Source organism: Ruditapes philippinarum, unplaced genomic scaffold, assembly GCF_026571515.1.
Source record: "Ruditapes philippinarum isolate M1 unplaced genomic scaffold, ASM2657151v2 ctg4587_1_1_1_1, whole genome shotgun sequence".
Classification (NCBI taxonomy): Eukaryota; Metazoa; Mollusca; class Bivalvia; order Venerida; family Veneridae; genus Ruditapes; species Ruditapes philippinarum.
In genome coordinates, this window is record NW_026864220.1 from 3,062 (window position 1) to 75,150 (window position 72,089).

At 31.2% G+C, this 72,089-nt stretch overlaps 3 protein-coding genes across 7 annotated transcripts in view; 1 reads left to right on the forward strand and 2 right to left on the reverse strand.

Moving 5' to 3' along the window:
- Positions 1-3,391: 3,391 nt before the first annotated feature.
- On the reverse strand, positions 3,392-15,874 carry LOC132724854 (gastrula zinc finger protein XlCGF8.2DB-like). 2 transcript variants are annotated; one of them, XR_009624968.1, is made up of 2 exons: positions 11,261-14,159; positions 3,392-3,606 (listed from the first exon to the last, which is right to left on the reverse strand). XR_009624968.1 is itself a non-coding variant. In XM_060709808.1 (2 exons), exon 2 carries the CDS (start codon positions 12,622-12,624, stop codon positions 11,449-11,451), a length of 1,176 nt encoding a protein of 391 aa, XP_060565791.1. In that variant the 5' UTR covers positions 12,625-13,845; positions 15,758-15,874; the 3' UTR covers positions 8,910-11,448. The 2 variants fall into 2 exon arrangements, 1 of the variants encoding a protein (XP_060565791.1); XM_060709808.1 differs by lacking the exon at positions 3,392-3,606 and adding an exon at positions 15,758-15,874 and having other exon boundaries at positions 8,910-13,845.
- Positions 15,875-18,352: 2,478 nt separating this feature from the next.
- LOC132724855 (hepatic leukemia factor-like) lies at positions 18,353-35,799 on the forward strand. Of its 2 annotated transcripts, XM_060709809.1 has the most exons (7): positions 18,353-18,526; positions 23,741-23,937; positions 24,338-24,581; positions 26,734-26,895; positions 28,539-28,706; positions 32,830-32,912; positions 33,249-35,799. In XM_060709809.1, exons 1-7 carry the CDS (start codon positions 18,436-18,438, stop codon positions 33,474-33,476), a joined length of 1,173 nt encoding a protein of 390 aa, XP_060565792.1. In that variant the 5' UTR covers positions 18,353-18,435; the 3' UTR covers positions 33,477-35,799. The 2 variants fall into 2 exon arrangements, with proteins under 2 accessions (XP_060565792.1, XP_060565794.1); XM_060709811.1 differs by lacking the exon at positions 28,539-28,706 and having other exon boundaries at positions 18,354-18,526.
- A 12,987-nt stretch (positions 35,800-48,786) lies between these two features.
- LOC132724856 (inositol polyphosphate-4-phosphatase type I A-like) overlaps positions 48,787-72,089 on the reverse strand; it is a 29,327-nt gene continuing 6,024 nt past the window's right edge. Inside the window, exons 8-23 of one of the 3 annotated variants that reach the window (XM_060709813.1) lie at positions 69,812-69,891; positions 66,335-66,425; positions 65,376-65,575; positions 64,859-64,916; positions 62,506-62,608; positions 59,271-59,378; positions 58,495-58,772; positions 57,360-57,545; positions 56,690-56,887; positions 55,973-56,041; positions 55,142-55,383; positions 53,684-53,719; positions 52,945-53,085; positions 51,719-51,816; positions 50,964-51,067; positions 48,787-49,293 (exon numbers count right to left, since the gene is read on the reverse strand). In XM_060709813.1, coding sequence (XP_060565796.1) covers positions 49,006-49,293; positions 50,964-51,067; positions 51,719-51,816; positions 52,945-53,085; positions 53,684-53,719; positions 55,142-55,383; positions 55,973-56,041; positions 56,690-56,887; positions 57,360-57,545; positions 58,495-58,772; positions 59,271-59,378; positions 62,506-62,608; positions 64,859-64,916; positions 65,376-65,575; positions 66,335-66,425; positions 69,812-69,891 — 2,280 coding nt within the window. In that variant the 3' untranslated portion in view covers positions 48,787-49,005. Of the gene's footprint in view, positions 49,294-50,963; positions 51,068-51,718; positions 51,817-52,944; positions 53,086-53,683; positions 53,720-55,141; positions 55,384-55,972; positions 56,042-56,689; positions 56,888-57,359; positions 57,546-58,494; positions 58,773-59,270; positions 59,379-62,505; positions 62,609-63,902; positions 64,039-64,858; positions 64,917-65,375; positions 65,576-66,334; positions 66,426-69,811; positions 69,892-72,089 lie in introns of all 3 variants that reach the window. The other 2 variants (XM_060709814.1, XM_060709812.1) reach the window with 2 other exon arrangements.

A 72,089-nucleotide genomic window follows, 5' to 3' on the forward strand; every position in this document is an offset into this window, starting at 1 on the left:
GTAAATTATATATTAGATATACTAAGCTCAAATTTGATATCTGAAAATACTGATATTTGCTTTATATATTCATTTTAAACATCAAATAAACATCTTTAGAGTACACAAAGAGAAGGTATATTTTAAACTGTACACACTAAAGGTGCACAGTATGAATGCATAGTGTCATAAAAATCTTGCTGTTTATAGGGACCACATGACAGTAATAGGGAACACAGCTTCCTAAACATAATTTTTGCAATCCATTCTCTTATTCAAAATATACATATTTAGTAAAAATTTCTAGATTTTAATAAATGCCTTCTATAAAAGCATTTCTCCCAAAGGTGAGCTTAGTATATCTTTAAGATAATGTTTTTTTAACCAAACAATTTTTGTTCATTTATCCGAGATTTTTGACATGAAGGCATTTTAGATATTGTCAGTCCATTATTTCTAAATAAATTGTCTTTCACTACTTGCATTGGTTCCTGATTTTTGTTTTTTTTCCCTTTCATTTCTCACAAATAGTCGAGTACCTCAACTAAATAATGGCCAATTCAAATTCATGTGCGACTATTATATACATGTACATTGTTAAATACCAATCAAAGTCACTTTCATATGATCAATAAAACAATGTTGTAAATGTATGCAATGGAGTTTCATATACATGTGTTTTGTTGTTGGGAGTTATAAAAATCAAGTAGAGTTCACAAAATAGTGATATAACACAAGCATGTGTATACTCTACAAGATGTAAATTTATTCTCCTAATAGTGCTGCAAATTCATAGGGTAAAATGACACCGAGGTGGTCTATGTCAGCCAACAGCAAGTTTTATATACCAAATTGTTCGTCTTGGTCTGTAGTTTCCGGAATGGATATTCATTTGGTTCAAGTCCGATGCGTAGCTTAAAAATCCAAGATGGCGTCAAAGATGGCCGCCAAATCCCTAAATATTCTAGAATAATAATATTTTCTTATATTTGTTTCCGCTTTTGTATTTCAAGTGAATTTTTTGCACGATATATATTATTTTAAGTGTTATATACGAAGAGATTAATTATATTGGAGAAAACAGATCGATTTTTGCTTTTTTATACGTAAATAAGCAAAATAATGCTAAACTTATGGGGTTTTGCTATGATACTCTTGTCTTTGCTTAAACAGAGAAATATCTATTACTTAATTTGTTATTCCACTATTGTAATGTACTCATGAGAGTAATGCTTTAATGCATTCATATCATATCTTAAGAAATCTTTCTTTGCAATTATGCAGTGAGACATGTAAAATGAGAGGCGGTAAATTAAAATAGTTTTTAAATGTAAGGTTGTAACTGGTTCTTATTTGTTCTATCAATTATTTCATCAAATTTTGTGTTTCTGTCAAATTATAGCTTCTTTAGTGCAGTCCATGTAACTGATTAACATAATAAACCAGGAATATGATAATTTGCTTCTGGTTTTTTAATGAATTATTGTACAAATCGTACCACACCCACTATGAATAAAAATCTAGCTCGATTATACTGATTATATGGAATGACAATATTTACGTAAGTTAATAAACATAAGGTAATTTTCAAAGTGTGATACTATTACAGTATCCTGTCAGATCTAAAATTCTGTTCAAAAATGTGTTACCAATTAAATAACTAAAGCATGGTTTTGTTGTAAGTTCACCTAAGGATTTGAAAGTACAATGTATGCAAAACAACCTCTGTTCATTTATTTATATGTTACACACCTTTTTATGTCAAATGAAATGTAATTTAATTTTTTAAAGTTTCAACACAGTCATTTAAAAAGTTTGATATTTTATCTACATAGATCATTACTCTGTTGACCTTCGGTTTCATGCAACATGCATAGTAGTCGGATAAAACATAATGTTTACATGAAAATCGTTCAGCTTGGCATTATAATTGTGTTTCTGTTATTTAAATTTCTTCTATTTGACCTGTTTCGAGTTAAATTGTGTGATTCTAGTATTTCTTTATAAATAGTGTATAATAACCCTTTGGATAAATAGTGTATAATAACCCTTTGGATATGTTACCTGCTTTTAAAGATTATATTTTGACCTTTGATCCCGTTGTATAAATCCATTTTATTTAGTTTCGCCAATTGTTCTCTATTTCTTGAGGACAATATGTTGTATGTCGTGAAATTGCACGAACATTTTACATTGAAGATACCATGATCACTTTCGTATGAATACATCTATGGACGTGTCTTCACTTCCTTTAAGTGTACCAGTTTATGTAAAATTGAGAATTCTGCTTAAGCCGGTGCTAGGGGGTGTGGATAGTAACTTGCAATTACCACTACCGGTATGTTCCAATATGACGACACAGTGTTAATAAATTAAATCCACGCCAAGTAAAATTCTAACAATTGTTATGGTTACATTAGAAGAAATAAATAAAATACATACATGATCGTGTAAATTTGTACAATTAAGGTACAGCCTAATTACCATAACCAAAGTACTCGATGCCTTAAAGGAAGGCAGAGCAACAAGAACATTACTTACCAAGACAGAAGACGAAATTAAAACAATTAAGAACGCACAAAACGTCAAAAATGAAAATGTTGCAGGCTCGGTTTGAATGAGCCTGTTCATGAACGGCACTGTAAAGTGCAAACTACAGTACACGCCCCCTAGCACCGAATTAAGCAGAATTCAACAATTAATCATGGTTATGGTGAACTTTTGGACTAAAAATATAAAAACTTACCATATGAATGACTTGTACTGCATTCACATAATTAGGTGGTTATAGTATACATCTATCAGCAGAGTTTATATAACTCAATTTTGAGATCCGTATGGAGTTACCCGCAGGCAATCACAACAACTTATTATTAATACTATTTCTAACACTTTATTCTCATGTTTTGTAAAATTAAACCACTATACACAATTTATTATCAGTCAAATGAAAATTAAACCATTTAAACAATTCATTTTCATATCACATGCATATAAATTATAATAAATTGTATATATTAACAATTATTTATTCACATGAATACAATTTTACATTACATAAAAATTTACCATTTAAAACAATTTATTATCATATCACATAAAATTACTTCATTTTACCCTTTGAATTATCATGTCACATAAAAATATTTTTTTTTACAATTCATTAATGTACAAAAAAGTGCTATAAATATCAAAACATGCATATAAAATCCTGTAGAAAACATATCATTCCTAATATAATTTAAAACAAACAAAAATAATAATTAATTACTACACTAAATTTTTAATGTAAGAAATGAGACACAGCTGAAATAAAAGCTAAAGACAAAAGTATTTCATACCTGAAACTGGTTTGCAAATAAAGCAATTAAATATAGATTTAAAGTTGTAGAAGTCCTTAAAACACAGCATTGTACTTTCACAATGTGTATTCCTATATAAGTCTATGTAAACTATGTGACCCATCACTGGACTGGGTCAATTTTTCATCTTAAGAATTCCAAACCTACATACTGCACAATGTCTCCTTACTATTGATATTTCTGCCACATAGTTCTTATTTCTATCCATTGGTTTAAAAATTTCAGAGTTGACATAAAGTTTTGAGTTTCATACAGTGAGTTCAACCTTGACCCTGATTTTTAGAAAGCCGGAACCTGCTCTCTGCACATTGCCTCGTCTGCCAAGAAGTTTCAATTACCTTCAATTCATTCAAAAGAGAGACACATGACAATTTGACCCAATGGTCATTTTGTCCCACTGGTGACCACGATTTTGAAATTTTACCAAACTCTCAATACATGTACCAGTATAATCTGACTAAAATCTTGAAAGACGTATGATGTGCACAAGACAGTATCTTTTTAGCTCACATGGATGTTTTTTTCGTTTATGGATATTGAATTGTCCAAGCCATCTGAAGTCCATACGGCAAATTTTACCAGTATAAGGATGAATACCATTGTGAATCCGCATGTGCCTATTAAGGGACCTTTTGCTAGAGAATTCTTTAGGACAATCGGAACATTTATTTCCGTTTGTATAATGCCTGTTCATATGCATTTTAAGACCATCCTTGCTGGTAAATCTTTTGACGCACCTATCACAACTCTACTGTTTGCCATCTAAATGTACTGACTGGTGACGTTTCAAATGACTTGAGCTTGCAAATCCTTTCTGACATGTAACACAAATGTATGGTCGCTCACCAGTGTGCACAAAACGTACATGGACCTTCAAATGTTGGACAAGGTGAATGATTTTGGACACTGGTTTACATTTGTGAAGTTTTTTCCCCAGTGTGAGTTTTAAGATGGCTTTTAAGGCTAATTGTGGTAGAAATATTTTATCACAAAAGGTACACGAAAAAGGCTTTCCCCCCGGTGTGTATCCGCACATGTACATTTAGATATGATGAATGAGAAAAGCATTTCTTACACACGTCACACATGTATGGCTTGTTTCCAGTGTGAACTCTAACATGCCTCTTTAAAGCACATCTTTCTCGAAAAGCCATGTCACACATTTCACACTTAAATGGTTTCTCATTCGTGTGAATCAATTCATGCCGTTTCAAATCTGATAAAGACTTAAATTTTTTCTCACAATAGCTACAGCTATTCTTGGCTGGTTTCTCATGAATATTCCGAACATGCCTTCTCAGATATTTTGGGGTTGTAAATTTAGCCCCACAAGTCTTGCATTCAAATGATGTTTTGAAGAATGTGTTTGAATGTGCGCGATTTAAGTCACCCTTTGTAGCATACCCTCTAGGGGGATGTTGCAACATATCGCAACAGAAGTCCTTGTTGATAGTGTTGGCAGAACGATGAACTTTTGTTGCTTCCTCGGACTTAAATAGTTCATCATTAGTAGTATTAGAGGTTAGAATGTGTTCCCGACATGCTGACTTAGCTCAGGTTAATGTTGCACAATGTTTGTTACATGTATCACAGACCAAGTCATGGTGATTAGATGGCACACAATGATGGGATGTCATAGTTTCCATACAAGTAATATTTCACATCAAACATCACATGTTAACATTAAGGCATGATCCGTCCTTAATTTATTCCGAGGCTGAATCAATTGACCTGATCCTCCTTTCCCTTAAAGGAAAACACAACTTTCAATACTGGTAACACAACTTTCATATAACACAACTTTCATGTAACACAATTTTCATATAACCCTTCTGAACTGGAAGCACATGTTTCTGAAATGAATCAATTTACGCAATTTAATACATATGCTTTAAATGCAACTGATGTCATAAGTGAAAAGACAAACAACATGTATAGATAATTTGATTCTTACATTAATTAAATATAATGACACAAAACCATATGTCATAAAAAGAAAACTATCAATCCATCAGTTAATGTTTATATTATATAAATTAATACCACCAGTAAATGTTTGTTATTGGACTCACCACAGCAAAACATGAGTTGAAATTTACATTTATATGGACAGGCCCAAATATTTCCAAATATGATACTTCAATAGCTTTGAATTGAAATACATTTGCTCACTTGAAGACACTTAATGATCGTATTTGAGTTTGCAACCCTGGGATATTAAAAATATGTAAAAGTATTCTTGAGTCGGTTAAAGTGGCCTTTAGATAGCCTTTCTAAAGGCAAGCAATGTTATTTTTAGATAAATAGTTTCATATTATAAAAAAGAATTACGTTAATAATCAAACTTGTCAACGTCAAATAATTCTGAATTTTGTTTTAGAATATGCTTTTCATGAAGTTTATTATCCTAAACTAAGATTGACAACATATATTTGATTATCTTAAATTAAGCCTTAGCCTTCTGTAAGAGAACGTGATTGGCCTTTGTCAACAGTATAACAGTCATTCGTGCAGTTCTGACCAGGCTCTATTACTTTTGGTAGTCAAAATTTTTGTTTTAAATATTGAAATCCTTTTTACTTTGAATGGAAAGTTCAATCAAAGTAAAGCTGGGGCAAATCCATTACAACAAATTTATCATTGTTAAAGGGTAATAAAGATGTACAATGAACATTAACAAAACCTATAATAACACAGAAGATACTGCAATTATTAAGTTCTTCTATCTACTACATTGTTGGTATATTCATAGGCCATTTATGCTTATGTTATTTTCAACATGCTCTAAATATTCACCTCACAAAAATAACTACTTCTTTCCTACAAGAGACTAGAAACTCAGTAAGTTTGGATCCCTATGAAAATGTTATATTATTAAATAACACAACCTGCAATTATAGATCCACAGATCCAATAGTGATCCTACAGTAAACAGGGATTATAAGTGCTTATGAAAAAAAAGAAAAAGGCCCAAAAAGGAATGCTGTAAATTTTCCGAATTGAGTAAATGGTTACCTTAATTACACTGCTCTTTAAACCCAAATTTTTCATTAAATTTTTTAACCTGGGTAAAAAATAAAATAGAAAAAATGCCAAGTGTCTGGTCAACAACATTTTAATATTAAATCTTTGTAATAATATTGGGGAAATTTTTGTCTCAAAATTTTCCAGAAATTAATGTATAATTAATGCACCGTTAATAGGCCTAAACATAATTATTTTCATTTCCTTATGGGAGAATTTATTTCAACATTAATTCTTATACATGTACTGCATTTCAATTTTTTACCTTGAAAGCTTGTAATTTTTGGTTTTCAACACACAAATGAAATGTTTTCTTACCTGTAATGTCCAATAACTGTTTGCAAAAATCATGTCAAATTCCTCACAGTGATCTCTCCTCCTCTTTCATTATTAGACCAAGCTGGATAGTGGTGATATTGTGCCTTGTATACATATAATTGTAATTTATCATTTAAAAATTTTAATGTATACTATATTTGTAAATTTTAATAAATTGTAAATTTTTAGTTCATATATTGTAATGATACATTAATTGTAATTTTAAATTAATTTAAAGCATACATATAAATTTTAATGTTAAAATAATTGTAAAATGTATACAAAAATTGAATTTATCATATAATTTAAAGTTAACATTATCGCAGGGGGGTTTGTTTATTCTTTGAATTAAAAAAAATGTTCTGTAGAAAACAAGGGCTTATGTTTCACTTTATGTATATAGAAAATATAACACCTACATTTTCTCAGACAAACAATGTTCAGATAAAATTACTGTTTTCGAAACCTTAATTCAAAAGTGTTGATTTTGTTTCAAGTTAAATATATGGAATATAAAACCTTTATTTTCTTAGAAGAAAAATAAAAAATATTGATAAAAATATAAAATATTGTTTTCCAACCTCAACACAAAATTTTTCACTATATGTGTATGTATAGAATATTAAAGCAAGACTTTCCTGAAAGATCATAGTTTTAATAAAGGTATAAAGGTATTGTATTCCACGCTGAAACTAAATTATTATTAAAAAAAAAATGCCAAAAAATCAATAAATTGATAACCAATCATTATAAGGCAAATACATGGAATTGTAAGTATGACTGATGGAACCATTTGTAGGCAGAAAAAAAGTTAATTATACCATTTGGTGTCGAAATTTGAAGGTCATTTCCAAATTTAAACCAGAATGCCTCCAGATTCATGAAAATTTTCATGTAAATCTTGAAAATATCGGGTATATTTAAAAGTAAAATATTGTGAAGTGAACAAAGTAATTTACACATTGCAAACAGCACTTACAATCAAAGTAAATTACAATCAAGTGGTAAAAAAACCCACAAAAATAGCCCTTACTGCATTCATCACTCAGTAGAAATATGATAATAAATACTGCAAAGTCATCATTAATGGCATATAACATGTTAATTATTACTTGAATCTTGAATCTTTTTACCTATTTTAAAATCTCAGTACATTTTTCTAAGGTTGATTTTCTTGAAATATTTTGGTACATCTGGAGGCATGCAGATTTAAAGCAAGAATGTTTGTTACTTAAATATAGCAGTATAAGGGTTAAGGTGAGAGCTGAAATTTATGAATTTGAAATTAATGTATAAAATTTTCATGCAAGTTTATATTGTACTTTATATAGTTTTACAGATTTTACATGAATATTGAAATTGGAAAGATAAGAATTTTGTGTGTATTTTTAACCCTGCTTTCAATGGCAATTTTATTTATGAATTTATATTTAGCTTTTGATATTAAAGTATTCGATCCCATTTAATTAGCAATGGAAATTTTGGTGCAACTTTTTGGTGTTTTCAGCATCTTTTTGGTAATATTTATGTCATTTAGTTTAGTTAGTTTTATAAAGATAAGGAAAATGTAGATTTAATGAAAATTGAGCCGTGTCACGACAAAACCAACATAGTGGGTTTGCGACCAGCATGGATCCAGTCCACGCAGTCTGATCAGGATCCATGCTGGTCGCTTACCAACTCTATAACAAGTTGAGAAACTGACAGTGAACAGCATGGATCCTGATCAGACTGCGCAGATGGACAGACTGGTCTGGATCTATGCTGGTCGCAAACCCATTATATTGGTTTTGTCGTGACGCGGCTCAAATTGATATTCCATTTCAGCAGTACAGCTGTTAATTGTATATTAGATATACTAAGCTCAAATTTGATATTTGAAAATACTGATATTTGCTTTATATATTCATTTTAAACATAAAATAAACATCTTTCGAGTACACAAAGAGAAGGTATATTTTAAACTGTACACACTAAAGGTGCACAGTATGAATGCATAGTGTCATAAAAATCTTGCCGTTTATAGGGACCACATGACAGTAATAGGGAACACAGCTTCCTAAACATAATTTATGCAATCCATTCTCTTATTCAAAATACACATATTTAGTAAAAATTTCTAGATTTTAATAAATGCCTTCTATAAAAGCATTTTTCCCAAAGGTGAGCTTAGTATATCTTTAAGATAATGTTTTGTTTTAACCAAACAATTTTTGTTCATTTATCCGAGATATTTTGACATGAAGGCATTTTAGATATTGTCAGTCCATTATTTCTAAATAAATTGTCTTTCACTACTTGCATTGGTTCCTGATTTTTGTTTTTTTCCCTTTCATTTCTCACAAATAGTCGAGTACCTCAACTAAATAATGGCCAATTCAAATTCATGTGCGACTATTATATACATGTACATTGTTCAATACCAATCTCGTAGTCAATTTCATATGATCAATAAAACAATGTTGTAAATGTATGCAATGGAGTTTCATATACATGTGTTTTGTTGTTGGGAGTTATAAAAATCAAGTAGACTTCAGAAAAAAGTGATATAACACAAGCATGTGTATACTCTACAAGATGTAAATTTATTCTCCTAAAATCCCTAACATTGAGGTACTGGCTAGACATGTTATAGAGCATGAGCAATGTGCATATATTATAAACTAGCTAATCAGCTGGTATTACTACACATGGACCCAAATTTTGATGTTTGGAACTTTATCTTTGTTTACCTGTTTTTATGCCGAATTATACACATTTTTGGTCACATCTCTGCAGTCAGTCTACCATATTGTCTCTTTCCTGGATTACTTTTGTTGTTTTTTCTTTCCTCAGAAAAGCGTTGAACTTTGAATAAAAAATGATTTAACAAAAGCTGTTGGTAGGACAGCATGCTCCACTATTCTTAGTGCCTGACAGTAAAAGAGCCTTGATAATGTGAAATTTTCTAAGTTCTTAAAAGGGCTTGTTTTTTTCCAAATCCATTTTTACAGTATTAGGCCTTGGATAATCCTATTATGCTCTCAAAGAAGTGTATAAAATTTCAACATGTTTCAAAGCCAGATGTCAATGGAATATGAAAATATCTGAGGTGGTATGCACACTTTAACTTAAATTTAAAGTCGAAAAAAGGGGCATTATTCTGTCAAAATGCTTGCAAGAGTTACCTCCTGTACAGGTTTGATAGTGAACAAGTGTGCACATTTTCAAAGCCATATGTCAGTCAACTTTGAAGATATTTGAGGTGGTATGCAAACTTCAACATAAATTCTAAGTTGAAAAAAGGGGCATTATTTTTTCAAAATGCTTGCTAGAGTTACCTCCTCCTGTCTACAGGCTGGGGGCATGATAGTGAAAAAGTGTGCAAAGTTAAATATTTGAGGTGGTACGCAAACTTTCACTTAAATTCTAAGTTGTAAAAGGGACATAATTCTGTCAAAATGCTTGATAGAGTTACTTCCTCCTGTCTACAGGTTGGGGGCATGATGGTGAATAAGTTTGCAAAGTTTCAAAGCTATATGTAAACAGACTTTGAAAGTATTTGAGGTAGTAGTGGTACAAACTTTAACATACATGTAAGTTGTTACGCCCACACCAACACAAGGGTGACTAGGAAAGCTCTACTTATTTTTATCAAATAGTCAAGTTAAAAATGTAAAAACTTACTATATGAATGACTTGTACTGCATTCACATAATTAGGTGGTTATAGTATACATCTATCAGCGGAAAATTTATATAACTTTTACAGATACTCAATTTCGAGATCCATATAGAGTTACCCCCAGGCATTCACAACAACTTATTATTAATACATAAAAGTTACGTTATTTCTAACACTTTATTCTCATGTTATGTAAAATTAAACCACTGTACACAATTTATTATCAGTCAAATGAAAATTAAACCATTTAAACAATTCATTTTCATATCACATGCATATAAATTATAATACATTGTATATATTAACAATTATCATACTACATGAATACAATTTTTTACATCACATAAAAATTTACCATTCAAAACAATTTATTATCATAACACATAAAATTACTTCATTTTACCCTTTGAATTATCATGTCACATAAAAAAAAATTTTTTTACAATTCATTAATGTACAAAAAAGTGCTATAAATATCAAAACATGCATATAAAATCCTGTAGAAAACATATCATTCCTAATATAATTTAAAACAAACAAAAATAATAATTAATTACTACACTAAATTTTTAATGTAAGAAATGAGACACAGCTGAAATAAAAGCTAAAGACAAAAGTATTTCATACCTGAAACTGGTTTGCAAATAAGGCAATTAAATATAGATTTAATGTTGTAGAAGTCCTTAAAACACTGCTGTTTGCCAAATATCTACGCTCTGAGCAGTGTACTTTCACAATGTGTATTCCTATATAAGTCTATGTAAACTATGTGACCTGTCACTGGACTGGGTCAATTTTTCATCTTAAGAATTCCAAACCTACATACTGCACAACGTCTCCTTACTATTGATATTTCTGCCACATAGTTCTTATTTCCATCCATTGGTTTAAAAATTTCAGACAGTGAGTTCAACCTTGACCCCGATTTTGAGAAACCTGCTCTCTGCAATTGCCTCTTCTGCCAAAAAGTTTCAATTTCCTTCAATTCGTTCAAAAGAGAGACACATGACAATTTGACTCAATGGTCATTTGCCTCTCACTGGTGACCATAATTTTGAAATTTTACTAAACTCTCAATACTAATTTGTACCAGTATATCTTACTAAAATCTTGAAAGACGTATGATGTGCACAAGACAGTATCTTTTTAGCTCACATGGATGTTTTTTTCGTTTATGGATATTGAATTGTCCAAGCCATCTGAAGTCCATACGGCAAATTTTACAAGTATAAGGATGAATACCATTGTGAATCCGCATGTGCCTATTAAGGGACCTTTTGCTAGAAAATTCTTTAGGACAATCGGAACATTTATTTCCGTTTGTATAATGCCTGTTCATATGCATTTTAAGACCATCCTTGCTGGTAAATCTTTTGACGCACCTATCACAACTGAACTGTTTGCCATCTAAATGTACTGACTGGTGACGTTTCAAATGACTTGAGCTTGCAAATCCTTTCTGACATGTAACACAAATGTATGGTCGCTCACCAGTGTGCATAAAACGTACATGGACCTTCAAATGTTGGGACAAGGTGAATGATTTTGGACACTGTTTACATTTGTGAAGTTTTTCCCCAGTGTGAGTTTTAAGATGGCTTTTAAGGCTAATTGTGGTAGAAAATTTTTTATCACAAAAGGTACATGAAAAAGGCTTTTCCCCGGTGTGTATCCGCACATGTACATTTAGATATGATGAATGAGAAAAGCATTTCTTGCACACGTCACACATGTAGGGCTTGTTTCCAGTGTGAACTCTAACATGATTCTTTAAAGCACATCCATCTCTAAAAGCCATGTCACATATTTCACACTTAAATGGTTTCTCATTCGTGTGAATCAATTCATGCCGTTTCAAATGCGATAAAGACTTAAATTTTTTCTCACAATAGGTACAGCTATACTTGGCTGGTTTCTCATGAATATTCCGAACATGTCTGCTCAGATATTTTGGGGTTGTAAATTTAGCCCCACAAGTCTTGCATTCAAATGATTTTGAAGAATGTGTTTGAATGTGCGTATTTAAGTCACCCTTTGTAGCATACCTCTTGTTGCACATATCGCAACAGAAGTCCTTGTTGATAGTGTTGGCAGAACGATGAACTTTTGTTGCTTCCTCGGACTTAAATAGTTCATCATTAGTAGCATCAGAGGCTGTAGAATGTGTTCCGACATGCTGACTTAGCTCAGTTAATGTTGCACAATGTTTGTTACATGTATCACAGACCAAGTCATGGTGATTAGATGGCACACAATGATGGGATGTCATAGTTTCCATACAAGTAAATATTTCACATCAAACATCACATGTTAACATTAAGGCCATGATCCGTCCTTAATTTAATCCGAGGCTGAATCAATTGACCCTGATCCTCCTTCCCTTAAAGGAAAACACAACTTTCATATACTGGTAACACAACTTTCATATAACACAACTTTCATATAACACAACTTTCATATAACCCTTCTGAACTGGAAGCACACGTTTCTGAAATGAATCAATTTACGCAATTTAATACATATGCTTTAAATGCAACTGATGTCATAAGTGAAAAGACAAACAACATTTATACATAATTTGATTCTAACATTAATTAAATATAATGACACAAAACCATATGTCATAAAAAGAAAACTATCAATACATCAGTTCATGTTTACATTATATAAATTAATACCACCAGTAAATGTTTGTTATTGGACTCACCACAGCAAAACAAGAGTTGAAGTTTACATTTATATTGACAGGCCCAAATATTTTAAAATATGATACTTCAATAGCTTTGAATTGAAATACATTTGCTCACTTGAAGGCACTAAATGATTGTCGTTGAGTTTGCAACCCTGGGATATTAAAAATATGTAAAAGTATTCTCGAGTCGGTTAAAGCGGCCTTTAGATAGCCTTTCTAAAGGCAAGCAATGTTATTTTTAGATAAATAGTTTCATATTATAAAAAAGAATTACGTTAATAATCAAACTTGTCAACGTCAAATAATTCTAATTGTTTTAGAATAGCTTTTCATGAAGTTTTATTATCCTAAACTAGATTTGACAACATATTTGATTATCTAAATTAAGCCTTAGCCTTCTGTAACAGAACGTGATTGGCCTTTGTCAACAGTATACAGTCATTCGTGCAGTCTGACCAGGCTCTATAACTGTTGGTAGCTCAATTTTTGTATTTAAATATTGAAATCCCTTTAACTTTGAATGGACAGTTCAACAAATAAAGCTGGGCAAATCCATTACACAAATTTATCATTGTTAAAGGGTAATAAAGATGTACAAATGACATTAACAAAACTATAATAAGCACAGATGATACTGCAATAATTAAGTTCTTCTGTCTACATATATTATACCATTTAATCTTAATGTTATTTCAACATGCTCTAAATATTCACCTCACAAAATAATTTCCTCTTACCTACAAGAGACAAGAAACTCAGTAACGTTTGGTCCAAATGAAAATGTTGATATTATATAAATAACACAACCTGCAATATAGACGTTAATAGTGATCCTACAGTAAACAGGGATTATAAGTGCTTATGAAAAACAAGAACAAAGGCCAAAGGCATAGCTGTCAAATTCTGAATGTGAGTGAGAATGGTTACTCTTAATTGACACCTGCTCATTAACCAATTTTCATTCCAATTTAACCTAGGTAATAATATAATAGATAACAAAAGGTGCCAAGTGTCTGGTCAAGTGATCACTTTTAATATTAATCATTGTGAATAATATATTGTAATCTTTTGTCTCACAAATCCAGTAATTAATGTATAATTAATGCACCGTTAATAGGCCTAAACATGAATTATTTTCATTTGCTTATGGGAGAATTTATTTCAACATTAATTCTTATACAGAACAGAACAGAACAGACATTTTATTTGAGACTTGTACATAATACATCGTCTTGCAAATATATATACATGTATATAATACAATATATCATGTCACATGGTTATGTTAACACTTGAAAAGTATATTGATTGCACAATAATACATACTAAGTAAAACAAAGCAGGAATAGTATTTGAGATTTGTGCAAAAGTAAATTCATCATACAATAAACACATATATATGCAATCATATAATTTAAATTAATTTATGTTGCATAGGTCGAGAAACCATTTTAAAAACAAACAGATGAAAGAAATTTTATTGTGTTCAAAATCTGAAGAAACATTTGCTTGTAATCATATAATTTGATATCAATTAAGATTAAACAGTATAGAGAGGATGAACATTGTGAAACAGTATACAAAGGGATGAAAATGTACGTGAATTATCAGTTACTTAATAGTGAAAGTCGTACGTATGTAGCGGCTTTAAAATATATTTTGCTAGAATTTGTTATTACAGTATTATTTTTATTTGTTAGCAGCTGCATCATTTTTAAACACACTCGGCCTTTGAAAAAAAGTATCTTTTTATGTATTTCTTCTTATATCTTCATAACATGGGCATTTAAATAAAAAGTGAAAATTCATTTCTTCTAGTCTAACAAATTGCATTGGCAAACAATATCTTTCATTTCTAGGTATTCTATTTCTTGAAAACGACCGGTCTGTATCGCTAAGTGAGTGTGCTGATAAACGAAGTTTTGTATAATAACTTCTTAGATTAAAAGGTAAAATATCCAAATAAGTTTCATACCTTAGCTCTTGCTTAATATGTTTATAAATTTCAAGCACTGCACAATTATTTACTGATGGCGTTCCAATCTTGTTTATAAAACAATCAACGATTCGTGTCTTAAAAATACTAGGAAATTTTTTCAAATCAACCGATCTAGGACTGAGGAAAACATCTGCAAAATCCATAATCACTTAGTAATTTTTTAACGTTTGAAACCCAGTTTTTACGTCCTTTAATACAATCTATCAAACCCTGTTCATATGTCTTTTGTAAAATAATATTATCTGACTGTTGCAATTTACACCAATATTTTTACAATTCTTACGTATCTTGTTATATATAGCGGGAATCTTCCTAACTCGCCGTAAACACCAGCACTTGCGGTTGAAATTCTAACATTTAAAATACGTTTGCAAAACTTAAGATGGGATTCTTTCAATTACCTTTGATTTTGTGTAACCCCATAGTTCTGATGAAATAGTTCAATATAGCACAACAAATGGCGTCAAAAACTGACATAACAGTAAGGGTTTTAAATTTAAAACTTATTACATTTTACCAAGAGAACATTCAGTGCCTTTAAAGCTTTACCTGATAAGTGCTCCTGATTCATTGAAAAATTACCGGTGTAGTTAAACACCGTTCCAAGATAATTAAAATCATTTACATTTTCAATGTTATGGCCTTATACTGCATTTCAGTTTTTAACCTTGAAAAATGTTAATTTTCATTGTTCATCACACAAATGAAATGTTTTCTTACCTGTAATGTTTAATAACTGTTTGCAAAAATCATGTCAATTTCCTCACAGTGATCTCTCCTCCTCTTTTATCATTAGACCAAGCTGGATAGTGGTGATATTGTGCCTTGCGTCTTTTTCATACTGAAAAAATAACTGCAATATTATTTTCAATATTCACCAATCCTGAAAATGTACATTACTGTAGCAAGTCATGGGCCATTGCAAGCATATAATAATAACTCATTTAACAATTATAATAATAATTTATTATCATCAACATCATCAATAATATAAAATGATTAGGCAAAAGTCGTACATTTACATTATTGTGGGCCCTCCCCTGAGCAAACACAATTAAAATAGCTAAAACAATTAACATAGACTTTGCAACATTAAGAAACTAAATTAAAGCATATCAAGGATTGACCGCATGACTGTTGTAAGTCCTTCTTTATTTCATATGACTTAATGCTGTTTTGAGGTAAACCTTTGATAACATAACATAACAACATCAAACACCATAATTTATTGCATAAAACTCTTTTTCAAAGTTTATAGCAAGAAATATATAATTGTGGCAAGTACATGAAAACTTGTTTTCAGAAGAGAAAAACCAAGTAAATAAAATTGACTTTATGAATACATAGTATTTTGCACATTTTAACAAAGTTCAGTGCATTTATAAGTATAAAGATAAAGTAAAACTGTATAGCTGAATCTCCACAGGGAAGACTTAGATTCCCAGCTGTCTGAGAAGACCTTTATACTCTCTTAAATGAATGTTTTATGTACTTACAAATTATTTTCAACAAAATTGTCTTTTAAACTTTTATAACAACATATCAATAAATCACTAGCTGTGTATATCATTGTGTCCTGACAATGGTCAATAGGACTGAAGATTATCTGCAATATGTTGTACATCTTTTAGTTTTTTTGTTTTTTTTATTTTGAATATATATGTGCACCTCATACATCAAATTTGAATACAAAAAATACTTACAGTACTACTGTGACCCCAATGTCTTTTTGCCTTGTAAAGATAAAGAACAAAACTGAGGGTTACTTGTTCATCGATTTAATTTATAGTGGACACTAGCTATATATAATTCCAATTCGGTATATCTCAACATCAAACATCATATGTCATACATCATACAACATACACATCACATTTACATCACGTCACATCACATCACATCACATCACATTTACATCACAGTCACCAAGCCCTGAAAGTATAAATACCCTACATCCCATACTATCATGAAAATATACAAAATGTATAGTTTTATACATTTGTAAGGTACACTTCATTAAGTACATTACAGTTCCTTAAATATACTTAATCTAATATTCTATCAACAGATCAGTCTATATGAATAGTTCATTCATTGTATCTCATCTAAATATATCATGTACACATAAAATACATCTTTAAATGTATTACATCATATTGTACCTGCATCTAGTGACCACTTAATCATTTACTTATAAAACAATATACATTATGCATGTAGCTCCAAAAATATATAAACAATGACATATAAATATAATTATAATAATATAACATATACCAATTGTGGATCAGACTCTGTAACTTTACCTCTGTCACTCACACTGTGATATCATCTCTGTACTGCAATTACTGTAAATAACAAACATCAGTGCATAACAAATAGAAACAGTGATTTCTAGGAATAACTATATAAGAACAAACACTCAAGAACAATACAAATTTATCAAAATAACTTTTATCATGCAATTATTTATTTATCTTATTAATCCACAACTGTATTTAATTACTATAAGTCTTCATTTAGCTGACATTAGAACTTTTAAGAACAAATGAATAAAACATACAAATACCAATTCCTCAATTCAAATCCTTATTAATAATCTTATTCTTTTATAACAACTTTCTATAACACAAAGAATAACCTCAAGTGACCCTTACTTTAGGAGAGAAACGTTATGGTTGAGAAAATAGCAAATTTGGTCAAGGGGACCACGGATTTATAATTTATCACGGATTTATAATAAAAATCCGTGAGGGGACATAATCACCCAAAGATTAAAATCAAACAAGACCGACAGAGTTACCTTTCTTGGAAAATAGCAAAACACTTAAAATACACTACTGTAATATAGATCTTCAATACAGTTATTAACTCTATGGTTTAACTAATTTAATAACTCTCTTAAAACACATCAAAAATAAATATGCATGCAAGGTCTATGTAAAACAGAAACATTGTGTCCCTGATATAACTCGATCATGCTACTCTTCAGTGTAATTAGCTAGATTTTCATTACCTCTAAGTCTAAGCATGTGAAAATACTTGTAGCCTAGTATAAAAGAAAACTTTTAAATGAAAATGATATACAGTATATAAATTTGGCAAATAATGTCCGAAGATCAATTCTTTGACGACGGGGCTTTATCCTTGAACCACGGTGCCGTATCTTGACCGGTCAAAATTGTTGTAAGCACGCTTTTTTCAACGTGACTAGATGTGGCCATGAAAACAGCTGAAAACATTTGACCAATCAAACAGGAGATATAAATGTAGCCTTTTATTTGATTGGCAGTTGCGTTTTGACGTTCCTAAAAATAGAAACGAGCACTTGCCAATGTTAAAGGATTATTATTGTGTGGAGAAGCGAACAATATCAATCTTGCGATCTGCGAACAAATATGTCTAATTTTGGATACGCTGGCCACGGATTCTCATTGAAGGCTCTCCTTGAGGATCCAAACTTACAAACGGCTCCAAGTTTTAACAATGGTAAGCGACTGATTTCTACATATTTTGACATAAAATTTCTACCACCGTCTATCGTGTTTACAGTACGTATGTTGTGTGACCTATTTACAGTACGCATATTATATATGTACTTGGGTACATCTGCACTTAGCTAATTTTCAGTTTTTGGGCATCGGTTACGGGTAGTGGGAAGTAAGAAAATCGTTTTGCTGGTATTTTTGGAAAGAAAAATTTTTTTTTGGTTTTTTTTTAAAAAAAAGTAAAACAAGAAAGTTATTTAAAAACCCTGCGGGAAAAAACCAAAAAAATTTTTGGCCCCGTTTTTTAAACCAAAAACTTGAAACAACCAAATTTACGTTCAAAAATTTACTGAGGGGCCAAAAAAAAAAAAATTTTTTTTTTAAATTGTTTTAAAAGTTTTTTTGAGATAAAAAATTTTTGCAATTGGTATGGGGATATCAAAAAAGGGTTTACCCAGAAGGAAAAAATATCAAAGAACCAAAATTTCTCAAGTTAAAGTAAATTACCTTAAAAAGCAAAAGAGCAAAAAAAATGGGTAGGTGATAAAAATACAGCAAAATTTTCATTAATCAACCCATTTCCCACATACATGTATATATTAATTTAAACTTTTTTCTTTTTTAATTTTTTCCTCATTTTGGGGTTTTTTGAATGTTTTTTTACTTTTTTTTAAAATTTTTGTAATTTTTTCTCGTTTTTTTTCTTAAATGTTTTTGCTCATCTGGAGGCATGCAGCAGCTTTAAAATTTTGTTGAAAGTGCTGTACAAATATTTGACGTCATATTTTGATATAAGTCATATTAATTTTGTTACGACATCCATGGCCACTGCATGGAGGTTCGAATCCCTATAGGGACTTTAATGGCTTATGGAACATCAATGGTTTTACACAGGTGTCCACTTGTGCCTAAATCAACAGAAATAATGCGCTTAGGGGTCCCTGAAGTCTTCCTCTGCCACTGAAGCTGAAAAGTCACCATATGACTTCTTCTGTTTGGTGTAAACCCCCCCCCCCCCAAAAAAAAAGAAAAAAAAAGATATTACTTTGGTGCTGAGACTTTTTACAGACCTTTATTTGTTACTGTCTGGAAAACTATACACTTGTTGAATGTAAACAGTATACTCATTGAATATAAACAATATACTCGCTGAACATAAACAATATACTCAGTGAACATAAACAATATACTCGCTGAACATAAACAATGCACTCGCTGAACATAAACAATATACTCGCTGAACATAAGGCCAAAATTAAAAATATGTTTGTTTGCTGTCTCCCTACCTACCCATAAAAAACAGGCCTGCCCAAAAGTTTTTATTGCCTCCTGAGCAAGAAAGTTTTTATTAATTATCCCAACTCATTCAACTCACATAAACCAACCAGTTTGTTAACAGAATAGTACTTTGATATGGAAAACAGAAGATAGAAAATATAAATCAGAAGGTTTAAACACTGTTTATAGGATTTTACTTTCTCATGAGAAATATAAGGATAACTATGTACAATTTTTAGAATAAAAAATATTCTGCCTACCTACCTACCCAATTCGGGAGACAGCAAACAAGGAATATTTTTAATTTGGCCTAAACAATATTCTCACTGAACATAAACAATATACTCGCTGAACATAAACAATATACTCGCTGAACATAAACAATATACTCGCTGAACATAAACAATACACTCGCTGAACATAAATAATATACTCGCTGAACATAAACAATATACTCGCTGAACATAAACAATATACTTGCTGAACATAAACGATATACTTGCTGAACATAAACAATATACTCGCTGAACATAAACAATATACTCGCTGAACATAAACAATATACTCGCTGAACATAAACAATATACTCGCTGAACATAAACAATATACTCGCTGAACATAAACAATATACTCGCTGAACATAAACAATATACTCGCTGAACATAAACAATATACTCGCTGAACATAAACAATACACTCGCTGAATGCAAACAATATTCTCGCTGAACATAAACAATACACTCGCTGAACATAAACAATACACTCGCTGAACATAAAAAATATACTCGCTGAAAATAAACAATATACTCGCTGAACATAAATAAATATACTCGCTGAACATAAACAATACACTCGCTGAACATAAACAATATACTCGCTGAAAATAAACAATATACTCGCTGAAAATAAACAATATACTCGCTGAACATTAACAATACACTCGCTGAACATAAACAATATACTGCTGAACATAAACAATATACTCGCTGAACATAAACTCGCTGAACATAAACAATATACTCGCTGAACATAAACAATATACTCGCTGAACATTAACAATACACTCGCTGAACATAAACAATATACTCGCTGAACATAAACAATATACTCGCTGAACATAAACAATATACTCGCTGAACATTAACAATATACTCGCTGAACATAAATAATATACTCGCTGAACATTAACAATACACTCGCTGAACATAAACAATACACTCGCTGAACATTAAACAATACACTCGCTGAACATAAACAATACACTCGCTGAACATAAACAATATACTCGCTGAACATAAACAATATTCTCGCTGAACATAAACAATATACTCGCTGAACATAAACAATACACTCGCTGAACATAAACAATATTCTCACTGAACATAAACAATATACTCGCTGAACATAAACAATATTCTCACTGAACATAAACAATATTCTCACTGAACATAAACAATATACTCGCTGAACATAAACAATATACTCGCTGAACATAAACAATATTCTCACTGAACATAAACAATATTCTCACTGAACATAAACAATATACTCGCTGAACATAAACAATATTCTCACTGAACATAAACAATATTCTCACTGAACATAAACAATATTCTCACTGAACATAAACAATACACTCGCTGAACATAAACAATACACTCGCTGAACATAAACAATATACTCGCTGAACATAAATAAATATACTCGCTGAACATAAACAATATACTCGCTAACATAAACAATACACTCGCTGAACATAAACAATATACTCGCTGAACATAAACAATACACTCGCTGAACATAAACAATACACTCGCTGAACATAAACAATATACTCGCTGAACATAAACAATACACTCGCTGAACATAAACAATACACTCGCTGAATGCAAACAATACACTCGCTGAATGCAAACAGTACACTCGCTGAATGTAAACAATTCACTCATTTAATGTAAACTGTACACACGCTGAATGTAAACAATTAAATAATGTAAAAAAAAAATCATTCACAAAGTAAACAGTACACTCACTGACTATAAACAATACATTTACAAAGTAAACAGTACACTCACTGAATGTAAACAATACACTCACTGAATATAAACAGTACACTCACTTAAAAGTAAACAATACACTCGCTGAATGTAAACAATACACTCACTGAATACAAACAATAAACTCAGTGAAAGTTAATGTAACACTCACTCAATGTAAACAATACACTCACTGAATGTAAACAGTACACTCACTGAATGTAAATAATTAAATAATATAAAAAAAATGATACACTTGCTGAATGTAAACAATACACTCACTCAATGTAAGCTGTACAGTCACTGAATGTAAACAATACACTCACTCAATGTAAACAATAAACTCAGTCAATGTAAACAATACACTTTAAATATAAACAATACACTTACTTAAAGTAAACAATAAACTCACTCAATGTAAACAATACACTCACTCAATGTAAACAATAAACTCAGACAATATAAACAATACACTCAGTCAATGTAAACAATACACTCAGTCAATGTAAACAATACACTCACTCAATGTAAACAATACATTCACTCAATATAAACAATACACTCACTGAATGTAAACAATACACTCACTCAAAGTAAACAATACACTCACTCAATGTAAACAATAAACTCACTCAATGTAAACAATACACTCAGTTAATGTAAACAATACACTCACTCAATGTAAACAATAAACTCACTCAATGTAAACTATACACTCACTCAATGTAAACAATACACTCACTCAATGTAAACATCAATTTGAATGCCAGTATTGCCAGCACTGTTAGTTGTACTGAAATTGCACATTTATAAAAATGGGTTCTGATGAAGATCATACATGTTTGATCGAAACTAGTAGACTTTAATAAATTATTTTAACCTATTAGGTGGTGACATGTGGTTTCTCTTTGTCCTCCACTACCTCTAGTTTATTTATAAATATTGAGAGATAGCTTTTTTATGCTCCCACTATTCTGATGGGAGCAGGGAGCATATAAATTTGCATCTGAACAAAGTAGTGGAATCTTGGGACATACTAGTTCTTTAGACAAATTGCAAGTTAAAATTTGTTCTGAGGAAATACAGTTACATGTACATGTTTATATCAATTAATAATCAATTAATAATTTACATGATGCATGAAGTAGAGCTAAAGCTAACTCTATGTGAGTGAAATTTTAAATACAGATTGCATTCATGTAAAGAAGATGTAACCATGCATGTAGATTTTATGTAATTTATTGTCTGTAAAATGTTAACATTAAATGGGTTTATCTCCTCAAGCAGATAGGTACTGTATTAGTCATTTTTTATGCAAATTAACAAGCATGGTTCATTAATTCTTCAAATAAACTGCAAGTAAACATGCAAGTCTATAGCAAGCAGGTAAGCAGACAAAATCCCCAACAAGCCGGTAAACAGACAAGTCCACAATAAACAGGTAAACAGACAAGTATACAACAAGCAGGTAAACAAACAAGCTTATGACAAGCAGGTAAACAGACAAATCTACAACAAGCACTTTTAGCAAGTAAACAGACAAGTTTACAACAAGCTGGTAAACTGTCAATTCAGTTGTTACCTCTGATAGCATTCATAACAGATAAGTATACAACAAGCAGGTAAACAGACAAGTTTAGGACAAGCAGGTAAACAGACAAATCTACAAGGGGCAGGTAAATAGACAAGTTTACAACAAGAAGGTAAACTGGCAATTCAGTTGTTACCTCCGATAGCATTTATAACAGGGACATCTTATTTATACAAGTACAATGTACATATATATTTTTTTATCAATTAAATACAGTGTGTGAGACCCTAACAACACTGTTTAAATAGTTACAATATACTTAAGTCCAGACTGAGGTATATTATATTTAAGCCACATTTTATATTTTCAGGGGGCAACAATGTTAAGAAACCTGGTAAAGTTGGAAACTATATGCCAAATGCCAACTCGGCTTTCCTTGGCTCTAACCTTTGGGACAAACCTTCTGGTAATGATGGATCTGCATTCGACCTTGAGTACATGGATTTAGATGAATTCCTCTCAGAGAATGGGATTCCAGTAAATCTTGATGAAAATGATGAAGCTGAGGTGAGTAGACAGTGGATATAACTAGTTTGATTTAGTAGTAGTATTTGTCAATCATGTGAGAATAAATTTATACATGTATATTAAATTATTAATTTTGAAAAAAATATTAAAGCAATTCAATCATTAATATCTTTGAACTCACATGAACTACATTCATTTTTAAATGCAATTCTTGAGTTAAAAGTGTTAAAATGCTTTTCAATTTAGGTAAAATAAAAACAGATTGATACTCTAACATTTTACACACAATTTGTTGGTCCAGACTTACATCAAATGGTACAAAATTTAATTATCAAAATAAACTTGATGGAGTCCTTTTAATTCAAGAGCCATTTTAAGTGCTTGTTAAGTATGGTGGCTTGATTGGCTTGAACTGATTCACCATCAATTGTCTTTTCAGACTATCAGTTTATTAGCTAGCGCTCTTGCGAAAACTCCTCCGGGCTCGCCCCAGCGTGAGACAAACGGAATATGTATATCACCGGAGAGTCCAAACCGAGACATTGGCTTAAAGACAGTGAAGAAAGCATCGAACATAGGTTACCTACCAGAGAGCCCAGTCAACAAGGCTACAATATCCCCACTATCTTTGAGCCCAGTCTCCTCACCCAGAACTTCGGAGCCACAGTCTGCTATTGAAAGATGTAAGTTTATTTTCCTGTATGCATGTAGTTGTAATGTGTGACAAGTTTTCTTGTAATAATTTATAGTGCTTTAATGAAAAACGAATTTGGTAGGAAACATTTAATTGTAAAATTCAGTAAAAAACACTAGACCCTAAAATTTGTACCAGGGGCAGCATAATCAGTGGTCTGTGTTTCCCAGGTTGTCCAACAGTCTGTATGGACAAGTAATGTACTTTATAAATATCTAACCTAACAGTAAAGAAATAATTTCCCTATTACAGGTCAAACAAAATTGGTCTTTCTTAAAAACTACCAGTTTATATATTATTCAAGAAATTTATATTCATATTGTGACCACCTATAGTGTGTAGAATTTTAAACACAACACATCTGCTTTGTGTGAAGTCAAAACATGTTCTACTTATTTTTACAAAGAGACTGTGTAGCAATTATCAATCTTTTCTTATATCATATTTGAGCACTGTACATGTATATATTTGATATTTGTTTAATATTTTATGGCACTATTGTCAGCAAATGATTCTCTTTTTTTGTGATCATTTTAGTTAAAATGTGAAGGCCGTGCATTAGTAACCCTCGCTTGTAAAAGAATAAAGTTAATTTATGCATTGAAACCATGGCAATAGTATAAAGTATTTTGCTCTGTAAAGTTGCTTTGACATTTTTATATAAATTTTCCTCTTGGGTAAATTGTCCGCTTTTCTGAAAACTGTCTTCAATTCAGGAAAATATTCTGAGAAATTCATTTATATTTCTGTTATAACTGAGCTTAAGTTCTCTTTTTTGATTAAATTACTGATTCTGAACAGCAGTTTTCTCTCCTTTGCTGATGTATTATAGAAATGTGATAAAATAGATGTTTTACAAATAGTTGGAAGATCAGCATGAAATTTGTGACATATGACAATACGTCTTTGCTTTGCACTCACAATGTTAGCGGCAAACCTTGAACTTGAAAAGTTAATAACATTGTGATATTAACTCTCTGTTTTATGAAACATCAGTGGATGTTTGTGACAGTTACCATTTGTATTGGGTTTCAGCAATTAAGCGACACACCTTGATTTATATTGTACCTGATGAATTAATATTCTTAGATGTCTCATATTTCTTTAGAATCAATACTCTTGTCTTAAATTGTCTAAAGTTCAAGGTCATTTTGTTTCTTGAAAGGAAATGAATACTGGAATTGCAAAAATATTAATCAATATGGTGATAGTGTTGGTTAACTGCGGTAGTTCACTGTTGATGTGACAAGAAAAGACAGAATATTTTTCCATTTTTAATGTAAAACAGTTTTTTTTGCATGCCAAACAGGTTTAAGACTGTTTCACACAATACAAGTTTTAATATACAAATATACACTAAGGTTTAATTAAGATATTATTTGTGTAGTTGTATTAAATAAATACTGGTATATATTTTTTGTTTGCCATTTTACTTTGCCTTTTTTTTTGCTTCTGTATATCATGTTAAATCTGATATGGAAACATTAAAAGAAATTATAAAAAAATGCTTAAAGATGAAATTTTTTATTTCATGATTTTGTAAAACAGATATGTTTAGTAGTATCAAGGTTTTTGTAAGTTTAAAAAACTATAAAATGCAACAAATAAATCTTCAAAAAGCACAGACTTTGATAAATTAAAAAGCTATTATCTGTTAAGAATTTCTGGAGATAAGTTTTAAAGGGACTCCACTGAGGTTTTTTAACATGATGGGACTGGATTTTTTTTCAAGATTAGTGTTCCATTTGATGTAGGTTTAGACCAATGACTTGTGTGCGAAATTTTAGATCATTCATAGCAATGTTTTCACTCAAATCAGGCTAACAATAGCACAAAGATACAGTTATCAAATATAATTTCATTTTATATTTCTTAATAATATTTTGCCCAACAAATTCATGTAAGAAATTAAAATTTTATGTTTTTAGGCCTTTGACCTAAGTGGAGTTCCTTTAAAATAGAAATTATTTCAACAAACCTGCTTTTAATAGCAAATAGCAAATGATATTATCAAATCAGCTTTTAATTATGAAATAACCTTTGAAATTCACAGAAAAGAAAGCCAAAGTACTGTGTTGTAATTTTGCTGTTGTTTGTGCTGGTACCAGTTTTGTATTGTGTTGTTGTGTTACTATTAATAGATCTGATGGACGATGATTTTGGTGTGAAACTACCACCGAAAGTCTCTGTTGTTACTCTAGATGAAGTTATGGGTAAGAAACCGAGCACAAGTTCCCCTGACAAGCGCAAGTCTTCGTTCATGAGTTATGATGAAGATGAAGATCAAATAGCCACTATTCCAGGTAAAAATATTGGGAAGAATGGTTAACTTTATTTGCTGTAAAAACAGAAATGTTGTGAACAATATGTGGTAATTATTTCTTTCAGATGTATTACAGAAAAAACTAAAAGGCTAAATCTGCTTGTACATGTATAAGAGAATATTTCGAAATCTTAAGCACGTTGGCCAACTTGATAATGAGAAACTCGGAACAGTTATTAGCAACTGCCAGCAGATAGTGAAAAATCAATATTTTCCTCAACCATACATTGTATATACATATAACTTATCATTAAAACATATGATATGTCTGAAATTTTTTTTAAAAAACGAGTCTGTTCACAGAAATGTCTGTTTTTACAAGCTCTTATAGTCACATATTTTGTACCGGAATGAAAATGTTGACATTTTCTGTTTTTATTGAAACATTTCTAATTTATTTGTATGAATATTTTAAACTCAAGTTCAACTGTTGTCTATTGAAAAAACAATTTCATTGTTTTGTCCTTCCTTATTTCAGATGCAATTACATGTATACATGTATTTTATAAGTAAATGCACTAGTTTTTTTTACAAGGCTGTTTAAAATGTCAGCAATTTCATTACATTTCCGTTGTTTTTACTTCAAGAAATATTTGCTTACTTTAAGCTTATTTTAAGCCTAAAAGTGCTAAATATCTTTAATGGACTTTCTGAAAACTTGCAGTCAGGACATAACCATTCAATACTTAAACGGAAAAATTTGAAATAATTTCTTCAAGTTTTATTTACATATTTTCTGTTTGAATACATACAAATACATGAGAAAATACATGTCAATTACAGTTTTTAATAGTGAACAGTGCAGACTTTGATTAGAATTTTGTACAAAAATATTGGTCCAGACGTACATCAAATGTACGCAAGTCACAAAAAATATTTCCAGTCCTTTTAAATAATGTTTATATATAAAAATAGTATGAAAATATAAAATATATTTCGGGGTCGAAACTAGCATTACTGAAGAAAAGGTAAATGTCTAAAAGATGGAAATATGGCCAAGGAACTGTAAAAATGATTTAGTGATTTACAGAAACTGCATGATTGGCCTACATCAGTATAATTATGGTTAACAGTGAAAATGTGATGTCAGTCCTTTTGACCAGTTAAATAATTATGTTTTTAGCTCTCATTTCATTGCAGAATTCTTTGTGCATTAACACCATAATTTACAACTTAAGTGTTTTGATCTTGTATGAAAACAAATAATGAAAGAAATTAAAGATTGTGAAAATGGTTGTTGTTTGTGAGATGAGGAAATAATGCAAATATTTCTTGAAGTTTATTTTCAGATTTTGAGTGTACGTTTATAAAACTGTTTAAAAAACCAGTCTAGAAAATTCTTGAAAAAAAAAAACAGTCCAACTTTTGAAGAAATTCATTGGACAACTCAATGCTACCAATTGGTTGCTTGAGTTAGAGACCGGGCTTAAACAGTTTTATAAGCTGGGAACCAAACCCTGTTAATAACCACTATTCTCTTCTAATTTTTAGAACAGCAGTCCATGTTCCTGAACTTCACATATATTTTGTGTATAACAAAAAGTTGAAAAAAAGAGTAAAAAATAAAAATCAGTATTACTTTATAAAATGGTTAGCAATGTTTCCACCTTTACTCAATTGTAGTATACATGCAGAACAACCCATCAGTACATCACAATGATTATCCGTCACCTCAGTCTCTGGATGTGTACGCTTCAAATTCTATGAAGAATTGGGAAGCATCTAATAGTTCAAATCATAGTAGTATTGGTAGTGAGGATGGAGACGTAGAGCTTATGAACTCTCTACCAGGTAAATAACAATATTGCTGAAAAATATGTAGACCCGCGCCCCTCACCCTTGCATCACCCAGGTGTTGTTATGTTTCTGTACAAATATGATATATGGTTATGTATGGTTATGAAATGTGGGGATTGTAAACTAAAATATAAACAGTCAACAAAATTAAGGCAAGATTCTGTGAACTATTTGAAACCCAAACTGCTCTGCAAAGGAAACAAGCCTTGTTGGGTTTTTAATACATATGTATCTGCAGAAGATATATATAGCTTCTATAAACATGTTGGGCGTCAGTGGCCGAGTGGTTAAGGTCGTTGACTTCAAACCACTTGCCCCGCACCGCTGTGGTTTCGAATCCCTACAGGGACTTTGGATTCTTTCATGTGAGGAAGCTATCCAGCTAGCTTACAGAACCACCGTTACATAGGCTTGAAATAATGCACGGAAGGGCACCTGAGGTCTTCCTCCACCAGTAAAGCTGGAACGTCGCGATATGACCTATACTGTGTCGATGTGACGTAAAACCCAAAAACAAACAAACCATAAACATGTGTTATATTTTGGTTAGTTCAGGAAGCGATGTGTTTGGTCTCTTGATGTGCGTGATCTCTGGATATTGGGCTCTTTTATTTTAATTCTGCCCCAAGGTATGTCATTCTATAGACCATTTGTTTGAGGCAAATGTTTCTTAATATCTCTGGCAGTGTAGTGATCTGTCAACTTACTTAATGAGATGATGAGGATAGTTAGGAAAACATTTATGTTATGTTGTCATTTTAAAAGGCTGTGTTGTGCAGGTTAACATCTGTTGCTATTTGTTGTGTTACTGCTTAATTTTAAAACTGTCTTTTGTAATAGTGGAAATGTTCCTCAGTGGTTGTACAGTTGGGTTAGCATTCAGTTGAATCAAACGCCTGTAAAGAGATTTTGCTGCAAATCAAAGCAAATAAATAAAAAGTTAAATGGAAATCCTATTTTTTCCCTAATTATGAATAATGAAAAATATTTTGAAGGAGTGATTAAAGACATTTTGTTAATTTGTTTATTAAACATATTTGTTTACCTGATGTAACACATTTGCCAAAATAACAGTGTTGACTTGTTTTTTACAACTTATATAAAAGTACATCATTTTGGTTACATATGTTAACTTTTTAATCCTTACCCCTTCTAAAAGTCTTAAATGGACACATCCAACTTTCGATTTGGACCAATCCATTCAGGATTTAAGGGGAAATTCCAAACATGTATTGTCAAGGCAAACAGTGCAGACAACGATCAGATAGCATGGAAGTACTGATTCATTTTGGTTGGCACTGGTGGCATGGTTAGAATTTTTTGCCGCAAGCAGACAAATGGTTACATATGTGTTAAACCTTTGTCACATAAACATATTTTGGCAGTACACGTTTTAGAATATGTAAATATGATTATGTACTTTTATATAAACTAAAAAAAACTGTTTCCTTCCTAATTAAGTAAATAGCCATTTTGAGTCTTGAAATAAATTGTGATTATTATTTTGACATTATTTATTTGAAATTAAAATATTTTTCATGCATTTTTATCTTGATTAGAGATGTGAGAAACAAAATCGGATAACAGTTCTGTATAAAATCTGTGAATTAGTCAAATGAAAATATGATGAATGTGAAGTTCAAGAAAGGCTGCCAACATTTAGTGTAGAATAAACATTTGAAGACTATCACATATAGATATGTTAAAGAAAATCCCTTACCCTACCTTATAACTGTTTTAAACGGACTTACCTATCTTTCAATCTGGACAAGACCATTTGTTATTTGTAGGGATTTTTTTCAAAATATGTATTGCATGAATAGCTAACACTGTGCAGACCATGATCAGATAGCATGGCTGTGCTGGCTGACTTGGGCCTGCACGTGGCATATGGGTTGGTTCAGTTTGCTGCCAGCAGTACAGCAGGGGCCAAGGTTATTAAGAAATATTCTAAGCTCAAAGTCGGATCTCAGGCATTTCATTGGCCAGAAACAGGCACAGAATGTGAATTGACCAATGAAAACCCTAAGATTCGAGCTTGATCTCAGGGATGGGTTTTATAACCTTGAGGCCAGGTTAAGGTTTTACAAGATAATCAGTTAAGTCACAAGGTCTGTGACAAGGACCACCTTCCATTTTATTCTATGACTATTTAAAGATTCAACCTTTGTAATATATTCAATTTTGATTCTGCAAATGAAGGCTTCTTGTCGTTGCAGACAATTTCATGACTTTTTCAGTACTTGCCTTAAAGTTTGTGGTCTAGTTGAAAATAAAAATGAAATGCTTAGTAGGGAAAAATATCATATCATACTGTAAAACCTTACCCTGTTGGAATCGACAGTGATTTAAGCCTTTGCCACCAGTACAGACATAAGTGCAGACTTGCCAGACTTAGGCTCTTACTGTTGCCTGGCTTACTTAAATTTTTACCTTGATATACCTAGATATTGATAATCATTTATGAGTGGCTCTGGAACTTCCTTTAATGAAAGCTGGACAAGTCCATCAAAGAAATTGAGTGGGTTAAGGTAAATTTGAATTATGGCCTCCAACTTTACACAAGTTGACGCATATTTCATTGCCGTTCCTAGGTATCAACTATCCCTTTATATGGTTATAAGGTATCTTTGATAGGGTCATATGTTTAATAACAAGTTTTAATGTAATCTTTGCATGAATGTATTATGGTTTTAAAAAGTTGGCAGGAACACGATATAGGTGAAAGACTCGGTGTACATTTAGGTATTTACCAGAATCTGTCAGACACCTGACGCTGTTGTTGTCAAGTATTATACTATATAATTATGTGTTATTTATCTCCTATTAGATAACACTTTCTGCATGTCATGATATTATTTTAAGACCGTTCTGTAAATGCCATGCATTTCCTTTCATGCTTTAAAAGGCAGGAGTGCATGTTGCAAGGCAGATGTTTATAGGGTTAGTCAGGACATTATGGGAGAATTCTTATTAATTAAAGGGATGAACTTCAAAGACGATTTCATGCGTGCTGCTGAAAACTTATATAACGTTAAGAATCAATATGTACAAATAGAAAGACAATGTAGTACATTGTATACCTATACTGAAATTGTATTAATGTCTTGCATTTGCTTACATTTGTACTGTGCCCTCTTACATGTTCAGCAGGTTATCATTTGGAACAAAGTCAAATATTTTTTACAGACTGCCCATGTAATTAGGTAGTACAGCTGATAAGGATATTTAGAATGGTTACTCAATTCTTGCACATTTTCGGTTAACAAAAATACATTATTGAGACCAGTCTGAGGTTGTAGTATTCATGTTGCAAGTATCATAGTAAAGTTGTAGTAGGAGAAAGTTACATTTGACCTTATTCATTATTATACAGTCAGGTATAGACATTTAGTGGTCATACCTGTTAATTAGTGACAATTAGCTGACAATTGTTATAGATTTATGTCCATAATTTCACAGGTATTTTGGTGATGAACTCATTCCTGCCAACATTTTTTATCTAGTTATATAAAATGGTATCTCTCAAACGTTGTAAAACGAACAGTTTAAGTATGGAACTTACTTATTTGAGATAGAATCTCATTATAATTTAAGGCACATTAGTTGGTAGTCAGGGGCAAGTAAATCTGCTAAGCTACTCTGCAGAATAATGTCCCCTTTTCTTCTTTACTTAAACTATTGTTTTCTTTTTAAGCTGCCAGTGTTATTGGCTCCTTAACCCTCTCCAAGCTAAATATCTTAAATGGACTTGTTCATCTTTCATTCTGAACGAAACCATTCATTATTTTTAGGGAATTTACTACTTAATGCAAGCCTTTGCACACTATATATCTTAAATGGACTTGCAAATCTTTCAATTTGGACAAGACCATAAATCAGTTTCAGGGAACCATATTGTATCCTGACTGAATAGTGAACTGTGCAGAGTAAATATAAAAAATTTTTAATCAATATTGTTGATAACGTGATTAAAAGAGGGGTTTATAATTACATCATGAAGGTTTTTCAAGCATGATCTTTCAGAAGAATAATGAATTATTCTGGTATATTTCCTTTAGTAAACTGTAATGTAATTAATATGTATGCAGTATTCAAACTTCTGTAAAATTTGCAGGACAAGAAAATTTTGATCCAACAAGCAGAAAGTTCTCAGAGGAAGAGCTGAAACCCCAGCCGATTATCAAAAAATCTAAGAAGGTAAAATATATATAAAACAAATTTTCTTTTTAAAAAAAAAACACCAAAAAAAAACCAGCAACAATTTCTAAGAGAAAGTCCTATCATGTGTTATACAATAGCTGCAGTTAAAGATTTGTATATTAACAATTTAAATAATATGAATTTGTGCATGCTTAATTTAAGTATCTTTAAACGGTAAACCTAAAGCATAGTTTTGATGGTAAGCATCATTTATATGAAAATGCATTATTTTTATTCAAATTTCATTAATAAAAGGTAATTCCTATCGATACTGTACAAGATACAAAACGTTAAAGTAGGCATGAAAAATAAAAGGCTTTTGGGCTGTTACAGGTGTTTGTTGATGATTATAATAAGGATGACCGCTACTGGCAAAGACGTAAGAAGAACAACATTGCTGCGAAACGATCACGAGACGCAAGACGAGTCAAGGAAAATCAGATTGCAATGCGAGCTTCATTCTTAGAACAGCAAAACGATGATCTTACAGAAGAAGTAGAAAAAATTCGTCAGGAGAATGAAGAGCTTCGAAGAAGGTTATCAAAATATGAGAAAGTGTAATTCCCTGTCAGAAGAAGTTCTATCATAAAATCATCGTCATTTTTTTTTTTATTTGGCAGACGTCGTTTTTTCACAAACATTATCACCTTGATCAGTGGCAGAATAGTCGAAGCATTTGAAACAGTATATCTATTGTTTTGATAGTGTGGTCTGTAAATATTGTTCAAATTTCACATCAAATACTTGGAATATTCTGTTACGAATGGGAAAACAAGATGTTTTCAGCTCATGACTGTATATGGTTTTGTAGTGTATATATAATGTATTGCATATGTCATATTGATATAAGAAAAATTTAGAATTATTTTTTATGAAAAATACAAAAAAAAAAAGACAAAAAAAAAGTTGTAGATTAGATGCGCGTGTGTCTGAGTGAATATTTAGCATCACATGTTTGTGTTCTTTATCTTCAGAATGTAGCACTGTTAGTATATTGTTCTTGTACAGAATTCAGAATTTCATATAAACATGACTGTATATTAAAAAAGAATATCATGTGTTGATTCGGTGTGATTGCCTCTTTTTATGTGTGATAAGTTATGAACTTTTCTCAAAAAAAAAAGATAAAAAAGATTCCACTGTTAACATGGTACAAAATGTTTTGGATGAATATTGAAAAAATCAGAAAAAGATCTTAGTTTGAAATAAAATTCTGTGTGCTTTAGTAAAGAATGAGAAACTGATACAGATCTGATGTATATACACAATGTAAATGCAAATGCTTTTCCTGATTACAGTAAATGGTGATAAGAAAAAATATAGATTTTTATTTTTAATATCAAAGCATTGCTGATAAAAAAAAATAAGAAGAAGAAATAAGAGATTCTTATATTTACTATAAAGGCATTGCTATTTTTACTCTTACCAATCGAAATATCTTAGATTAGACTTGCCCATCTTTTAATCTGGACAAAACTATTTATCTTTTTTTTTGGGAAACTTTAAAAGAATGTATTGACGGAATAGGAAACAGTACAGACTAGAAATTACTCAATGGCAAATTACCTGAACAATCTTGTGCTTAGATGTGGCCTTTTTGTGCTTAGTTTAGTTATAGTGATCAATATTTTGTATGGCAGTCAAAATACTATTTTGTTAACATATTGTTACTTTTAAGATAGATGTTTTTATGTTTATTGCTTCTTTCTTCATGTGGTAGTTATCTAACATGCTCAAAAACCATAACTTAAACAGTATAAAGCTTATCTTTGTCCTTTCTGAAGAAGAAAACATTTATTCACTTCTAAGGCATAATGTGCCTTTAAAAATCTGGTTAAATCTAAATGTGCTGACTCTCTTCTCATAAATAAGTTTTACAGGAAATTAAGTTCAAGCTATAAAGACAGATTTGACGTTGAGATGACAACTGTTACTTATTGATAATTGACAGCTGTTACAAAGGTGAATTTTATCTAAGCCAGACTTAGTTTATGTGTACAAAATTATGTGAAGGTCAGCAGTTGAATATCATTTGATGATCAAGGCAAAAGGCAAAAGTATTTTTGAAATTTTATCTACATTGGTTTGACATCATATAAGAAATTATGAATTATAGAGGATTGTTTTTTTCAATCTCATCTTGGAAAGTCCAAAGCTATATTTTTCGTGTGTGTTATTTGTCTTCAGTAGGTATTCCTGCTAAATTGTTTTGTTTATATATTTGTTCAAACTCTTATCATATTGTTCATTTTGTAAAAATGACACATTGAATGTTTTTTTTTCCATATTAATTTTGAAATTTGGGATCAGTTTTGAAAAAACTTGCAAGCAGTTCTGAGACAGGTTTTGTTAATAAACTCATTGTTTTGATATGAGATAATTGTGAATAAATAAGAGATATATTAAAAAAAGTAAAATGCAAAAAAGGAAGAAGACAGATATTTGATAGTATAAGACAAATATTTGGTAAATGAGACAAACATAAGTTAATATAGGATAATTATAAGACAAATAGAAATACTTTGTTGAATGAGATAAATATGAGGTAATATAAGACAAGTATGAGATAAATATGAGATAAAATCTTGACATATGATATCATGAGAAGAATAAGTATTGAGCACTCTACGGTAAATAATATAGTGATTGTTTTGTAAAATCACAGAGATAGTGGGTGATAATTTTGCATTTAACTTAATACCTTTTATATTTTTTACATGTACATGTCTTTGGTTGTTGTTGTTTTCAGTATCCCATTTGAATACTATAGATAAAAGCTGAAATTACAGAGGAAAAGGATGATAATTTTGCATTACTTAAAATCAAAGACCTAATACATGTACATTAAAATTTTGTATTTGGTTGCTTTTTAGCTTTTTTTTCAGTAACATATGTGAAGATTTATCTTTGTTCAATGACAAATAAAAGTTGAACTCAGCTCCCCCCACCCATCCCCTACTGTAAGTTAGTCTAGTAGTGTCATTAGGCTAAATAAATTGATGTTTAGTGCAGATGTATCCACTAATTCTACTGACTTTATTAAGCCGCAGAGCTGAAGACAGGAAATGATTAATTTAGACCGCACATAAAATGCTAGATGGTCTCAGCTGTTGCTAATGATATTGATTCTCAAATCCTGACAAGCCAGTAATTGTCTCATTTTATATCAAAGATGACTTTCTCGTACTAGAGTTAATCTGACATTATCAAGTTATTTATAGCATTAATTACGCACTATATTTCAAAATCACATATGTGAAATAGCTTCGCATCACGAAAAGTAAAAATCTTTTATTTAGTAGGTACTGCATAAATGTGAAACTCCTGCATTAGCTATTATGCTTAATTTAATTTAATGATATGGTGGCAATGCTGATATCATAGATGTAAATGCAATGGAAGGCTATATTAGAAACTTGAGTAGTGGCATTAAGATGCTAGATGTAAATGTCTTATTGGGCTTGTTATTACAAATTTAAAGATATACATGTATTGGGCTTAAGTACAAATAATAATTATTTAACTATAGATATTGGGCTTAAAGTACATATTTATAGATATACATGAATGTATTTTGGAAAAGCATGTAACGTAAAGTTGTATACAGTGTACTTTATTTGGAATATTTTGTAATATTGCTAGTGATTATGTGAAAATCTTGCCTAGCTATACCAAATAGACTAACAACCAAGAATTGGTAATGTACTTTAAGCAAGATTGACATTATAATTTATAATATTGTAACTTGTATAGGAGAAATCATGCATTCATTGCCACTATAAGAAAACAGTTTTATGTAAACTTTTGTTAAAATTTAATAACACCTATGTTAAACCAAATTAAAAAAGATCATAAAAGTGCATTTTTATGAATTTGAGTTATAAAGGATTGCATGTATTTTACTTCCCATAGGCAAATATTAAAATAAAATGAGCACAACTCTTTACTTATTCAGTGCATTTATGCCATGTTTGTCTACAGCTGCTGTAGATATGTCATTATTATAATAAATCATCCTCTTTCTCTGTGGTTTTAACAGAATATTGAGAGTGACTTTGTGATTTACAACACATTTACTTGTACATTGTATTGTGATATGATAGCCAAGATTTATATTTCACTGTATATCTTTACTTAATATCTTTTTTTCCTTTTTACTTCAGTGTATTATGACTCTGTAACATTCAGCCTCAGATAATGTAAATTTGTATTAGATTGGTGAATGTCTGTGTTCAGGTTGTAGGGCAGACCATCAGGTTGTCAACAATTCTTTTCTAGGCTTGTAAATGGGCATCAACAATTTCTTCTGCAAGCAACTGAATGAATATCAACCAAACTTTCACTGTAAGATAGTTTCCCCAAGGCATATTGTCTGCATTTTATGTGGGTAAATCATTTTTGGCAGAATTATGGCCCTTTGATTTATTTCACATATACCATATATGTTATATTTGACGAAAAACTACCTGTCGTTTGCGATTGAAATTTTAAGACAGACAATAATTTATACAAACATCTTTATGCTAAAAATATTTCCCTGCAACAAGGTTTTATTGCAAACACATTAGTCACACAATTATAGATATATGTCAATATGGATAATATATAAATATTGTAATTTAACTGCCATAATATCTAATATTTTTTGTAAAACTTAGTAATTGAAATATTTTGTAGCTCTTGATCAAAATGTAAATGTAGAATAATAATTCTCCCATTTTCTAGACACCGGATTTACTAGACAATACCGATTGTCTGGAATATTATTGCACTGTCCTAATTAACTTGCAGACTGAACATATGTTACTTTTCCTAGCTTCTTAGAATTAATAATTGCTATAAGGTGTAAAAAGATCATTTGTTTCACTAAGATTTATACAACTTATTCACGTTATTTTGTCATACTTTTATGATAATAAATTTCCTTTAGTCTGCATTTAAAGGGAAAATGTTAATAGAGAGGTTCTGAAAGTGATATTCGAGATAACACATCTATTAATCTCAGATCATGTAAGCTGCATTCTGATTGGTTAATTTCAAATTTAAATTTCAGCTGCAACCAATCACGTGTTAGAAATGAACGACTGGTTTATATAGAAGTTTTAGCATTTTAGGATTATTTCATGGAAAAGTATTTTTAAAAAATGGGATTGAGCGATATTAATTCAAAGGAATGGGCTTTCTCTCATTTTAGCGGTGACATAGTTAGGGCACTAGTTTTTTATTCTGATTTTTGAATGTTTGTATGTTAGTTTCTATGTGTCTGGGCCAGTAGTTTTAAAAAAATGTATGTGTTTGTGTAATGTGTGAAATTTACATGTAAGCATAAAGTTTGCATAGTGAATGCATAATGGTGCGTCTGCAGAGCATTGATGGTTTGAAATGCTGTAGAAAATGTTGGTATAGCAAGTTAAAAGCCGTCATGATTGTAGAAAACAAATAGTAAATGTTGACATTCTGTCCATAAGTATAATGATAGCAGATTGTGTTTATTGTGTTTGTACAGTTTACAATTATGTTTGAATAATGCTCAGTTGTTATATTGTTAAATTAACCCTTATCCTAATATAATGGATTTACCTTGCTTTGAATTTGGACCAATCCATTCAAAGTTGAAGGGAATTCAATACAGGGATACAAAAGTTGGTCTGTCAACACAACAGTGCCTGATCATACTGCACAGAATGTGCATGCTGGCCTGGCTCTACAATGGTGACAATGGCTGATCATCTTTTTTTTCTAGCTGGGCAAGGGTTAAAGCCATTGGAAAGAATGAGATAGAAATTGGTTAGTTTCTAAACAAAACATTCTACAGTTAAAGTAGTTATGTAGGGATTTGCAAGCATTTGTACAGCAAGTAACACAATTTTTTTTTATAGTTTTTTCATTGAAATATTGTACATTGTGTCAACTTTTATAGTGATTTAGACCAATCATTATCTAGCATTGCAACAAGTCATTAATCGAGAAAAAAAAAAGACGAAAAAAAAAACCAAAAAGGAAAAAAAATAAAAAAATGAAATTATATATACATGTATATATATTTGTTTTGTGACCTAGAATGGGATTCCTAGGAAGTTCATTTAGATTTTTTTTATTTACAAAAATCTTTATCATGACATGTACATGAGTTTACTTCTTTAAACCTTTTTTTTTCAACTGCTATTTGGATTTACTTAGAGATTTAAATGACAGTGATTGGACGGCATATCCTTCATAAACATTTCAACAGGGCATTAAAATAGCTATTGGTTACATCTGTTTGATATATAGTATACCCCATCTGTAACTACATGTCATTCATTATTGTTGTAAATAACACATTATGTAACTTCTTTGTACTATTGGTTTCGAAGTTTCCTAGGAGATAAGTTCAGACTTGTTAAAAATGTATTCTTTGTTTTTGTTGGTTTTTTGCACATTATGTATGTAACTGAGATCTCTTCCTTTACAGTAATAGTTATATGATTCATGTTTATTTTTTTATTTTGTTTGTTATTTCAAATTTATTTAAATTGACTGCAAAAGCTCAATATGATTTGGCCTCACGGTTATATAACTCTTTTATTTTGTTCAGAGTTCTGTCTCAAATCTCAGGATTTTTATTGGTCATTGTACATACAGTGCCAGTTTCTGACCAATCAAATTCCTGAGATCTGAGTTAGAGCTTAATGAATATTTTTATAACCCCAGACCAAGGTTTCTGATTTATATGTCCATGTTATAAGAAGGCACATTTACCAGTTGCAGTTTGGTTCGAGACTCCAAGATAGGTCATTGAAAAGTCATTTATTCTCCACACCTTACTCAAGTTGTGAAGTTGTTAGGTTGTTGTGAAGATTATTTTAGTACTGGATTAAGAGACCAGAAATTTGAAACAGTGTTTAGGTCAAGTAATGGCTGTATATCTTATATAAATTTACTACCCAGCTCTTAAACTAATATTAATTATAATCTCTCTACAAGTAGTGATTTTTTCTAACATGTTTTTGTAATGCAATAGGTTCCATAAATCATTTGTGATACATTAATTTTTTGTTATATTTGACTAACTACCTCAATTAAAATTTATAAGGAACAATCACTTGTTGTAAAATGTTATAAAATGGTTTTGTCTTAAGGTTTATCAGATGTTAAAAACAGGACACTGTCATTGCAAGTAATAGCTGTTTATAATTATAATGCATGTACATGTACGCTTGCCAGATTTCACATTTGAATTGTTCTATGTAAATGTAATTGTTTGATTAACAATATTATACACAGTATGTATTCCTATCTTGTAGAATATCAATATAATCGATAGTCGTGTTAACACGTCTTGCATAAATTTGCTGACAGTATGCAAGACTTGATGGCTGAAAATATTATTGAAATTTTACACAAGACAAGACTCTCTTATACTTAAACTTATATGATATAGACATTTATTAACAAACCTATAAATGTAAATGTACTTATAAGTAAGTTAAAGAAACATTAAGTTTGATTTTATTTAAAGTTTAGTTCATGTTATATAATTATGAGGAGAATGTGCCTTTCGACTGTAAATAGAAAATTTTGATTTCTTTTCAAAAGAAAAAAAAAGTTCTGATGCCAAGATAAAAACAACTAAACAAGAGCAGTATTTTATTGGCTTAAAACTGATTTGAATGTGCCAATGGGAAAATTTACAGTAGACTGTACAGTAGATTTAGTAGACTGGTTTTACAGTTTTTTACCAAGTTCATGATTATTAAACACTTTATACTTCTAGAGAGACCAGTCTAAGAATAAAGCCTCTGACAAGTCTGAAAAATTTTTTTAAAACCCTTAAAACCCGCGAATTTGTTGAAAAAGGGAAATTGGCCCCCTTTATAAAATGAACAACCATTTCCCAATTAAGGGTGTTTTTATTAAAAAAACATTATAAATTTGTTATATAGATAGAGAAAGAGGGAGAAAAATCAGCACTTTTCAACATTTTATTGTGATAACAAAAAATCAAGAAAAATGATGCAAGAATATGATAGTTTACTGTACAAAAATTGAGCTAACAATAGTTAGACTGGTTAGATGGTTACTTCTGGTTCCAGCAGGTTAAGGGTAAAAAATTGTTTTGTAAATAATTCCAACATGTATGTGAAAGACCTATTATCGTGGCATGTTCTTGTTTATATCGTATTTGTGGTGTTGTATAATGTCAATATTAATTACATTATAAGCTCTAGATATAGAATTATATCCCTAAAAAATATATAATCACACATGCTCAATAGCAAAAAAAATCATCATTCAACATGTTCCCCCAATGTATTCATACATAACTCTCTCTCAGAAATCATCATACATTAATTTTCCTTTCCTTCAAAAACATAAAAAGAAATAAAGATTTCAGTTAACTTGTTCCTCATGAATTTATTATACAATATATTCCTGTAATCTTGTTTTAGCTGTTAAGTTCTTGTTGTAGAGAAGAATTTATTTTGTTTTAGCCTAGATTTTTCATACATGTATACTGTCATTAATTCAGACTTATTCAAGTTAATTTTGAAACATTACATAGCCTTATAAAAAGAGTCTTTTTAGTTCATTCCTCACTTTGTTTAATCAATATTGGTTACACAAATTATTGTTATTTACAGATGTCCTTCGGGGTTACTTTTTGAAAATGTAGCAGTTAAATTGAAATTATATTGTTAAAAAAAAATTAAAAAATTTATGAAAAACTAAAATAATGTTATCAGTATTGTTGGATATTTTAGTGAAAATAAAAACAATATGAAAAAAGTATTAGAGTTATTTTTATTTGAAAAAGACCCATAAAAAAACACCCAAAAATATAGATGAGTAATTATTGGTGTGTGATGCAGTGTATAGAACTATATGAAAGTCTAGAGCAGAGGTTAAGATATCAAGGCACTGGTTAAACTAGTTGGTTGACTACATATGAGGTACTCGTTGGTTGACTACATATGAGGTGTGTGAGCCTTGCGTATTATGTATATACTATGGTCAACTCATGTTGTGCCAGATATGAAATGAAAATATCAGTAAATACATGTTTTGAAGCAAAATTCCACAAACTTACCAAACAGCCCTTGTATAATTGTGGAAAATACTGAACACAAAGATGCAAATGCATCTATTTGCATCTGGAAAAATCGAACCTTGTGTGGGATAGAAGTTCAGGACTGCTGACTTACTAGCATATAAATGCAAATCTCTGGACCACTGAGCCAAACAATCGATTTCCAGACGCAGTTGTCAAGAAAGTTGTAGTATAGATATCAAATTTGGTGTGAACATGTATGTAACACTAAGGTAATATTCCATGGCACATGTGAACTTGTACATAACACTTTGGTAATATTTCATGGCACATCTTATGTACTTCAAAAGTAGCTAATCTAGGATTTCAAATTAGTCTAAAGATTTTTGTGTCGCCTGTTACAGAGTAGCGATGACATAAAGGGATCACTACTCCGTCATCCATTTATCACAGAACTTGTCCATACTACTCCTCAAAAACTACTGATGTAATTTCATCTAAACTCTACATGAATGATCAGTACCAAGTCTGATATCATTGGTATTTTCCAGTTCAATGTTTTTTGTCAGAGATATGGCCCTTTCTTGATTTTTAGTCCCTTAACGGTTTACCGGAGGGGACTTTAGGTTTACCCTCCGTCCGAGGGTAAGTCTGTCCGAGCAAACATTTTAGGTTTAAGGGCTATATAACAGTAAAGAGAACAAAAGAGAACAATAGGTTCATTCCGTGATCAAAGGGTTTAGGGGCTAGTAGCCCTTAAGAAAACAAAGAAAATAACAAAGAAAATAGCCCCTAAACCCAAAATGTTGGAACGTCCGCTCTCACTGAAATGACAGTGTGGGGTGAATATCCATGTTCAATCCATACAGACTGTACTTGTGGGGAAAAAGGTTGCTTATGGGGTGCAAATACGTTGCTTATGGTATTTTAGAGATCAAAGGAGACCAAAGAAAAAACCCATAATGTCAACTCAGTAGGAATGTCTGTCCGTCCGTCAGTCCACAAAACTGGATCCTGCAATAACGCAAAAAGTACAGAAAATATTTTTATGACTTAATATATTGATAGATGGCAGTAACTGTATGGAGATTATGCACGTCTTTTTTTTTCTTCCTATATTGAAAATTCTGGTTGCTATGGCAACAAATAGACTGAAAATATGGCAAATTTTACACATTACCTGGATCCAGTGATAACGCAAAAAGTACTGAAAATATTTTTATGAAACTTGAAATATGGGTAGATGGCAGTCTGGAGATTTTAGACATCCTTTTCTTTTCTTCCTATGTTGAAAATAGACTGAATTTCAAGATTTTTGATCCTAGTTTTTACGTTTTTTTTCACTGTAAGTTCTTTATTTCTTAAGGCATTTTCTTCAAGCTTTAAATATAAGTTTCTAGTCATCAACCACATCATATGTGACAAGGTTTACAACTTTAGCACAAAATTTATCAGAATTTCCTCCCTTGAACTTAGAATTTTCATGAAAAAAATATATATATTTTTTTTAACTTTCTTTTACTTCAAATTCAAAATAAACATTATCAACACCTTCATTACTAATTGTTCTTTGTTACACTCACATTGTGTATGACACCTTGCATCTTTATTTCAAGAGTTATCTCCTTTTTAAGAATTTTGCCTTTAAAAATGTTATATTTTGATTAACGGGGATGTTTAAAAAAAACACTTTAGAGTGTCCTTCAGTCCGTCTGTCTGTCTGTACATAAAAACTGTTTCCTGTTATCACTTTTAAAGAACTTTTTCCACAAATTTACTTAAAATAGAGACATACGTGAATGGCCAATGGCCCTTCAGAATGTTGCTGGGGTTCTAACCGGTAGGGGACTTATGGATTGCTTGCAATACTATGATAATTGCTTGTTATTTTTTAAGTTTGTCTAGACTACTTCTCTTATACCAGTAATGCGATTTTAATGAAACTAGGATTGATAGGTAGCCCAAGTAAATCGCTCATATTACACGGGTTTTCTGGTTGAATGATTTTTGCTGAGTTATGGCCCTTGGTTAAAAAAGGCTTTTTTGCCTGTTAATGATTTTTATGTTGCCTGCTACAACATGTTACAAAGTAGCTATGATATTATAGGGAACCAACTGGTAAATCATCCCTCAATTCAACTGCTTAGATGATATCATCAGGCGACACAAGACATGATCACTGATCGCTCTTGTTATCACAAGCCAAAATAAATAAGTTGAATTGAGCAAATGTGACAAGCCTTTCACAGCTAAATTTGCCCTTTTTTAAATTTGGGTTTGTCCGTTATTAATTTAAGGGATTATCAAAATACTAAAAAAAAATGTAAGAAGCCAATTTTTGGCATACAGTCTGATTTTACTAAAAAAAAAGTAAGCTAAAAGCCACATTCTTGTTTCAACAATAAATACTGGACCAAAGAGTTCATCTCAACCTATCCCTACTTGCCACTCTGGTGGCTGCTGTGGGTTTAAATCTTGCCTGAGACCTTGGATTTTTTCAAGTGAGGAAGTTACCCTGCTAGCTTAGGGAATATCAGTGGTGTCCCCTCTTGTCTGAAGTATTGCATGGAGGGGCACCCGAGATATTCATCTACCTGAGCAGCTAGAAAGTTGCTATATGACCTTAACTGTGTTGGTGTGACTTCTGAAGCGAAATTTGAATAAAAAGGGACATAATTATGTCAAACTACCTATCAAAATTATGAAATTTAAGACCACATAGTTTTTCTCAAATGGCATGACTATAAATAATTTTTTAAGATAAAGGTTCAAGTTTATGTCTGAACTAATAGCTTTTGTTCAAAATTTCAGCTCAATCGCAGAATTTCCAGAATAATTATACTCCCATTGTGAAAACTGAGCCAAAATTGTAAATACCTATGGGACAAAGATTCCTATATAGCCCCCCCACCCCTCCACAATAACTATGTTTGGTGGGGTTATAAAACAAAACTTCACATCAATTGAAACTGAGGTGAGCTTCTGGATTCACAAAGAAACACATCATACAAATTCCATTAGCGTAATGTGAACGTCATATTACATATAAATTATACATGCATAAAGAAATACGTGATGGTAGTATGGTATTACAACCATTCAAGGTCATATGAGTGAGAACATCTCCTTAAATGCTGTTAATGATCATCTACGTCAAATGGTAAAGTTAACTATGTCAAAGAGGATGGACGGAAAACTACTGAATAGATCAAAGGGGATAGTGAAAAAACAAAATCATACAGGGGATAGTACATTGTACTGATTATCTAATATCATACAAATATATCAGAATAGATAGCAAATAAGACAATGGTGTTGGAAACCAAGAAACATCCTAGCAGTTTTCTCAAGTTATTGTACATGATACAGAGTCCCTGACCACAGCAATACAAGGACATCTTCTAAACATTGGTAATTGCCTTATAGATTGATCATTGAATGTCCTACCATTTCCCAATTATTGCACAATTTTTTTCTGACTATTGAGTCACTATGACATTTCTGATTATAGGCAATTAACTTAAAGACACTGACAACAGCAGATGCCACTAAAGGTTACTGTGACCATGACCTTAGATTTACAATGCCAAAACTGTATTGGAATAATCTTTCAACCATTGGTCACCAACTTCATTTCAAGCCTGTATATCCTATGATTCTTGGCTAAGGCACAGATTTTTTAGCTGTCTAAGTCACTGTAACCTTGACCATGACCAACTAAATATTGTGATCAAACACTATTTGAGTTGTCTTCAAACCATAGGCAATCATTAAATGTTTTTTGGGTTATATTATCATGTGATTATATATGTAAAAGTAATGTGATCACCTCCTTCCCTGATCAGGTGCATGAATATTTAATATAAATGTATAATTATATATCATAATTAGAAAATTAGCAAATTAAGGGCAACAACTCGGTACTTACTAAAACTATCTTGCTGATTATCTACCTTACATGTTGATCAAGTTACAAAATTTGGTGAATATCACATATAAGATTCAAGCCCAACTGATTTGATGAATAAAAATAACAAACTCATTATAATTTTTGATATATAATTTTACTTCCCTAAATTTCTATAATAAAAACAATAACAATTTACATGTATATTGCATGTTTCAGATATTCTGATAACTTATATACATTATATACAATGTATATAACCTAGAACAAGGTATTGCACTTTTTCTAACAATCATATATAAAAAATCAATTTATTTACAGAATTTATTAAATAAGGGAGTATTTTCCCATGACTTACTAATTGCAGTAAGCTTCACAAGACTCCATTGTTTATGCTGCATTCCTAAAGTCTATCCTTATGGCAGCAAGAAGTCATATTATAGCTTTTGTACAGTAATTTCTTTTCACAAATTTTTTTTAAGACTGGTTCATTAAACAACAATTTATGAAGACCAGTCTGCAGCTTCAATCAATGATTGGCTGAGAATTTAAAAATTTGTATTTAAAAACTGACCAATAAGTGAGCATGGTACAGACTGGTTCACAATGTGTATAAAGACTGGCACAGACTGGTTCACAATGTGTATAAAGACTGGCACAGACTGGTTCACAATTTGTATAAAGACTGGCACAGACTGGTTCACAATTTGTATAAAGATGAGTGTTTGGAAATAATCATGCATTGGGCTGATACTCCATGACATAATGCTTTATTTAAAGCCTTAAAGGCGGAAAGACACCAATATGCATAGAACACAATCAGTCACTTATTTTATGCCTATAATGAGCTTATTATAAAATATATGCACTTTTAATAATGTCTTTTGACAAATCAAAAAACAAAACAAAAAAAAACAACAAATTTTACAATTCTACAATTGAAGTGTTTCTACATATTAATCATGTATTAACATATTTACTAACATCTAGAAGCAAAATGATGAGTATTTTGCATATAATATTATAGTACATGTACATTGAAAATGTTCCATTCTGTATATTCATACTGTAAAATAGTTAATGAATGTGCTCCCTTTCATAGACAATCAACAAGACAAGGTCACACTGACACACTGCCAAATCATAGTACATGTATAAGAAATGAAAATATTTCATAAAACATTAATGTTTTAAATTTTCACAGAAACTATTTCATTACTATACCAACAAACATTAAAACATATTATACCCTGCGAAATAAATTCAAGATTTAGAACTTAATTACTGGTAGCTATACTGCACAGTTGTGAAATCTGGCCAGGCTCAATACTGGCCACATTGGTAAGTATTGCTGTTAGAAAAAATCAAAGTGACTAGACCTAGTTGTACACATTGCTTAAGAGAAGAATTCTAATATACATTCTGTTAACGTTATATAAGATCTGTACAGATTGAGGTAAACAATCCCCAAACATTTATGAAAGAAAAAATCATTAAACAATAAGAATTTAATATTCTTGTTGCTAACAACCACTAATTAATACCTGGTGACTGTACATTTTATTATTTGGGAAAAAACCCATACTGAACAATATTGATTTTTTTTACAAACTGCTACATGTAAATAGTAGCTAAAATGTGTTACAAAACCATACTGTACTTTTATTGTGAAATATGTGTGTGTGAATAACCATAAAACTAGAAATGTGTCATCATGCCACGGATGCCCCCGCATGCAGCCAAAATTTCAGATGTTATAATATTTAGTTCCAAATTTGTTTGCACAAATTATTGTTTTCATTTTAAGTTCAAAGCCCTTAAAACTTTTCAATGTTAACACAAACCATTTTCATACAATGTTCAAGGCACTGAAATTATTCAGTGTTAACCTTTTGAAAATAGCATATTTCATATTTGTAGCCAAAATAATGGATATTTGTAGCCAAAATAATGGCTACAAACATTTCCACAAAAGTATGAGTGCTGAAACTGAAAGTTCAAAATTTTTCCAATATTCAAGAAAGATAAGTTTGTCTAAAATCATTGAACCATGACCAAATTCAAACTTAAACTGCTTATTCCTAAGATGTATCTATATTATTTTCAAAGTGAAAGGGACATAACTCTGCCAAAATATCATCGAACCATGACCAAATTCCAACTTGACCTGCCCATTCCTTTGACATATCCATATGTCAAATTTGAGTTGTTGGGTAGATAATGAACAGAAACTGTAAATTTCATATTATTTTCAAAGTGAAAGGGGCATTACTCTGCCAAAAATCATTGAACCATGACCAAATTTGAACTTGACCTGGGCATTCCAAAAACATATCCATATGTCAAATTTGAGTTGAATGTGTTGTACGGTTGGGGAGATAATAAACAGAAACTGAAAATTTCATTTTATTTTTAAAGTAAAAGGGGCATAACTCTGCCAAAAATCACCGAACCATGACCAAATTCGAACTTGACCTGTATTTTCTCATGACATATCCATATGTCAAATTTGAGTTGAATGTGTTGTACGGTTGGGGAGATAATGAATGGAAACTGAAAATTTCATATTATTTTCAAAGTAAAAGGGGCATAACTCTGCCAAAAATCGTCGAACCATGACCAAATTCGAACTTGACTTGTATTTTCTCATGACATATCCATATGTCAAATTTGAGTTGAATGTGTTGTACCGTTGGGGAGATAATGAACCGTAACTGAAAATTTCATATTATTTTCAAAGTAAAAGGGGCATAACTCTGCCAAAAATCATCGAACCATGACCAAATTCGAACTTGACCTGTATTTTCTCATGACATATCCATATGTCAAATTTGAGTTGAATATGTGCAACCGTTACTAAGATAATGGACGGAAACTGATGATGACGGAATGACAGAATGACAGAATGACGGAAGGACGGAACAGGGTAACACTATATGCCCCGGCCATTACATGGCGGGGCATAAAAATGGATAGAACACTACTAAATTCAATATTGTACATGATATAATAATGGCATATAAAGGGATGTATTAAAAGTACTTTTCCATGAACTGGGTTTATAGCAAATTGAATTTACACTGTTAATATGTCCACTTTATCTCGATACACAATTTTGGCTCATCAATTGTTTATTTTATCCAAAATCTTAATTAATTTTGAACATTTCCATAAGTACCATTTGGTGGTCTGTATTGTTTAGGAAAGGACAACAACTGCAGGCTATTAAATGCATATTTCCGAGCCCCAATGTTTTTATAGGTATTTTCCCGTCGCACTCCTTCGCTCCTAAAACAGTCAAGTGAATGGGAAAACACGTGGGAAGCAAGATCGTGTTCACGTTGTAGTATCTGCACTTGTTCAAGCGTGACCGACATGGCAGTTCGGTCTTTGGCACTTTTACAGCATGTAAACCGGATTCCATGAAGTTTTCGACACAGCTGAAAAAAAAAATTTATTTCTTATATATTATTATGAAAACAATAAAGTCTTATACAACAACCAAGCTGAGTACAAGTTACAGAGCTGAACAAGTAAAGTTTGGTATGTATAATTTTGTTACAAATATCTCCAATTTGTTCCTAAAATAAACAATAAAGAGAACTAAAGGCTAATGAAAAATGATGGGTTTTTAAGTAAGGAATACCATTCTACCAGAAGTCTTTTGACTTATCTCAGTAAGAGACAAGTGTGAGCTTTCAAAAAACTTTGCCTTGTACATCCCCCAATCTTAAATTTATTCCTGTACCTTAGTACTGAATCTACACGAATATATGAGTAATATTCTATTTATCACATATCTAAAATAAAAATGTTTAACAGTTAAAAAGTGTCATTTTTCGTTGACAAACTTCTAGTGTAACGCTAACATTAGTGAGCTTTAAAGCTATATTTGTATATAACACAAATGATGTCACATCAAAGTGTTAGTACACACATGTAATATCGTTTTTAGTAAATGGGTTTATTACACTTCTGCATTGTGGCTTATGTGATAAATAGAGAATATTTGTTAGTTTTGCATGTAAGATTGAAATATATTTCACTGAGTGAACACCAGATGCAATATTTTCACGAGTGGCGTAGCCTCGAAGGAAAATAGAATAGCTGGTGTTCATGAATGAAATATATTTCAGTCTTATATGTAAAACAAATAATTAAAAAAATTATTTTCATGCTTTTTTAGTGATTTTAAGTATTTTTTACTGATTTTGCTGCGTACCGTCGCGCATTCTCCTTTATGATGTCATAACATCATGACGTCACATCATCAATTTTGAAATATAGTTCTGTTAAATGTCTCTAATTTTTAACATGATAAATGATGGACTTTCTTTTTTCTAAAGAAGGAACATTTACATATGACGGCAAATTATTTTTGCATGTTATTCCATTTAGTTATGATATTCTTTTCATCCGCATTCAGATATAGTCCAACTACAGTGAAAATTACATTTTATAAATTTCACTAGTGGTTTATCAGAATATAATCATCTGATATATTACAGTAAAACACTGGCAAGCATAAAATAAATGCTACTACTCTTTACCTGCGGAATTTATGTTATGGATTTGCCCTGCTTTGAATTTGGAACAGTCCATTAGAAGTTTTAGGGGATTTCAGTATCAAAATACAAATTTGAGCTACCAACATAGAGAGAGTCTAGTTGAGACTGCACAGTAGTGCAGTCTGGCCTGGTTCTATACTGGTGGCAAAGGCTGATCACTTTTGGTACAAGGGTTAAAGGTTAAGGTTAAGCGGTTACTTCATAAAAACTTTATAAAAGCCTTGTTTTTACAAAATTTATGGTCGTATATTGAAATAGTTTTAGCAAAAACTGTCTTTTTTTATTTAACACAAATGAATTATATACAGAAACAGAATAACAAATTCAACGGAATCAACTATAATCTTCAGCATGGTCAGCAAATAATAGACTCATACACCAACCGCTTTACAAGAAATTTACAAACATTTTTCTTTCTTTCAAGTTGGATACTTTAGTATAATAATAATCAAGATACAAATATATATATTCTTACAATTACAGACAGCTTAATATTGCTTTATCTGCTGTAAGGTTTCTTCTATAACAATAAAGCAACAAACCTCAGCAGCAAGATGTAATATTTCCACATTTTTACTCTTCTTTGTGTAGACATTATACCGAAGCTGTGCCATCAACTCTGGTATACTTCCCACTACTTTCTCTTCTAAAAAACATTAAAATCAAATGATAATTTTAATTTTCTCTTAAAAAAAAAGACTAAATCAAAAACATAAATGACAAAAAACACCTAGCAGCTCCTGTTAATTAACTCAGACTTTTTCTTTCCTTTAGTAATTTAACTTTGTATTTTATTTGTATCTTTTCTGGTCTTTTATCAAAATGGCATCACTAAGGTAATAGGCAAACTTTCCAGGTCAGCCCCTCCCTACATTAATTCGAGCTTAATCTGAATGACTCTATTTATAGATGAAACTGAAAACTTTCTTGGTAAACAGTTAGACATGCTGGAATCAATGATCCCAAAGGACCAGAAAAAAATAACATTATTGAAGTGAGGTATGGGGGCTACTTTTATAGCTGCAAGACAACACATGACACTGGCTGTTGTGAAGCATAAAAATCTGGAAAAGTGGTGTTGTTATAACTCATGTATGTATTGTTGTAATCTGGTTCATAAATAGATGCAATATAATATATAAACATGTACTTCCAGTAATGCCTATGATATGGAATAACTATTATTGTGTTCTTATAAATCCGGATATATACAATATAAGGACATAACAGGTGTTCCTTTAGAAGTAATAAAAAAATAACAATTTTATATGAAAATAAAATTAATGACTTTTATTACCTTTTACACTACTTATGTTCTCATACTCTTCAACATATCTGAAAAGACGTCCAAGACTTTCTTCATTAGTTTTATCCTGTAGTCCCGTACTTCCAAACCTGTAAGAAAATAACGATATTAACAATCACACAAAATTTAGACTTAGCCCACTTGAACCTTAAGTCGTTGGCCTTTACAACCAGTATACAGCCAGGCTAGCCTGCATATCCATGCAGTCAGTCAGATCATGCACTATACTGATGCTGATAGTAGCTCATATTTTTGTATCTTGGTACTGAAGTAGCTCATATTTTTGTATCATGGTACTGAAATTCTTTAAGCCGGTTACACAAATTAAGCAGTTTTAAGGGCTAGAAATCTAAAAGGTTCTATGAATATGGGAGAGTGTTGCAAATCCGAGTCATGCATGGCTAAATACTAATGATTAAAATAAATCAGGGACATACTGTAATGGGACAAGCAACTACCTAGTAGTTAAGTCATATGAGCCGCGCCATGACAAAACCAACATAATGGGTTTGCGACCAGCATGGATCCAGACCAGCCTGCGCATCCGCCCAGTCTTATCAGGATCCATGCTGTTCGCTTACATATCCTATATAAGTAGAGAAACTGATAGCCAACAGTATGGATCCAGACCATCCTGCACATCCGCACAGTTTGATCAGGATCCATGCTGTTCGTTCACAAACCCTATAACAAGTAGAGAAACTGATAGCGAACAGCATGGATCCTGATCAGACTGCGTGGATGCGCAGGCTGGTCTGGATCCATGCTGGTCGCAAACACATAACGTTGGTTTTGTCATGACGCGGCTCATATGTTGGCTTCTAATTGAAAGATAATTGATATATAAGTAGTGTGTTCCAGTCATAATTATATTGTTATGCCATTACATAGATCTATTATCAGGGCATAATTGTAAGACCATTTAAATACAAAATAACTGTTAAAATCTTAGCCAAGTTGTGATATTTTTCTCATCAAATCCATCTGATATGGACACAAAAATATCTTTTAAGAACAATAAATATGACAAAATAGCAGCAAATGTGTCATATTGCATCAAATTATAACATAACATTTTTCTCTACAGTGCTTGTTCCAATATATTATTACCCAGGTTTAATTAGTTATTTTGTAGCACAAATCAGAAAGGTAAGGTGTCTTGAATGAGGTTTTAAATCAAATTTTATGCACACTGTATATGTATTTTAAAGACTTACTTCTCTGCAAGAGTTTGCTGTTCATTTATACCAACATTAAAGAACACTGGGATGATCTTGACCTCTGACCCCGACTGTAATTTTTGAGGTAGTTTCTCAAACAAATGTTTCTTCATGGGAACTTCAACACATATGTGATGTCTGAAATAAAAAAAACAAAGTGCTCAATCCAAACAAATATATAAATCATTATAATTTATAATACTGCACGTTTGTAACGTCGCTTTTCATTGGATAATCGTGATGTTTATATAGTTTTATATACACGGCTGCTGTCGATTAATAAAGAAATCTCGCTTTATTCCTCTAAAAATGATGCTTGCTGTATTATAAATTCGTTATAAATATTTCTAGCGGCTCGGGTTATATTTCCAAACAACCGTTTATATAGGGCCAAATAACCTGTCAAAAATCTTTATAACTAATAATATTTCATTTTATTTGGTAGGGTTTTATGTCACACCAACACAGTTTACGTTGTATGGCAACTTTACAGCTTTTCTGGTGCAGGAAGTCCACAGGTGCCACTAACATTTCGCAAGCTACCTGGATAGCTTTCTCCTGTGATAAAATTCCGAAAGATACTGACATGGCTGGGACCTTCAACGGTGAAAAAAGCAAGGGGTTTGAAGTCAAAATCTTAACTACAGGCACCCCAAGCTCTTTTCAACAAAGACCAGCCCTGAACTTTTTTCTTTTCTTTTTCTCATTTTTATTCTTGTCTATAAATACTGCTTACCTGTTCAGATCAGGATAAATTCCAGCCTTCTTAAAACTGAAATACATAAATTAGCAAAGTAAAACATAAGGTTTAAGGTAAAACACTTTTTGAATCAAACTTATTTTTTTGGCCAATTCAGAAAGTAAAAGTACTATCAGGTGTTAAATTCAAGCGAATAAAGCTAATTAAATGCATGGGAATTATAATTTAAAGAAATTCCCATACAAAGTGTTGAATAGCCCATAGTCCATAACAAATGGGATTGAAATATGTTGACAAAGAAATCAGTTATATTTTACATAAAACATGAAAAGCAACAGGATTCAGATTGTAAATATTTTTCATATACATGTATTTTCTGTATTTTTCATTTTTAGTATCATCACAGCTGGACTTATATTGCCTAACCATTTTGGTCAGTCCACTTCACCATTTAGAAATGTATTTTGCATTTTTATAGTAAATTTTTTATCAATTTTGGAGCTAAGTATCTTATAACTGTATTAAAATTTGTCAATGGGGGGGGGAACAACTCAGATTGAAGGGATATACAAAGTGTTACGCAGTTACTTGTTTTTAGAATTTCTTTATCAAAATTTATATAGATTTAACAATTATCTAATAAGTTGGTCTTGAAATTGAACAATTAAACGTAATTAAATATTCTGTGTAAAGTATTGGCGTAAAGAGCAAAGACAAATATATAAAGTTGAAAATCATAGACATTATTGTAATGAGTTTCTTCATGAGGGATAATGGAGAATGTCACATGATTGTGTCAACATTTCTTACACGCCCTAGCTCTGGTTTAAAGAGTATTATGCTTAAATTTGATATTTGAAAATACTGAAAATTGTTACAATGTCTCTTTGTAAATATAAAATCAACATGTTTTGACTTCAAACAAAGTACATATGTTATGTTTTAAACTCTACACACTACAGGTGGACATAATATAAAAATATAAACTGGTAGGTTTTCTTTTAAAAAATTTTACCAACTTTATTGACCTGTATTAGAGAATGCAGCTTCTCATACAAAGTTTGTACATTCTTTTATTCAAATTAAACATATTCAGTAAGAATTTCATAGCTTTCAATAATTTCTGTAGTTAAATTATTTTATTCAAAGATGAGCATAGTATATCTTTAAATCTTCAATCAATAATCTTGAGGGGGACCGTAAAAATAAAACACCACTAGGATCATTATTTTAAGGTTTTTAAAACTACATGTATTTCATTGTTCATGTATGTAAATTGCATGATAATGATGACAATTTAAAGGATACCTGTTTCATAAAATGTAACATAAAAGTTAACTTCCAATTCTTAAACATCAAACTGCAAGTACTAAGCGTCTAAGTTTGCTACCCAAGCATTCTTTGCCATTTACAATAAACAAAACAAACATATAACAACTTTTTCTCAGGTCAAAATATATTCTATGCTAAGCTAGTTAAATTTATAAGTCTCACCTTTTTGTACACAATTCTATAGAATTTTTCTGTGCTGTTTCTTGGACAAGTCTGAATGTGACGGTACCAAGGTCGTCCATGGCAACCACCATATCTTCTAACATACCTGATTCATCGCTATGGCAACTGAGTAGACCTTCCATTTCGATTAGGACTCCTATATTACTTAACTGTTCCAAAATGGCTGTATCACCCAAGTAACAGTTGACATGTACCAAGAATCCAGTGACTAGACTTGTTAGCTGAATTTACACGGAATATAACACTAAATGAGCCGCGTCATGACAAAACCAACATAATGGGTTTGCGACCAGCATGGATCCAGACCAGCCTGCGCCTCCGCGCAGTCTGATCAGGATCCATGCTGTTCGCTATCAGTTCCTCTACTTGTAATAGAGTTGGTCAGCGAACAGCATGGATCCTGATCAGACTGCGCGGATGCGCAGGCTGGTCTGGATCCATGCTGGTCGCAAACGCACTACGTTGGTTTTGTCGTGACACGGCTCAAATATCTAACATGGACTTGCCCATCTTTCAATCTGGACATAACCATTCATCATATTTAGGGGGGAATGAATGAATTCCAAAACAGATGCACCGGCTGATCTTGGTCTGCACTGGTTGCATGGGTAAATTCTTATCAACTGAATGTGAAATTCCTTGTCATAAAAGTAGCAAATTGTAAACACAGTAGCATTTTCAACTCCACATAAAATACTTAGTACTTATTGGCAAAAAGCAACATACGCAAAACATAGTTCAGTTAATAGGCAAATGATTAGTTATCACTGAAATACTACAGATTTACAAAAGGTTGTGTAACAAACTTACTGCATGACTAAATGCTACATCCCGTCTACATTTTATTGTATGCATCAACTTGAGATTATCTTTGTGTTCCTGAAAACATTAAGAAAGGCACTTTTTGCCATCTTTTGAAAATAAAAATCCCTTGTCGCTACTATGAATTTTATGTATGTTACTTAGAGACATTCTTATCCTCAGGTAAATCTATCAATCAAGGCATTGGTTGAATGTTTCCAGACAGGAGGTGGTGTTGATAGTTTTCACTACAGATCATGGCAGTAAACCACAATGAATTTACCAGAACACATTTCCACCACCACATCATTCCTAAGCAGGCTGTCAATCAGTGTATCAGTACTAGTTGCTTTCACTTTCAAGGAACTGATAACTATTCTACAATGTCATGCTAAGGCTAGTGTGAATGACTGAAGAAAGAATTTCATGATCAATCACAATCAATGTGACCTGCATCATCCAGGAAATAAACCTTGGTCACCCAGACAGAAGAGAAGCAGGAGAGGTAAATATACAGTAGTTTTATTATTTGATGTATGATCACCTCTTTGTATGAAAAAATATATTTGTTTGTTTCCTTTTGATCAAATGGCGCATGCATACATAAAATCATTGCTAAATTGTTAAGGGCATAAAGTTTTGTTCTGGAACATTTTATCATTTTTACATACAATATGAATGTGTATCACAGTATGTCCTTTAAAGGCCTAAAACAGCGATACCTACCATGAGATCAAGGAAAGACATAAAGTGGGTTGCTTTTTGGCACACAATTTCCACAAAACTTTTTAGTTTCATCACAGCTGGACTTATATCTCCTAACCATTTCGGTCTGTCCATTGTACCGGATTTATTCTGCACAAGATCCTCGACCATTGATGTCAAACATACAAGAGCTGCCTCTGTATTCACTCGGGTCATATCCTATTATAAAAAAAAAAAACAAAAAATTATATTCAAAATGTTTTCCATAAACTTTTTATTCAGTATTATTTGATTTTCTTTTAACATCAGTATTATTTGATTTTCTTTTATCATGAAGCCAAATTAAGCAAAATTAATTTTATAAATTAATTTAGAGCAAGAAACAAGTACCAAGGGAGTTAACTCTTAGCCTGAAAAACCGATTTTAGCCATAAGTCCAGTGCAAACTAAGATCAGTTGGCACAACAGTGCCCTCTAATCATGGTTTGAACTGTTCCCCTTTAGTCAGAATTTATTTTTAAGTTTTCCCTAAAGAATGGACAAGTTCATATAAAATATTAAGCAAGGTAAAGATTAATATATAAATGTTTAACATCCGCCACAATCTTAGTAACATTAAAATACACCAACACATATTTCAAAATAAAATCATTTTCAATCAAACAAAACGAAAAATATATAAATCATTTACCCAGGGTTCCATTGTAGGACTTTTAACAAAACAACTTCCTGTCCATTTCCAATCCTTCTCAGGAGATTTCTCGTTTTCTTTTGTTTTCTGTTCTGCTAGAGCTTCAAACTCCTCATGTATATCAGCCAGTTTGTTGGCTGTTTCTTGTAATATTGGGCTCTCACAGTCGTGTACTAATTCTTTCACCTGTTTATAGCATGGTAATGAATTGTTATAATCACGAAAAATTTGACTTCCTTAATTAATTTATTTTATGGGGAAAAAAAGGGTCATGTTTGTTGTTGTTTCAATATTTTAAAACTCACATTATTATAGCTTTTCATGTCTGGCTATTATATAAATACATGTAACAAATAGGTTTGTGAGTAACAGTAAAAATATTATCCAGTGGAAAATAATGTTACCCTTGACTACTGCCTTGGGTAACAGAATTTTCACAAGGGATGATATTTTTGCTGTTACTCACAAACCTATGTGTTATTTATTTCATTACTTCAAACAATTTCATTGGGACACTGTTTCTATAGGTTTTTATTTGTCAGAATTTTACAGTGAAAAAGTAGCTCTGTTACCTATGTAACAGTACAATACAGGTTTTGAATCAACAAAAAGAATAACTCCAATTGGCCTTTTGGAAATTAAAAGTACCAATAGTGGGGGGTAATAAACATGTACATGTATATTAGTGTAGAGAGTTGTAAGGTTATATAATTCAAATCATTAAACAAGAGTTATAAAACAAACCACTGTTTATACAAGCCATATAACCTGTCAAAATTACTCACAGACAAGTATAGGGAACAATAGGTAATAGTAAAATTATATTTATTCTGTCTATATTGTGGCATTCTTAAACAATCTTATTATTTATTTCTGAATCAAAGGAAAGCTCCAATATTTTTCCTACAGACCTGCAACTGAAATACAACAAGGGGCCATTTTTTTCTTCTTCTGGTTAAAAGAAGACCATCAGCCCCTTATTCCAATATTCTCTTTTGTTCTGTTATCAGTTAGACGGCCCCCTATTTATTTTTGGTAGTGCGGACAGACCACTAGGGACATAGAATTATACATTTGCATGTCCAAAATGATTAACTTAGCATATCAAAACAGGAAACAACCACAAATCATATACCTTTTCTGCTAATTCAGATGTAGCTGTAGTTAAACTTTCTGCATTCCCCTGTAGGGCTTCTTGGCATACACGATCACAAATTTGTATAATTTCAATCTGTAACCGATGAAGATTATTCACAAGCTGACAGGCTCGTTTGACCTTTGACACCTTGCTCAGAGTGCCCTCTGGTGTGTACTGATCTTGTAGCTGTTGAAGCATACGTGAAAGTCCTCCAGAACGGAATTTACGAGCATGAGCAGCAAATGCTCCAACAGTTACTGTATCATAGCAACCACCTGAAAGAATATTATAATCTTTTTAGCTGCCAAACACAAATCTTCCTTAAGAAAATGAACAGGGAGATGGAAGGCTGCATGGAAAGACTTTAAAATAAGTAAAATCAGTGTGAGCTCCCCCCCCCCCACTACCCACCCCCTTCAAGCCCCTTGTCCATACAACCTTCTACTTTCAGTCTTTTAATTGTAAGAGCCAGACATGCATGAAATCTTTATGAATTTCTCATCACACATCACTACAGAATCAATTTACTTTTTATTAGTTAAGCATTGTAATTTGTTATATGATGGATTTTCTCTTTAATCATTAATTTTTTATACCACAAAATGGATCTCATAATCGTTTTACCACAAAACCAAAACTTCTCCTTAATGATTATTTGTCAAAACTACTAAATGAATCTTCTCTTTAATCATTAGTACATACCACAAATGGATCTTCTCCATCATTAATTGTTATACTAAGAAAGGGATCTTCTCTTTATTAGTTATACTTACATGCTTCTGTAGATTCATTAAGGACTGTCATTCTCTGCATATGTAAGTTGATTGGTACAAATTCCAGTTCTTTGTCCCCCTTCTTACTGCTTGGCTTAAAACTACTACCTAGACATTATAGATAATATTATTTGTTCATATGATAGTCTTACCCTTATCCTGCTGAATCTGGTATAATGAACTCTCCCAGCTTTAAATTTGGAACAGTCTATTACAAGTATAAGGGATTTCAATATCAAAATGCAAAAATTAAGCTACCAATAGCTTAGAGCCTGGTCAGACTGTACAGTAGCTTGGTAAGTGGTGTCAAAGGGTAATGCTTCACCGTTCCAACAGGGTTGGGCTGAGTTATATAATATTATTCTATGTACATGTTAATGTATATTTTCACAATTAGAACGTAACTTTTTGACATGAACATTTAAAACTTAATTATCAAAAACATTTACAGGTTACTGAAAAATTAATTTGTGAAAGAAAAATTTTATGTTAACCTTTAAACTGCGGAATATGCTGTTAAATATAATACAATTTATATATAACATTCCATGTGCTTTAAATATCAGGGAACCTTTTATTTAAAACTCTTTTAAGAATTTTACATACAGATATACAAACATCACAACTGCGCCATATCTGAAATTTATCAATGTATTTTGCCCGCTATAATATTTCAAAACTTCATCATTTTAAATAAAACTAAGGAAGGGTTTTTATTACCATAAAACTGAGGACGGGTTTTTAGTACCATAATTTACAACATCAACAATATGCATGTATATATTACATAAAATGATTTCTTCAACTGTTAATCAATGACTAACTCATCCTAACAGTTCAGAACCAGGCCAGTCACGTACTGTCTTCTGCTTAAGTTGATTTTTCTTTATATTGAAAACCCCATAAAATGACAATGGACAATTCAAACTCTAAGCAGAGCGAGTCCATTTACACATATACAGTGGGGTCAGGGAAAGCATCATTACATAATGTAAACATTTTATATAACAATTCAATAAACAGTTTATTAATCATGACGTACGAATTAACACATACTTCAGTTGTTTTTAATATAAACTTATGATATAACCATTGTTATACATGTACAATCTGTCATCATCTAAATATATTATCACTATTTCTTATTAATAAAAACTTTTTCAATACGATCTTTGCTAACAAAACCTACTGAATTGCGACCACTTCAGGACAAGACCATTATCTTCATGATTCCCAGACAAACACTATTCTTTATCTATTCACTACATTACATTATTTTTAATTTTTACAAGTCTCGGTGATACATAGTCATTCAACAATATTTTATGCTTCCACTTTCTATAAACCTGATAAGGCATTAGTATTGATAGAACTTAAATTATCCAACTTGCCAGTTTAGGTTAACCATATCCATTTTCAAAGGAATAAAATGGGCAGTAATTTGGAAACAAGAGGGTCATGATGGCCCTGAAATCGCTCACCTGTATCTAGGCCCTTGGGGCGGGGCTAATTTTAACCCAGGGGCTTTTTTTTACCAACTTGGTAGAAACCCATTAGAAGATCTCTCATGATAAATATCTAAGCTCTAGCTCTTTAAACCTATTGATTTGCTCATTTTGAAAAACAGTTCATTTTTTTCTGTGTGGAAGGGGTCCATTTTCAATGAGTTTTCCAGCCAAAGAATGTAATCATTGTATTCTTGATATCAAGGATTGTTAATACAGTTCATTCCTATCAAGTGAAAGAAAATAATGTTTTGGTCACTTTTTCTAGAAAATATAAAGTTTAAAACAGTCAGCAATTTATAACAGCCATTTTTTTAGAGTTAAAAGGATATAAACAAGAGCTGTCCGTAAGACAGCGCGCTCGACTTTTTTATTGCTTGCCAATAAAAAAAGTTTTTGCAGTAAAAGGCAATACAAGAATCTCTGTATTTTTAAAGTGAACTAGTTGTTTGATACCCTTGAATATTACAGCAATGTTTATATGACATAATTTATGGTAAAGTGAACAAGTGGATAGGAATGAATTTTTTTAGATTTTTTAAGTTTTTTAGTGCTTGCCTATAATACAAAACATTGACAGTTAAGGGCCATAATTCAAATAAAATCTTTGACAGAATTACCTTCTCCTGGACATATTTGGGAATCATGATTGTAAACAAGTATTCCAACTTTCAAATTAATATCTCAAACAGTTCAGTCAAAAAGTGGACTGGTACTAAAAACTTAACCAAGATTCTAAGTCGATAAAAGGCCTTAATTTTTAAAACAAATCCTTGACAGAGTTACCTTCTCTTGCGTACAGATGGGGGTAATGATGTGAAATAGCATTAAAAGTTTCAAAGCAATATCTCAAAGGGTTAAGGCAATAAGTGGATTTTACCCATATTCAATGTATTTTCTAAGTCAAAAAGGGGCATAATTCTGTCAAAAACCTTGACAGAGTTATGTCCTCTTGTCTGTTGATGAAGGTCGTGATGGTAAACAAGTATGGTCAGTTTCAAAGCAATACCTCCAATGGTTTTGAAATAAAGTGAGGTGGTACAAAAAACTTAACCAAGCTCAATACACTTTCTAAGTCAAAAAAGGGCCATAATTCTGTCAAAAACCTTGACAGAGTTATGTACTCTTGTCTGTAGATGGAGGTTATGATGGTGAACAAGTATGGTAAGTTTCAAAGCCATACTTGTAATACTTCTGAAATAAAGTGGGGTGGTACGAAAAACTTAACCAAGGTGTGACGCCAACGCCGACGCCGGGGCGAGTAGGATAGCTCCCCTTTTCATAGAAAAGTCGAGCTAAAAATTACTATGTAATCATTTGTCTCTGTGTGTCCTACATGTATTATCTATGTAATAAATTAATTGATTGTATCCTCACATTTAGAAACACCTGACCTGGCTTAATTTTTTTACGTTGGCATTGTTTTGCTAACCTATATATTTTACAATTCAGAGTGCAAACCACACATCTTACACCTCCCTAATATAATGCATTATTGAAATTTGTTAGACTGGTTAAACAACAGATTAAGTAAATTTTATTTAGTTAGTACACATTAACCAAAGTTAGACTTAGCAGAAATTTGAAAAATACTGCACTGTGATTGGACAAAAAATAATGTTGATCATTAAATGATCTTAATAAGATATATAAAAGAAAAAATATGCCAAGTTAATGATGCATTTATAACATACAAATAAATAAAGATGACAGCACAACACAAGACATACCTTTATATGTAGATATATATTTAATACTTTGTGTATATGTGGTTTCAGTAGACATGCAAATATCTTTAAATTCATGACATGCACCTCTCCATGTACCAGTCAACTAAAATGTATAAGATATTGTTAGAAAAGTTACACATTCAAGTTTAAGTTGTTCTAAAGGTCTAAAAGTTAAACAAAGGGAACAAACAAGAAAAGTTGCGAAATTTTTTTACAGATTGTTAAACCTGTATAAAAGATCACCTGTGAACAGAGACTAGCTGTATATAAAGTTTAAGATTTCATTTTAAATTCTAGAATTTGCAATGTTATGTACAGTGTATATTAGCCTGTAGGGAAGGCCCCAGAACAACCAGGGAAACAGTGTGACTCTCCGGAAGCAAGTGTGTATACAGTATAACCCCTGCAGAGTGGCCCTCTGTACAGCAGTTATGTCTATTCAACAATAGTATTTTTTCTACCCAAACTTAACATTCACAATAAAGTTAACTTCTCTAGAGCAACAAATCTCACAAGCAACCAAAATCTTTATCTCCCATAGGTTATTGCTCTACAAAGGTTATACTGTAATCTCAAAATGAGGTTTTTACTATGTTAGAAAGGTTGCTATAATCTTAAGATAAATTTATGATAAATATCCATGTATGAATATAGTCAAGTAATGTTAATTTCAAACATACATGTTCAAGGAAAAAGACACCTTATTATATGTGTTGTGACAGTAAAACTTGACTATCATTGCAAAAATCTACTAAAACATGTATACTTTTTTATTATGTTATGGCATCCTTTAAAGAATTTCACACTTCACTAAATCTTAGTTTTATCGCAATATTTTTTCTAAAATATTAAAGAACATCAAATAAGTATCAATATTCTGCTATATTTAAATAAGATATATGAACAATTGTTGTATGATAAAATTTTCCAAGGCTGGCTAAAAAAATAACAGTATCCCAAAATGTAGAGAAATACATGTACCATAATCTGGTAAGAAGATATCCCATGTACAAACAAATAAATCAACACGAAGAACTCATCACCATATACAACAAACCAATGATGTGAATTATAATCCATTACACCTATAATTTTTTTTAATTACTTTTTTTTGTGGAAATCTATCAAATCCATGAAATTATTGTTCGTTAACATATTTACAATTTTCACAATAGATTTAATGCATTTATTAATCTAAATCATTATTATTATTATTTATTTTTTTTTTTTTGAGAAAACATTCCTTTGCAAATGGTCTGTTCTGTTTAGTAGCCATGCATATTTCATGCATTTTTCAGTAAATTCACATGTCAGAATTCTAGCCAATCAGAAGGAAGTTGTTAAAGGGCAGTTGAGATATGAACAATTTTCCATTCCAAAAAAAAATGGGTTAGTACGTGATTTCATATGGGAATGCTTCATAGCAGAACCTTGGAAACATGCCAAAATGTTCACAGTATCCGTGTACTCCATTATAACAGCTGCACAGTAATTAATATCAACGGCTACGTGGGATTCTAACACCTGCGGTAACTGAAACATTTAATTTGAAAACACACAATTTGTGAATAGTATATTCTGGAAATGGTTATCGGAAATTCAGTCAAAGAGCTGTTTAAAAGTGAATAATTTATAATTTATTATCAATATGTTTTGCAAAACTTCAAATGAATGTCACATATTGTTTATAATACTAAATCAGAACACAGATATCAAATGCTAAATCGATAAGGTCTCCACATCTCTGACCGATATCTGGTCTCCAACCCAAAATGTAATGGCAGGGAGGTAGGAAATAATTTTAAATGAATATTAAAGAAAATATTTGTTTAAAAGAAGAAAGGGGTTAAAAAAGGTTTAAAAGATCATTGGTCATTTTAAAGTGGACAGAAAGGAAGACCCAAAACAAAGGGTATAACTTAACATTAATACTTAACTTTAAAACTAGCAAGCCATAGTCAACTTTAATAATGTCTTGATTCAAACACTAAAATTCCTTATTTTGCCAGCTGATTTACCATTATAAATGAGCTGCGTCATAACAATACCAACATACAAAATACAAAAACCAACAGACCAGCATGGATCCAGACCAGCCTGCGCATCGGTGCAGTCTGATCAGGATCCATGCTGTTCACTATCAGTTTCCCTACTTGTTATTGAGTTGGTAAGCCCTGATCAGACTGAGCGGATGTGCAGGCTGGTCTGGATCCATGCTGGTCGCAAACGCACTATGTTGGGTTTTTCTCTTGATGCGACTCAAATGATTTCTAATGTAAGATTTTCTTATCCTAAAACTTCATATGAACCACCTTCAATATAATTTTTAATATTTATGTAAAAGATAGCTTACCTGACCTAGATCATTTAGTTGCTTTATTCTTGATTTTTCTTCTTCAATGAATAATTTCCTGTAAACAATATTGAAGAATGGGTGATATAAGGAATAAAGTTCATACAGTGTAATTTATTATCCTTTCCCATGCCCAAGATCTTAAATGGACGCTTTAAAGTCATATTAATTCTGTTTATTTATAAAATAATGCTGCATAAGTAAAGCTGATATATCTGCATGTTGGCATACCAAATAGCATCAAGATCTAAGATGTTGTTAAAATTTCATCGTAAAGAAGCGAGCTACCTTAAATGGACTCCTTCAATAAAACTTTCAATCAGAACATGACCACGTATCAATTTTAGGACAAATATTTAAATAATTAGCAACCACTTAAATTAAACATGATTACATGTATTAAAGTATGTAGTAATGTTCTGACTGTACAAATGAGCAGGTTTTTCTGGCTCTATACTTATGATATAGGACAGTCTGTATAAATACAGAGAATTTAAACACATACTGTATTACTTACAGAACTTTGATAGGAATCTCAAACGTATATTTGCTCTCGGCCATGTATTCATATACCATTAATTTAACAGAGTCATTTGTTTCAAACTGGAATGTACGAGTTGTAATATTTTCACACATTGGCTTTAACGTGTCCAATCGTTTTGACCGTCTTTTAAAGGACATTGGCCGAGTTAGTCGAGCCTCAGATGAAAAAACTTCCTGAAAGGTACAATGAAAGTAAATATATATATAAGAATACAAAGACCAAATTCTGCAATAGAACAATAAACTGTAACTAATTGTTAAGATATACATGTATTAAAATGACATAAATATACAAAATTTAGTTTCATTTATATTTAAGCAGTCAGAATTGGTGCTGCCAAGGGGATACATGACATAAAATGTAATATAATTTTTTTTTATGGTGTCTGCCAGTACAAAGATGAAAGTTCAATGCAAAAATCAAAAATCCTAAATGTCTAAGCAGTTAATAGTTAAAATCAATGTTGAAAATGGATGGCTTAAGCACTCTGAAAAATCCAGAACGAACTTAGCCAAAGAAATAATCCAGACAAATTTTATCCATGATAATGTTTTTTTTTCTCTGGCACATCTCTACTTCTCAAGCTTTTTCTTTTGAGACCAATATTCACAGTATATCAATCATTAAATCTTGAGCAGTAGGACCTCCTTGGCTGAGTTTAAAATCACTTTCCACTCAAATGGTGGATTTGAATCCCATTATGCTTTTTATTCTCTCATTTAAAAAGCTATACCACAACCTCAGAGAAAGTTGGTCAATAATTCTACTCTGATGCCGGTTTGAAAAAATGCATGCCAGGGCACGCGAGGTCTTCTTTTTCTTCTTTACCAGTAAAGCCGGAAAGCTGCCTTAGTTCAACTTAAAATCCAACAAAACCAAAACCGGTTAAACCCTCCCTACCCTACAAAAGCTGTAAAATATCAGTTACTTACATTACTTCCCTGCATATCTACCATAGATCCGGTCTGTTCATTTAACCAGCCAACAATTTTAAGTTTTCCAACTTTACTGTTATCAGTACCGCTGTAAGATATATAAATTACTAGTTACCAACAATATTGCAGCATACATTTTAACTTTTACCCTGCTACTAGCAACTCATTCTACCGATGGCAGTTAAAATTTCAAATTACTGAAATTACATTTCTATTTCTCATGCATTTATATGATCTACATGGGTTTGAAATCAACATTTAACTTTTTCATGAAGGAAACTTTCAAGCTTGTTTATAGAAGGCTGATGGTTAGGTCAGTTGCCAGGTGTTAGAAATATTATCTCAAGGGTTACATGCCAATGAAAATTTTTATAAAATAATAAAACATATGCGGATGATATGCCATTGCAGAGAGATGTCACTTTACTTGAAGATGTTCAAGATTATTGTTTACCCTTATCCTGCCAAATATCTTAAATGGACTTCTCACAATCTGAATAAAACCAATCATTATTGTAAAGGAAAATTTCAAAATCTCTACTGACTAAACAGTGAACATTGCAGACCATGATAAGACTGCACAGACGGGTACGGGTAGAAACAGTTGTCCTGGGCAGGCTAAAGGTAAATAACTTATTGAATATCACATAAGCCAGGTCTATAGATGTGGAAATTGGGTATTCAACTCATCATCATAAAGTATTACCTGACATACAATAAAACCTTAATCAACTTAACTTTTCTTATCACAGTTTTGGAAACTGGCCTTCTAATTATAGAACTTAAACTTATTGAAAAATAAAACTGCTGATTTTTTTTTTTTTTTTTTTAGCTAAATGGGCTTTTAAAGTCTTGTTTAAATTAGACATCAAAGTGAAACAAGAATGTGCTGTTAAAAATTTGATATTAACATAAAACAAAAAAGTCTTATTAGATTTGAAATTTACATTAAGGAAAATTTGGGTAAAAATTTTACTTTGTTAAAATTCAATATATAAATGTGTAGGAAAAGAAAAGAAACAGAGTTACAAAATTTGGTAATTTACCTCTAACAAAGAAATCTTCAATATGGTTACATATTTTGATATTTACATAAAACGTTGGTTACATAATTTCATATTTACAGAAAACAATGATTTACATAATTTGTTATTTACATAACACAATGATTTACATAATTTGTTATTTACATTGATACTGATATAAAACAAGAGCCCCTGCCAAGTGGGGGTCCGCACTCAACTTTTTTTATGAAAATTAAAGCTATTCTAATAATTTGATCTTAATGGTAAAGGTTATGTAAAGGTAAAGGTCAAAATTAAACAAAATTCAACATGTACGAGGGGTTATCTAAAAATTGGTGGACTTTCTTTGATGCATAAAATTTATTTGAGATATTGATCTGAAATTCTTACACTGCTTAGAAAAATAAATAACAAATAAACACAGAAAAATTCATATTAGTAGCTTCTTATATTACAACAATATTTAATTATACATAAACACATGTCTATGACAGCGGCACACTCCATAAAGTTATTAACATCAATGTCATAATGACGCTTACAACTTGTGCTTCAACGTTACACAGTCAATGACCGTAACTGCTTCTCAAAGTAATGTCCATTACTAAATTTTTAATGGCATTTTAACACTTATGATCGTGAACTTTTATTTTCTCTGTTCGCCTGCTGATTTTTTCCAAATGTTTATATATGTGTCATTTCCAAATTGCAACAAAAATTTATAATTGCACAATTTTCTAATTTCTGCCTGTCTGTCATTTTCCCGTTGTAAACAATATCGGCGCCTGGCGGTTCTAGCAATTTCAACAAAAATTACGTCCAAAATTTTAAAGAATTACTTAAATGACATCATAGAAGAAACATTCGATGTTTAGCATGTTTTCTACACTAATTATTAGTTTTTAGCAACATATATACGATGACTAACTGCATTTTTCTACCGTGCACTGGGTGACATGCATGTGCTTATTTAAAAGCAATATAAAATTATCATTTATTGACGCAGTTAACTGTTTCTTTTGAAATGTGTTGATAATATTATACAATGTATACTGATAAAATTTCATTACAATACACATTGAAGTTCAAGAGATATTTAAAAAGTCCACGAATTTTTAGATAACCCCTTGTACATTTTGTCTAATCAGTACTTTTGTGTCGAAGTATAAATCAAATTTGTGAACAAATAACAAAGTTATAACAATTTAAGCAAATTTCAATATTTGACCTTGACAATCAATGTCAATTTAATTTCCAAGTCATATCAGAATAATTCAACATGTAACTTTTGTCATATGTATTCTTTTGTCATGGTATAAATCAAAACCGTAAATACCGGTAAATAACAAAGTTATGACAATTTAAGCAAATTTCAAATATTTGACAAGGTCAAATAAAGGTCAAAGTAATTTTCTGATAACCCAACAAGCTGGTTATGTCTTAAGGGTACTTTTATACAAGTATTAATCAAATCTATAAATTAATAACAAAGCTATGACAATCTAAGCTAAATTCAATTTTTGATACTAATGGTCAAGTTCATTTATAGCTCAAGGTCATATAAGAATTTTGTTATACATGTAATGGTTCTTCTGCCAAAGTTTAAATCAAACCCATAAATAAATAACAAAGATATGGCCAATTGTAGAAAAATTCACTAATTTGTCATTTAGTGTCAAGGTCAAAGTAAGGTAGAGTTAAATTAAATCTTCTTTCATGTCATGTCCTTAAGATTGTTGTGCCCAAGTATGAATCCAATCCATTTAATACTTACAAAGTTATAGCCAATTATAGCAAAAAAAAAGAAAGAAAAAATTACAATAATTTGACCTTTAAGCTCAAAGTCATTTATGAGTCTAGGTCAAATTTAGTTTGATCTAACACATTGTCCTAAAGGAACTTGTGCTCAAGTATGAAGACAATAATTTATAAAACAAAATACAAAATTATTAAATGAAAGCAAAGTCAAGCAGTTTCAATAATTTGACCTTCAAGGTCAAGGTCATTAATCAGTGATTAATTCTACTTGGAGGTCTTTTCCAGAGAATTGTTGTGTCCATGTTTAAAGACAATCCATTCATAAATAATGAATAATTATATGTAAAATTAGCAAAAATCAAGCAAAATTCAAACATTTAACCTTGAAGGTCCAGGTCATTTATAACAGAAGGTCAAGTTCAGTATTGTCAACTTGAATGTCTTGTCCATAAAGAAACAAAAAAATTATAAAGTTTTTGGACGGCAACTAGAACATGATTAGCAATAGCTCTTTTTTTCTTCGCAAAAGTTGAGTTGACAAAGGAATATAAATTTTTGTACTAACATTATTTGACAGACAAATATAGTTACACTAAATATAATAATTAAGTTACTATAAAGAAATATGGTTACACAAATTTGACTGTTACTTTAAACAAAGAAATTTAGTTAAACAAAAATCAATACTTACTTTAAACAAAGGGTCAGTTTCATATCTGTGCTAAGTAATAAATCATTCAATGTGAAAATAACTTGTCCAATCTGAGTCATCTGAAATAACAAATATAACAACCATTGCACATCTATATTTACTCTTATAAGCAAAACATCGTATGCACTAAAAAAAAAAATTTCACATCACAAGATGGGACCTACAAGTTATGAGCCCAGATATGTGTGACTTTTGACAGAACTGGCAGCCATTTTGTAATAATTTTTTCAATATGATTACAACAATGTTAATTATATAATTGATAAAATATGAAATTTAGAAAAGTTAACAGTTGATTTAGGTCAATCATCCATTATTTTTTAAGGGTTTTTTATCTGTATAACTGAAGATCATAGATTTATGAGAGATTCTATCTAATCTTAAAGCATATACACGATGACCTTTATAATGGTGACCAGAGTGACCTTCAAAATGGTGACCAGGGAAGGTCATGCATGTTATGTGTAACGTATCAACAAAGCTACCAGTACGTCAATATGATGCCCATCTGATATAACAGTACTTTAGAAACCACTCATACACTGACCTATTTGTTTTCTATATTTTCTCTATCCAGGTTTCAAGTTTCGTAACAGAAATATAAGCACTTTTCAAGTTATTGCAAAATTTCAACAGTGTCTGTTTGTTTTCGCATGTGTAACCTTAGAAACCGAATGAACACCATTTATTACAACACGTATTGCTGACAAAAAGAATAAAAAAATCCTATATTAAAGATCGTGAATGACTTTCATATTAACACCTTGCCTTTGTTTACAGTTTTATGTGGAAAAAAATGAATGAGTGTACCTGTAGGATCAATACTGACTTGAATCACTTGATTGAACTAGTTGTTTCAAATCATATTATACAACCTTATTTTATTCAATTAGTTCAATAAATTCAAAAGAGGTGTTCAATTGAAGGGATTCCACTGAGGTTTAAAAGGCTGTAAACATAACATTTGAATTTCTTACATAAAAGAGCCGGGGCACTATAAACAGAAATATATGCAAAGATAGTTAAAAAATATACTTAGAAATAAATTGAAAATCATAATTATTTTTATGCTTTTCTTAGCCTGATTTGAGTGAAATGTGTTTAAATGCTTTTCATGTGGGTTATTTTTAACAATTTGAATAATTATTCTAGACAAACAAAGTGAATGAATGATCTGAAATTTTGCACAAAGATTAGTGATCTAAACCTACATCAATGGTACATTTATCCGAAAAAAATATTTTCAGTGCCATCATGTCAAAAAACCTCAGTGGAGTCCCTTTAATGCATAGATCCCTGATCTGTTCAATTTTAACTCTCAGATTAGTGGATACAATAAGAATTTCACTACAACATTTTGTAAACAAAAGAGCACAATGTCATGTCTATCACTTGTGTCACTGATGTGTATCCATACTGTGTGATATTAAGAATCGGTGGCTATTTCAATTGTCAATTTTATTTACAATAACACTCAGATTGTATAATATACAAAAAAATGAGCAAATCAAATATGTTAACATGTGAAAGAAATAGAATGCTTTCACAAAACAAACAAGTATATAACATATAACAATATAAATTTATGTTTGCAAGCTGATATATCATTTATTAAAAACCAGTTTTTAGTTTTGTTCTAAACTTTAAAAAAAAAAAATGTTTAGTACTGTTTGATAGGAAAAAAAAAGTAATCTAATTGTGCAAACCATGGGAAATCATTGACATTGTCTGCACTCAAAGGGGCATTTGATTTACAGATAACTTATTCTAAAATAGATCACATGGTTAAGGGAATTTCGTTTCAGTACTCTGATTGGTTTTATTAATGGGGAAGGTTCTATGATTAAACAGCCTTTAGAGAATAATTTTAGTCCTAACAGTTAGAGCTGTTTACAGGTAAAAAGAATAATCTATACATTCCATGCTTTTTAAGATGATTTTTCAAGATGACAGGAATACATTGTATGTTTTACAAGAATATGTCTTACAAAAATATGTTTTTATAAGATCACAAAAATGCTTCTTACAAGATTGTCAATAATCCATTTGCAAAATCATGTTTTACAAGAATGTAAAATAAAACAATTTATCACATAACCGTGCCACATTTGCGACTCCGTAAAAATTTTATTGCATCACGGTGCATAAATTTTAACGTGATTTCATTTGCATTATATATATGTAGCATTAAGATGCGCAAAATGTTATACAATATGCGTGTAAATGAAAATTGTTTCTTTATCACTTCAAACGGTCT

Coding starts and splice junctions, on each gene's coding strand:
- LOC132724854 (XM_060709808.1), bottom strand. CDS start 12,624: ATGGAAACTATGACATCCCATCATTGTGTGCCATCTAATCACCATGAC.
- LOC132724855 (XM_060709809.1), top strand. CDS start 18,436: ATGTCTAATTTTGGATACGCTGGCCACGGATTCTCATTGAAGGCTCTC. Junction 23,938..24,337: donor ATGAAAATGATGAAGCTGAG/GTGAGTAGACAG, acceptor TTGTCTTTTCAG/ACTATCAGTTTATTAGCTAG. Junction 32,913..33,248: donor TTATCAAAAAATCTAAGAAG/GTAAAATATATA, acceptor GGGCTGTTACAG/GTGTTTGTTGATGATTATAA.